The sequence below is a fragment of the Physella acuta genome, unplaced genomic scaffold (assembly GCF_028476545.2).
Source record: "Physella acuta isolate Inbredline_101_S28 unplaced genomic scaffold, ASM2847654v3 ptg000515l, whole genome shotgun sequence".
NCBI classification, from domain to species: Eukaryota; Metazoa; Mollusca; class Gastropoda; family Physidae; genus Physella; species Physella acuta.
In genome coordinates this window covers 473323-543087 of record NW_026732034.1, presented here as the reverse complement: position 1 = coordinate 543087, position 69765 = coordinate 473323, and the positions used below count along the sequence as shown (strand labels likewise).

General features: G+C 37.2%; 11 protein-coding genes across 19 annotated transcripts in view; 8 read left to right on the top strand and 3 right to left on the bottom strand.

The window, feature by feature from the left end:
• LOC131944902 (leucine-rich repeat-containing protein 57-like) overlaps nucleotides 1-585 on the bottom strand; it is a 6375-nt gene extending 5790 nt beyond the window's left edge. Inside the window, exon 1 of the mRNA XM_059305781.1 lies at nucleotides 468-585. The gene's annotated coding sequence lies outside the window, so the exon portion shown is untranslated. The remainder of the gene's footprint in view (nucleotides 1-467) is intronic.
• A 1402-nt stretch (nucleotides 586-1987) lies between these two features.
• On the top strand, nucleotides 1988-2614 carry LOC131944910 (cytochrome P450 1A1-like). The gene has a single exon (XM_059305792.1). The coding sequence runs from the start codon at nucleotides 1988-1990 to the stop codon at nucleotides 2612-2614; it is 627 nt and encodes a 208-aa protein (XP_059161775.1).
• Nucleotides 2615-4659: 2045 nt separating this feature from the next.
• On the bottom strand, nucleotides 4660-8913 carry LOC131944926 (uncharacterized). 2 transcript variants are annotated; one of them, XM_059305823.1, is made up of 2 exons: nucleotides 8521-8913; nucleotides 4660-5765 (listed from the first exon to the last, which is right to left on the bottom strand). In XM_059305823.1, exon 2 carries the CDS (start codon nucleotides 5752-5754, stop codon nucleotides 4897-4899), a length of 858 nt encoding a protein of 285 aa, XP_059161806.1. In that variant the 5' UTR covers nucleotides 5755-5765; nucleotides 8521-8913; the 3' UTR covers nucleotides 4660-4896. The 2 variants fall into 2 exon arrangements, with proteins under 2 accessions (XP_059161806.1, XP_059161805.1); XM_059305822.1 differs by lacking the exon at nucleotides 8521-8913 and adding an exon at nucleotides 7990-8032.
• On the top strand, nucleotides 8060-12427 carry LOC131944927 (uncharacterized). 6 transcript variants are annotated; one of them, XM_059305827.1, is made up of 4 exons: nucleotides 8929-9498; nucleotides 9655-9678; nucleotides 11138-11323; nucleotides 11839-12427. In XM_059305827.1, exons 3-4 carry the CDS (start codon nucleotides 11167-11169, stop codon nucleotides 12330-12332), a joined length of 651 nt encoding a protein of 216 aa, XP_059161810.1. In that variant the 5' UTR covers nucleotides 8929-9498; nucleotides 9655-9678; nucleotides 11138-11166; the 3' UTR covers nucleotides 12333-12427. The 6 variants fall into 6 exon arrangements, with proteins under 6 accessions (XP_059161809.1, XP_059161808.1, XP_059161812.1 ...); XM_059305826.1 differs by lacking the exons at nucleotides 8929-9498; nucleotides 9655-9678 and adding an exon at nucleotides 8060-8112; XM_059305825.1 differs by lacking the exons at nucleotides 8929-9498; nucleotides 9655-9678 and adding an exon at nucleotides 8160-8272 and having other exon boundaries at nucleotides 11141-11323.
• A 2671-nt stretch (nucleotides 12428-15098) lies between these two features.
• On the top strand, nucleotides 15099-18589 carry LOC131944925 (post-GPI attachment to proteins factor 4-like). The gene has a single exon (XM_059305820.1). It carries the CDS (start codon nucleotides 15267-15269, stop codon nucleotides 16485-16487), a length of 1221 nt encoding a protein of 406 aa, XP_059161803.1. The 5' UTR covers nucleotides 15099-15266; the 3' UTR covers nucleotides 16488-18589.
• Nucleotides 18590-18729: 140 nt separating this feature from the next.
• LOC131944924 (cytochrome P450 2U1-like) lies at nucleotides 18730-23553 on the bottom strand. Of its 2 annotated transcripts, none has more exons than XM_059305819.1 (4): nucleotides 23166-23553; nucleotides 22173-22287; nucleotides 20380-21593; nucleotides 18730-18858 (listed from the first exon to the last, which is right to left on the bottom strand). In XM_059305819.1, the coding sequence occupies exons 1-3, from the start codon at nucleotides 23357-23359 to the stop codon at nucleotides 20409-20411; spliced, it is 1494 nt and encodes a 497-aa protein (XP_059161802.1). In that variant the 5' UTR covers nucleotides 23360-23553; the 3' UTR covers nucleotides 18730-18858; nucleotides 20380-20408. The 2 variants fall into 2 exon arrangements, 1 of the variants encoding a protein (XP_059161802.1); XR_009387096.1 differs by having other exon boundaries at nucleotides 18776-18858; nucleotides 20356-21593.
• Nucleotides 23554-27725: 4172 nt separating this feature from the next.
• On the top strand, nucleotides 27726-35941 carry LOC131944931 (cytochrome P450 2B4-like). Its single transcript, XM_059305835.1, has 3 exons — nucleotides 27726-28104; nucleotides 33687-33801; nucleotides 34404-35941. Exons 1-3 carry the CDS (start codon nucleotides 27914-27916, stop codon nucleotides 35589-35591), a joined length of 1494 nt encoding a protein of 497 aa, XP_059161818.1. The 5' UTR covers nucleotides 27726-27913; the 3' UTR covers nucleotides 35592-35941.
• A 1225-nt stretch (nucleotides 35942-37166) lies between these two features.
• On the top strand, nucleotides 37167-42537 carry LOC131944930 (cytochrome P450 2B2-like). Its single transcript, XM_059305834.1, has 4 exons — nucleotides 37167-37275; nucleotides 37531-37696; nucleotides 40617-40731; nucleotides 41414-42537. Exons 2-4 carry the CDS (start codon nucleotides 37533-37535, stop codon nucleotides 42518-42520), a joined length of 1386 nt encoding a protein of 461 aa, XP_059161817.1. The 5' UTR covers nucleotides 37167-37275; nucleotides 37531-37532; the 3' UTR covers nucleotides 42521-42537.
• Nucleotides 42538-44591: 2054 nt separating this feature from the next.
• Nucleotides 44592-48934, top strand: LOC131944909 (cytochrome P450 2D15-like). The gene is made up of 3 exons (XM_059305791.1): nucleotides 44592-44746; nucleotides 46921-47035; nucleotides 47747-48934. The coding sequence occupies exons 1-3, from the start codon at nucleotides 44592-44594 to the stop codon at nucleotides 48932-48934; spliced, it is 1458 nt and encodes a 485-aa protein (XP_059161774.1).
• Nucleotides 48935-53382: 4448 nt separating this feature from the next.
• LOC131944929 (cytochrome P450 2J4-like) lies at nucleotides 53383-62194 on the top strand. 2 transcript variants are annotated; one of them, XM_059305832.1, is made up of 4 exons: nucleotides 53383-53454; nucleotides 57399-57591; nucleotides 59570-59684; nucleotides 60929-62194. In XM_059305832.1, the coding sequence occupies exons 2-4, from the start codon at nucleotides 57401-57403 to the stop codon at nucleotides 62096-62098; spliced, it is 1476 nt and encodes a 491-aa protein (XP_059161815.1). In that variant the 5' UTR covers nucleotides 53383-53454; nucleotides 57399-57400; the 3' UTR covers nucleotides 62099-62194. The 2 variants fall into 2 exon arrangements, with proteins under 2 accessions (XP_059161815.1, XP_059161816.1); XM_059305833.1 differs by lacking the exon at nucleotides 53383-53454 and adding an exon at nucleotides 56408-57111.
• Nucleotides 62195-65722: 3528 nt separating this feature from the next.
• On the top strand, nucleotides 65723-69417 carry LOC131944928 (cytochrome P450 2J4). Its single transcript, XM_059305830.1, has 3 exons — nucleotides 65723-65897; nucleotides 67532-67646; nucleotides 68178-69417. The coding sequence occupies exon 3, from the start codon at nucleotides 68250-68252 to the stop codon at nucleotides 69339-69341; it is 1092 nt and encodes a 363-aa protein (XP_059161813.1). The 5' UTR covers nucleotides 65723-65897; nucleotides 67532-67646; nucleotides 68178-68249; the 3' UTR covers nucleotides 69342-69417.
• The last annotated feature ends 348 nt before the right edge of the window (nucleotides 69418-69765 follow it).

Here is a 69765-nt window from a genome sequence, read left to right as displayed (position 1 = left end):
CCAACATATATATATATATATATATATATATATATATATATATATATATATATATATATATATATATATATATATATATAATATTTATAGACAGATGATTACTCAGATACACTCACACACATGAAAACACACATATCATTATACACATTCCCCAGTGTTTTGTAGGGGAGGCTCCTGTGTAATTAATTACCAGAGATGGTTTGTGACAAACAGAAGTAATACAAACTGGAACACTAAATTAAACAAATGCTTTAACATTTCCATATAGGCTACCTCATTAATTGTTAAGATCAATTATAATTTCAAGACTAATTGTATTTACCTTAGGCATAGCAAGCAGTTTAGTTTCTCCTGGAGGGAAGGGGGGCTTTGTTGTGACAAAATGTATGCATAGATTTAATTAAATACTAGCTAATAATACCAACTCATTAATCAACATAAAATAAACGAATTTTGTAATACATTACCTGAGGACACTAGACATACAGAATATGCTGTTGTTGTAATGTTACTGTCTGTGACCAGCGTCCATCATCCCACAAATGTTTTGTGACAGTCTACTAGATAACAGCACAGTCAGGCTGATAACTTGACACGACGCGTCATGTTAACTTTCCTACACCATCTACACACGGCTACACACTTGCTCTTGTTATCATAATGTTATCAGAAACAAAAAAAAAAGGTTTGGAGTTTTCGAGTGTATTATCTACCACAAGGTGATCGACTTGTTCATTGACGGAAACCTTAAAAAGTTGTTGGTTAATAAAATATCCCAAATAAAATATTTTGATTTTAGGTAGGGAGGGAGGTCGACTTGTTAAACTTTCAACACCTTCAAAAACTATTTTTAAAATAATTTTCTACGCCGCTGCCTCGACTTTGAAGGATGAACTGTGTAAGGGAAATAACCGAAATTTAATAAAACAAAAATACGTCTACCGTGGTTACTGTTACTGAGTACCTCAGTAAAAAAATTCATAGAAAATATTTTATTCATATATTATTAAGAATCTTAATATTATTAAGCAGTTGGGTGTTTACAATAGAAAAAAAAGGGAAGTTTTATTTTTTTACTACTGAGAAATTGTAAAAATACTACAAAACTTAAATAATAATAATATTTTTGTTTTGTTTATTTATTATTATTTTTCAAATGACAATGTATCACAACCTAAATTTTTAAAACTTCAAATGAACTTAAATGATGTGCCTAATGCGACAAACAAGTTAAGCCTAAGATGCAAACATTTTCGTTGACCTGCCTATTTAACTTAATGCGTAAATTCCAAGAAAAGCGGATATATATATGTACATTGTAGGCTACTTTCAGCACCTTGGGCTGTTTATCTAAATCTAGGCATAGAATGTCGGTCTATGTTTACGTAGAAAACGTACCATATTTAAAACTAGTTTGTGGTTGACGTCATGTTCAGAGGCCACCCCCCCCCCCCACCCCCACTCGTCACATGTCACCCCCAAAACTGGACACTTGTAACTCCCACAGGTGACATATCATTCCCACCCTCCCCACCGGTGTCTCACCCCCTCCACTTTTGTCAAATGTTCCCACCCTCCCCTTTTGTCAAATGTTCCCACCCAGGTAGGTTTGGTGGCGACATTTTCAGGTAGGTTTGGTGACAATTCAGGTAGGTTTGGTGACAATTCAGGTAGGTTTGGTGACGACATTTTCAGGTAGGTTTGGTGACGACATTTTAGGTAGGTTTGGTGACCACATTTTCAGGTAGGTTTGGTGACATTGTCAGGTAGGTTTGGTGACATTTTCAGGTAGGTTTGGTGGTGACATTTTCAGGTAGGTTTGGGGACATTTTCAGGTAGGTTTGGTGGCGACATCTTCAGGTAGGTTTGGTGACGACATTTTCAGGTATGAGCAGAAACGTCTTAGCTGAAAAAAATCAGCGCCGAAGTGGAATTTTACCTGGAACACCTGTCCCGGTACGCTGGCCAGCCGACGGACATCTACAAGATGACCTGCGTCAGCACGGCCAACAACATCTGCTCGACCGTGGTTGGCCAGCTGTTCCGGTACGATGACGTCAACATGCAGGACATCATGTCCAAACTGGCCGTGTTTGCAGGCGCCATTGGAACAAACAACATTGTTAACTTTTTCCCCGTTTTAAAATACCTCCCAGGCGATGTGTTTCATGCTAAACTACTTGCCTCAAGCGCCAAAACTGTGTCGGATATTTTTAGCCAGAAATACTTGCAAGTACAAAGTAGCGATAATTCAAAAGATGGAAACACCGATAGTTTCATCGCCGTCTACAGAAAAATCCGGAGTCAGAAAATCGCGGCTGGTGTTAAAACTTACATGGACGAGAAAAACTTGGCCAAAATAATTTTCGAGCTTGTTTTAGCGGGTTCGGAAACGTCAAGTTCTACCATAGTTTGGTGCATTATTTTTGTATTGCAAGACGCAAGCATACAGAAGAAGATATTCGATGAAATAGATAATAACGTGGGGAATAAAAGAATCAGTTGTTGGGACAAGGTGAAGCTGAAATACCAGAGCGCCGTCGTCATGGAGACCCAAAGGTACGCCAGCATCCTCCCAGCACCATTCCACCACACCTGTCGCAGGGGCGTCTAGGTGAGGGGGTACACCATCCCCAGGGGCAGCTACATCAGCCCCAACCTGGACTCAGTCATGCATGACGAGAAAATCTGGGGAAGTGACGTCATGACGTTCAGACCTGAGAGGTTTCTTGACGAAAAGGGGGACGTCAAATTGTTTAAGGAGCTCATCCCTTTCCTGTTTGGACATCGGGTGTGTCCGGGGGAAGGCATCGCGAAGATGGAGCTCTTTTTCTCTATTTGGCTTCTTCTTCTTCGTTCTTAATTGAGAATATGGTGGAGGATTCAGACAACAAGTCCAACTTCGTGAACAAACCGGACTGTGGTCTCCAGTTTGGCAGGTGCCCCATATAATTTTTCCCTGAGTGGGGTGGGCAGGGGCCAGTGTCTGACTCGTGCCTGGCTATACAAAGTACATTCCTGAAGGACGTGCTCCGTATTTTCCGGGGCCTTGCCACAAGGGCACATTTCGCCACACCCAACCTTCAGTTTTTTGTGCATGTGTTGATTTAGTCTGTTGTGGCCTGTTCTAAGTCGAAAGATTATGTATTGTTGTTTTCGTGTCAGATTATAATAGCCGTAATCTTTATTGTAGTGAGGGTGTGTGTCAGACCACATTTGCGTTTGTTTGTTTTTTATTATTCTTTTTATTTCTTTTGGGTGTAGCGAAATTTCCGGTTGTGGTTTCTTTCCCCCAATTTTTGCCAGCTGGTCCGCAATCTCATTACCCTGGATCTGGCAGTGGCCCGGGATCCACTGCAGCACAATTCTGCTGCAGGTATTTATTAGCCTTATTTGGCTTCCATTTTTCAGAGGTTTCAAATGTACCATCCCGACCCGCCTTCCATCCTCAAACTGAAGCATGTCGTAGGGGCGACTAGAGTGTCCCATCTTTTGAACTCACACTAATCGAGCGCTAGACTGAGGAACGTTTAAAAATGATACTTAAGCCTAAATTATTTTTAAAAACATGTCAAGTTTTCTCGAAGTGTTTTACAAAACTGTAGCTATAGCAATCATCTATTTGAAGGTGCAGCACGTATTTTGTCAAATAACATTTGTCCTTTATTTGAAAATAATCAAGTGAAAGTAATCCATCAATTTGTACTGTCGTATGTATTTGTGGACCAGTTTAACCTGCATATGCCCAGATATTTGAGCCATGTGTAGGATACTTGTGCCTGGATATTTTTGTCACATTTAAAATATCTGTGCAATGTAGGCATATAAAAATATTTATGCCATATCTAAGGTACTTGTACCTAGATATCTATGACTGAATAATAAAAAAACAACAGCAAGTTGCTAATGTTTTTTCATGCAGAGGTCAATAACAATAAAAAAAGAAATTTGGAATGAATTACTCAATGAACTGAAGAGTCTACTTTTAAAGCATTATATATTTTTTTACACATTTGCTATATAACTTCATTGAAGTTTGATATTTTGTTGTAGTCACACCAATAAAATGATATTTAGGCCTATTGTAAAGGTGACTAAAACACTTGATAACTAAAACACAAGCTTTTTTAAAATAAAGATATAATTTTATAGAAAAATAAACTTAAACAAATCATTTGTTGTAAATAAACTAAATCAAATTACAATCTCAGATTAATAATATATTCAGGTAAAAAGAGATTTCAAAAAGATATGTAAAATAAATATGATTATTATTTTGAAAACTCACAAAATCACTCAAGCTATTTTATACAAGCTGCCAATTTTTGTACAAGTAGGGCTTATATTTTTATACAATTATGAGTATCAATATATAAATCAATGATAAAATGTAGATTACATAAAAATGTGAAAAATAAGGCTAAAAGAGTTTTTTGAGCCCATTGCACAGCTATTTAAGGTCATTTGAGTTAATTTTTAGCCTTTTTAAGGTCATGGTGTCACTCCAGTCAGCCTAGACTAGGTGGCAGAAGCTTCTTCTGGCTAGTCACTTCATATATATATATATATATATATATATATATATATATATATATATATATATATATATATATATATATATATATATATATATATATATATATATCACGTAGTGGATAGGGCATGCTCACTCAAGGAACAATTTATAAATAGCTTAAACGAATAATAAAATACAATGTATAGAAATTTTTGTTTTGTTTTATGAAAATACATCTAAGTGGTATGAATTTTACCCTGAGATTACATAAATGTTAAATTATTGGTTTTGCATCAAGAATTTTTTACATTGAATATGTGATCACTAAAGTATCATAAACAAAATTAACTTATTTCACACACAAAAATAAAACAAAACCCTTATCCCCTGTTCACTGTAGATACTTTGCAGATGTGTCCTTCAAATGTTAATGTACTAGAAAAATACCCCAGGCAAGTTCCACACTTTGCCACCTGTAGTGACCTTTTATTTTCTTCAACTTTTTCATTAAGAAATGTCTTTAGTCTAGGAGGAACATATGACACGATTAAAAAATCTTGCTGTGATTGGATGATTACATTGACAGCTAACACAACCAAGGATGGAATTTCAGCCCCTTTGCTAGATAGTGCAGAATCTGATGGGTCATAAAAAGCTTTAGAATTTTTCCACAAATTTTTCCTAGTTGTCCGTAACTCCAGATTTCTCATAATGGCATCAAGTCCTTGCATGCATATATTATAAGGTGGACCGATCAAATTGACATTATTTGTTATGTTTAAAAATTTAAGATTTTTAAGCTGGATCAGTGAAGTCGGCAACACTATTAAATGATTGGATTCAAGATTCACGTTTTCTAAGCTGTATAAACATCCAATAAAATTCGGGAGAAGCTGAAATTTATTATGAGACAAATCCAAATTCTGTAAGTGTTTCAGGTAAACAAAGGACCAGGGGATACTGGTCAAGCCACATCCGGTCATCTGTAAGCTGACCAGGTGGGTCAGTCGGCCAATGTTGAGTGGGATCTCTAACGTTGCTTGTCTGGGTGCATTATCAGTGACTGACAATGTCAAGCTAACAGTAGTCACATTCTGCAACCCATCAAGGGGGTGACTGTTTACAAACAAAACAAAGGCTTCAAAGGAATCAAACTGCTGAGGGTACCTGATGTTCCAGATGTTCTGAAATCTTCTGACCAATCTTAATATCCAAAAGAAAAGTCTTCCTCTTTCCATCCTAGGCTTATCTGCAGATTACAATAGAGTATTGAGTGTGATTTTTCAGTCAGCCTGCAAGAAGTGAGCCTTCAAACCAAAAAGAAAATGGACGTCAACCTATTATTGGTCAAAATATTATCAGCCCAAAAGCAAATAACAAAATAGACGCCATCCAACTATCCATCAATATATTTCCAGCCAGTCTCAAGCCCACAACCATGTCTTATCATCCCATAGCTGCCAGGCTACTAATCTACATACAGCCTGCTAGCTCTCAACAAAAATGACGCCTGCTTATAAATCATCGTTTTACCAGCCCACACGTCCACAATCAAGATGCCGCCTACTATTTATTAATATATTACAAGCCCAAATACCAAGACAACAGCCCGTCAACAAACCTGCCACAAACTAATTAGCCAACAGCTTTCCAGTTGGTTCACTAGCCCACATGCATCCCGCACTATCTGCGATCAGCAGCCATCTGCTAATCACTCCCCAATCAGTAATGAATCCGCAATATATCCACAACCCGACAACACTTCAGTAACTAGTCTCATTGACAATACCTACTAGAAACCAGCACAACCCGAAGAAAGCCAACCAGCCAACAACAAACAGCAAACTAACCAGAAATTGTTATCCCAATAACGACTACAAACCCAATATTCTAGCACCCAGAGCAATAACAGACAAGCCCACCATCTGCTAGCACACTAGCTAACAAGCAACCAGGCCATTAACTAACAAAGATATGTGCACAACTAATTAAAAACAGAACTGTGTACACTTAATTAACACAGTGGTCAATAAAAGAACTGTTTACGTCTAATAAACATGTTGGCTAAAAACATAACTGTACACATGAAAGTGACACAGTGGCCGAATGCAGATCTCTGTATACCCAACAAAGTGGTCCCAAGAAAAACTGCACACATAACTGACTCAGTGATCCAAAGCATAACTGTACACATAACTGACAAAGTGGCCACAAAGCATAACTACACATAACTGACAAAGTGGCCCCAAAGCTTAACTACACATAACTGACAAAGTGGCCCCAAAGCATAACTACACATAACTGACAAAGTGGCCCCAAAGCTTAACTACACATAACTGACAAAGTGGCCCCAAAGCATAACTACACATAACTGACACAGTGGCCCAAAGCATAACTGTACACATAATTGACCCAGTGGCCCCAAAGCTTAACTACACATAACTGACAAAGTGGCCCCAAAGCTTAACTACACATAACTGACAAAGTGGCCCCAAAGCATAACTACACATAACTGACAAAGTGGCCACAAAGCATAACTGTACACATATCATTGACACCAGTGGCCCAAAACTGAAATGTACAGTCATGAAACAAGAAATAGTCAGCTTCACATGATCTTGATAACTCAGCTAGACCATATCTAACTTGACACTTAGTATAATTCTAGCAACTAAATTTTGAAATTTTCTTTGCATCTAACACTTGAGTTTTCAAGGGGTCTATTATATCGCAATACATCAGTATGCTTATAAATAATATTTGTCTTATATTTCACATTCTAGACTTTAACTAAGAACATTAATACCAATCTAATATTCGTTGTTTGTCAGATTTAATTAATTCTAATGTTATAACTTAAAATAAATTATTAATGTTACTTGCTTTTTGAGGATGATTAAAAAAGCTATAAACTATAAAGTAATATTTATAATATATAATATATAGGCCTATTTGTACTATTTTTCTTTATTATTATTTACCCATTGGTCAATGACAGTAAATGTATATGTATGTATATATAAATATATAATATATATGAATATGTATATAATATAATGTATATATATGTGTGTATACATATACATACTAATTTTACTATGTATCTGTGTATACACGGGTGTGTGTGTGTTAGGGCTGTCATATGTGTAAACATTAGTATTAATAGTTAGTATTTATTTAGGCAATTTATTTTGAATTTAGGGCTGCCATTATTAATTATTATCACCATGTGTTACTGTTAGTCTGTTAGTATATATATTATATAGTATAGGCCTACTAACTATTAATAATTAATTTTAATAGTTAAGCTATTTTTAGTATTTTAGTATTTATTATTATTATTTATTATTATTTAATATTAGGCCTAATAACTTTCATGGCAAACTATAATTACTATTATTACTGATATAGATTTTTTATTTTTTTACAAGAATCTAGATCTAGATCTAGTACTTAGCAACATCATTACTAACATTTTTCACATAATCACAAAACACTGACAGCGTGACAGAATTCTAATTTTAGCAACTGATTATTCCCACCGGATGTTTACGAACTACTGATCTGTGAGTGGACAAGAAGAAAAAAGAAAAAAAGTAATGATAATTTAGATCTCTTAGTTTATTTTATAAGATTAAAAATCTAGACCTCTAGCTAGACTAGATTGTAGATCCAGAATCTAGATCTAGTATTTGAAATTACAGACTTCTGTATTAGATCTTAATTTAGATCTAGAATATCTGTTTGAACTGTTCAGTAAGGGTTTTACACTGACTTTAATAAATTAATAATGGACACGAGCGAGAAAACTCTCAAAGGTATTTGAGAGGTGTATAAATTAGTTTAAAAATCAGACACGGCGTAGTTACAATTAATATGGTTATAAAATCCTGTCTGTCTGGTTTATTTCGGACTTTACTAAAGATTGGGTCTATTTGATGTTTTAAAAATTTTCGGTAACTAATTGAAAATTTAAAAACAAGCCAAAACAATTTGGTTTTCACGTGTAATGGAGACATAAACAATGGCATCCTGCTATTGGATAGGCCGCCATTGATTTTATTGTACACATTGTAAGCTAAAAATAGAAAACTATGTCATGGGGTTTTTAATTTGCATAGTTATTTAAAAACTTGATCTGCAAAGTTTTGTAAACAAATAGTTATCGATCACTAAGTTACTGTACAGCCAATCAATATTTGTCTTACGAAAGTGAAACATCCGGTTTTAACTTAGGCTGGATGAAAATAAATAGAAATGTAGCCTTAAACTCAACAAATTATTTTCAAGTTCTCTGGATTTGCAACTTTTATAGCATTTATTCTAAAAATATAAAATTTCTAAATTAATTTTAGGCTTAAGTTTTTATTTTTTTATTTTTTTTTACGGTCTAAATCTAAAAAGCACGTTTTTATTCCATGTCAACAATATTATGGATGGAATCTCGTCAACTCGCTCGCCTCCATTTAAAATTATCCTAATTTTAAATTTAGTAATTTTGATCTTAAGTTAACAGTTAACACTTTAACACTACACACTACACTACACAGTAACACTCACACTGGAGATCTAGGCCTGACTACTTTATTACTTGACTTGACTTACTACTTAACTTACTACTAATTACTGATCTAGTCTTATTTGCCTTACTTCTTACTAGAATCTAGTTACAGTAGTTACACTTAACAAAGTTAACACTTACTACACTTAGGACTTACGCCTACCTATACACTAGTCTTAGACTAGTCTAGCTCGTAACTAGATCTAGACTAGTATCTACTAGTTAGCTAGTACTACTATAGTACTAGTACTATGTCTAGTATCTCTAGATTTTGTATAGTTATTTATTAGTTAAGTATAGCTAGTCTCATAATGGGAGTTGAATAGAGGCGAGTGAGTTGACGAGAATCCTTCCATCATAAGCATGTTGACATTTTGTTGTATTGACATGGAATAAAAATGTGCTTTTTTAGATTTAGACTGTAAATATAATAAAAAAATAAAAACTTTAGCTTAAAATTAATTTAGAAATTTTAGGCCCTATATTTTTAGAATAAATGCTTTAAAAGTTGCAAATCCAGTGAACTTGAAATTAATTTGTTGATTTTAAAGCTACATTTCTATTTATTTTCATCAAGCCTAAGTTATAACACTTTATAACAGTATGTTTCACTTTCGTAATTCACATATTGATTGGCTGTACAGGAACTCCGTGATTGATAATTATTTGTCTACAAAACTATGCAGATAAAGTTTTTAAATATCAATGCAAATTTAAACCCCATGACCTAGTTTTTCTATTTTTAGCTTACAATTTGTACAAAAAAATTTATGGCAGCCTCTCGAATAGCAGGATGCCATTGTTTATGTCACTATTACATGTGAAAACCAAATTGTTTTTTGCTTTTTTAAAATTTTTATTCAGTTACCAAAAATATTAAAAACATCTAATACATCCAATCTTTAGTAAAGTCCGAAAAAAAAAAAACCCCACCCCAGACAGACAGTATTTTAACACCATAGTAATTGTAAATATGCCTTGCATTTTTAAAATTAATTAATGGGCCTCTCGAATACTTTCTCCCTCGCGTCCATTACCTTCCCTGACCCGTCTTTTTATGAGCACTTTTTAGTTCGTTTTTTTCAGTGTCTCGGCACTGTTGTTAAAAATAGCATTCGCTCAACACCATACGGGTAACTCTGTTTGGCGTCTGCTACATGTGATAGATCATTAAATGGCCGACAAGCTGATAAAAAATTATTGCGACCGGATGCAATTTACGTGGAAGCTGAGCTAGATTTAGCAAAAGACAGCTATATTTGTATAAAATATCAATATTTATACTTAAACTTACATGGATATTTTTATACCTGCAGTTCAGCTGTCCATTTATCTTTTAAAATGTATCTTTAGGGGGGGGGGGGGGTCGGCGTGGTCGAGTCGGTAAAGCTCATGGTTGCTAAACCGAAAAGTCTTGAGTTAGAACCCTTGGGCAGATGAGGCTCGTTAGCTGGGGACATCCACTCTTCTAGGAGAGAAAACTCCAAAATCAAACAACTGCTGCCTTGTAGTTTGTTCTTGGTTGGACAAAGGCTATGGAAGCAAATCCAAAAAGAAAAGCAGGCTGAAATCAGAGTCAATGGCCTCAATGGCGCATAACCAGTTGACACGTAATCCTTAATTGTGATGGAAGCATGGTCGAGTCGGCAAAGCTCATGGTTGATAAATTCGAAAAAAGTCTCGAGTTCAAACCCTCTGGCAGATAAGGCTCGATCCCTTCCAACACTAAAAATTAAGTGTTGTCCCCGGGAAGGGTCGCTACGCCTCAGGGGGGGTGACACCCGACTTCGCTACGCCACTGATACCATTACACCACAACCTTGATCATAGAACTATCAGTGTCATATTACCCTCTTGACTTAAGTAAAATGTTCTAGCCCTGGGATCAACCACACACACTGTATAACAAAACAAACTATGATTTTATTACTCCTCAAAATTAATTAATTATTCAAATTATTTTTACAGAATTAAATCGGCAAACTTTACTAGTTTCTTTTGCACATAGCCTTTGTATATTTTAGTGTAACATTTACGGATGTATTATTTTTTTTTTGCAGCAGAACAGACTCCCTGATATTTGTACCAGATGACTATAACAATGAATGGGACCAACAAAAGGAACAATGACCCTTGGGTCCCGTTACCTGATGTTATAGATGACGACGATACCTCAGTGTTACCTTCACTCCCTAATGACCCCTTGCACGAAATGATTGACTCTGAGAAATACATTCAGACATTAGGTAACTAATAGGAAAATTATTTTAATTAAATTTCCACTTTAAGTAAGTATTAGCTATAATAAAATGTTAAACAAACTTGTAGCAAGTATATTAGTACTTACAAATGTGTATTCTATATAAACTAGTATACAAGGTCTATGTTATTTTAAGTATGTTTTGATCCATATACAAATTGAAACTAGGTTTAATCCATATACAAATTGAAACTAAAAAATGTCAACCAGTGGCATGCAGTGGGATTTCCAACTGTGGATCAGCCAGGGCTGACAAAAAAATAAAAAACACATTTCAATAAAAACAAGAGTTTCAACATTCAACATAGATATAGGGATAGATAGTCACCTCTCTGCCACAATGTTACATATTGTGTTATATTATAAACTTGACAAAATTTTGTAAACTTAAGGACTTATGGAACTAGCTTAGTGCCTATAGTCCACTGACTGCAAGTCACTGCTGTCAATTGATACATTTTGTATAAAAATTTATGATAGCAATAAAAATTTTTTTTTCAGAAACAAAGTTGAAAAAGATCATGAAGTCAAAGAAGGGAGGTGAACCATCATCAAGGGAAATAATTTCCTCACTAGCTCTGTTCCATGAAGACCAGATGAAGCGCTACATCGAGGAGAGCACCACCAGCAGTTTTAACAGTATGAACATTGACGAGCAAATTGCCCAGATATCATTTGTGCAAAGGAAACTTCACCCAGAGAAACAGCCGCTCAACGCAGAGGAGATCCTAGAGCTTGTGAGAGCTGATATCTTGGCCCGGACTTACGAGGAATGTTTCAACGAGGAAATTTCTAGAGTCACAGAAGCTTCCAGTGAATCCAGTGGTGGTGGTTCTATAACACCCACAACAACAAATGTTACAAACCAGGAAGACAGTCATGAAGCTGTACAAATGGCATTAAGCTCGTCAGAAAATTTGAATGGTGAGGGTACACAGCCCACTGAAAATTGGGCAAACTTTGAACAAATGAATAATGACTTAGATTCAACATAATTATTTTGTGTGGTCAGTCAAGTTTATTAATTTATATATTACATTTTTCTTATGTCTAACGGGATAGAAAAAAAATTAAATGACAGTCAAGTAGTGGAAAATTTGTGTTTTTTCATGTATTCAATAAAATGAAGGAAATGATAGTTTAGCCTTACACATCATACATTCATATAAATGGTATCATGAATAACAAAAATCTTACCCTTAAGGGTTAAGTCTACGGTTAGGCTACTGCTAAGGTTTGTTTGAGGCTAGAGCTTGTGCCAATGTATCATTATTGGTATGACTAAGGCAACATTTGTTGATGCTTCTAGCCATTACCTGTCATGTGGGGTAAACAAGGTTACAGCTGATCCAGTGTAAAGTCCAGCCATACTATCACTAGCACATGCAAGGTGTAGGGTTAAGCAAAAACAGGGCTGATAACTTTGATTTATGGTCCCTGGCAGTAGAGGGTTTAAATATACTTTTCCAACAAACTTAACTACAGGCCACACCATTCCTGCATCCCCTATCTCTTTTACACTTAGCCAGTTTTTGGTTCCTCGTTATATTTAGAGCTCTGATGTACCTTTTGAACCTGACGGTCTATGGGGCAAGTGAAGTAGAGTTCATCTGTTTCTGTGACCTCGGCATATGAAGGGTTAGTGTGCTCAGCCGTGTATGTTCTACTTTCCCTAACATGAGTTAGGTACACATCAGAGCCGGGTGGACTAGCGCTCTACTACTAGGCCACACCGTCCCTCCCAGGTCTCCATCAGATTTCTCACACAAGGGTACCTGAGTTGATTGGCTTCTATAATGCTTACACCAGAGTGTGCTAACTAGAGGCAACTGGGTAATTACAGCCATTGAATTACATTTTCTGTGATTGCAGTAGCTAGTTTAATGTAATATTGGATGATTCATCTAGATCAGTTGCTCTTAATTCTGGGTTTGCTTGAACTCAAAGAGGTTCGGTGGAGGTCAAAACACCCACCTCACTCATATTCTTCACGATTTGATTTTTTTTTCATTGCTGACAAAAAGCTATTAAGAATGGTTCAGTGAATGGTCATATGAAAGATAATATATGGCTTGTTTTCCATGGTTAATGTAAGTTTACCACTGTAAGCCTACTCCACAGTGGGTAGGTGGAAATCCACCACTACACTTCACATGGGAGAGGTGGAAATCCCCCACTAAAGTTCACAGTGAGCAGGTGGAAATCCACCACTGTACTTAGGCAAGCATTGAAATACTAGATCTATGTCAATAATCATATTTCTGCCACAAATCGCTGTCATCCAAGATTAAATATAAATTATGTGACGGAGATGAACTAATCTCCAATTTGCTGTCAATGAAATTGGCTACAGACAGTATATATTATTATAGATCTAAGTGAATTAGCCTGTATAATTTAAGGAAAATGTTACTTTATGTGGGTTTTTGTTTTGTAATTTGGTTTGACAGGCCTACGATTAATGTTTACATGCAAAGACAGGTTAGGATTTAGGAGTACTTTCATAATGTATTTTTACATTTTTATCAAGGGCCTGCTTTGAAAATTTCTTTATCATCACGGAGGAATAGCCGAGGGCTTTTCACTATTTTCCCGTGGCTTCTTTTCAACACGTATTTATCTGGCCAATTACAAGACAAAAATGGTTAGTTTTGTTTTGCTGTAAATAATAACTCAAACTGCATTAAAGAATAGAATTAATTAGTAGGCCTTTAATTACTGTTAATAAACTTCGACTTATTACTTTTATTAATGCAACGAGGTTAAGAAAAATTCTAAAGCACAACTTAAACTAAGTCTTAAAGAGACAGATATAGATCTACAAACAAAAGCCAAAGAAAACACGTCGTAGTCGTAGAAGTTAGAATTCTGTAGTTCTAGATCCTAGATCTAGAAATCTAGATCTAGTCTAGATCTAGATTCTACTCTAGATCTAGATTTTAGATCAAGAATAGTAGAATAGATTCTCCAGAAATTCTAAATCTAAAGAAGATAGAATAAACAACTAGATTCTATCTAGTCTAACCATTCTAATAATTCTAAAAATGAGACTTTTTTTATTATTTCTCTAGTCATCTCTAGTCTCTAGTGATTGATTCATTGAATTGCATTTTTAAAACGAAGTGACTACTCGGAAGAAGATTTTTCTCCCCAACATCTCCACTTAGTCGGCAAAAGATAGCTCTGCGCATGCGTATCTTATTCCCCCCCCCCCTACAAGAAAGTCTACCCTCCCCCAATCAAAATGGAATTTATATAGGAAATTCAGTGTCTGCCTCCCCCCCCCTCAAAAATTTTAGTCCGCCCCCCTGAAAATTTCAAGTGCCCCCCCGCCCCCGGAGAAAAAAGTCTGGAAGAAACACTGTCTTAGACTTAAGAAGTTAAGAGTGAGACTTAAGTTACTTAACTTTGATTTGTACTCCAGGTAGACTCTTCCCGGGACAAACTTTCAATTTTCGATTTGCACCCACCCCCCTCAATCTTTTGATTTGCACCCCCCTTCAAACTTTCGATTTGCCCCCCCCCCCCGTCAATTAATTCTCTATATATTTTACTAATGGTTGCCTTGGAGTCACCCCTCTAAATGGTGTTACCCGGTGCGGTCCGCACCCCCGCCCCCCCCCCCCTTCTCGCTACACCTCTGGGTTATATTCACAATTTTTTTTTAGTTAGAATTTTCATTATATACCCCACTTCTAATAGCTGAGGTGTAAGGTAAATGTTTTCAATAGATTTATTTCCTTTACAGATATTCTAAAAATATTTGGCTGTAAGGATGTCTTCAGACAGCTTTACACCAAGCTACCAATGTGATGTTTTCTTGTTGTGAATAACATCACACCATCTTCTCTTGATGTGAATGACATCACATGATATTTCCTTGATGTGAATGACATCACCAGATGTTCCCTTGATGTGAATGCTGCTACATGATGTTTACCTGGCATAAGCTAGCCCTGCTGGCTGCCTACCTGACTGGACTCTCACTGCTGGCTGATTTCCTACCTTTTTCTGAGGTCTTCAGTCACCTGCATGGAGAGACGTCCATGGTCAGCCATGTGGAACACGCATCTAGCCTGCGCTCACAAGATGCACAGAACTACTTAAACAGCATTGACCCAAAGGATTCTTTAAAACTCTATAGAGACAGGCTCAAGCTTGGGAATATAACATTTGCTATAGGGATTATAACAATAAAAAGAACAAGAGAATCTAGTAACGAGAGCCTGGGATACTTGTTACAGTCGGCAGCTTCAATAGATTTTTTAATGAAGAGTAACAATTTGTTTAAGAACAGTGTGCCTTTTATTTGCAATGTTGATACCTACCCGGACATGCATTTAGATGCAGTGACGCTGTACAAGTTCTTGCCTTTTACAAAGAGATATGGAGACAATTCATTAGGGCTTCCATCCATAACTCTCCCTCATTCACACACAAGGTTTGTTGATTTGATAACACATTTTTCTAAGTATGAAAAGGAGACTTTTGATTATGCATTTTGTCTTTTATCGGCAGCTAAGTTAAATCCTCAGTATGTTATTCTACTGGAGGAAGACACCCTGCCTCATAAAGACTTCCCTGTTGTGTTAGATCATATTTTAAATTACAGACTGAACATAAAACCAGAAAAAAATAAAACTGATTATTTATTTTTAAAGCTGTACTATCCTAAAAAATGGCAAGGGTACGGGTTTGATGTCTGCAGGTTACTTGACCTGTTGAGCGTCAGCGTCTTAGCAACTCTGATGTGCAGTCTAGTGCACTACTGCGCCCTGCTGAAGTACAAGTACAACCACAGCATCAACAGGATCGTCCTGTGTTGGTTTGGTCTGGCCGTCTTCACCTGCTGGGTTCTGGGCAGGCAGAATGTCAGTGAACTGCGGCGTGTGTCTAAACACCTGTACAGGTTGCAGAAAGCTGACGGGTGCTGCACGCAGGCCATGCTGTACCCTACTGCAGGTGTGCATAACCTCAGCGCCTACCTGGTGTCCAGGAAAGGCCACGTCCACACAGATTTGGCCATCTACGATTATTTTTATTTGAATGATAAAACCACGTATCAGGTAGAGCCAAATTTATTTTTTCACACAGGATTGCACACGACTCTAGATCTGGGTGCAAAAAGTCCAGAGGAGTTTATATTTTAATTTTCTCATATTTGTTGTTACTGTAATACATTTTGTCTTTCATTATTGTTCCATTGTATTTATTTTTGGACTTTTGAGGTATACACTTTCTAAATGTTTTTTATTTTCTACTTAGTGTTTAAAGTTTAAAAAAAAAATTGTTTTGTAAAAAGTGCTTTTATGTGATAATGCCAGTGAAGTAGAACAGATATGTTTGTCTTGCCATATAATGTTTAAAGTTTTTAAATTCTACAAGTTAATAAAATGTCAATTTTCTTGTGTTTAGATAAGTTTAGTACAATCCATGTTTTTACTTTGCCATCTTTTTTTTATTATTAAACCATACTTGTATTGAAGACAATTATTTAATTACTAGCCCTACTGTAAATTCATAAAATTCTAGGTCTATAAAATTTAATCTTTTAACTAAAACAGTGACTAAACTTGAGTTTTGTATTTTTTGAAAAACCATATAAAATAATGTTATATCCATTGATAGCCAAACTAGTCCAAATCTATTCATGCAAATCTATTATACTAGGATTGCTCAGCCTAAATCAATTTATAATCTATGTAGATAGATTTATGTTTGCAATGTGTGAACTGGTGTTAACTCAGACAGCTCTATTGTCTTGTGTAAATCATGTACGTATATATATGTATAAATTTTATTTGTATGGGTTATTTAGTTGTGTATTGTTGACATATTTATTTATTATTCTTGTAAGATTTTATTCCTGGATGTATACACAGAAAACATTATATAACACATTAATTCTAGTCTAGTTTTTGTTTGCTAATTTAGACAATTTTTAAAATATATATATAAGGAATTTAAAAAAAATCATGTATGTCTTCAGCATTGTAATAATTTTTAAAATTTAAAACAATCATGCTAATTTTTTTTGTAATTAAAATATGTTTTTTAATGAAATACATTAACGATCAAAGCTGTAACATTGATGTTATTTTATTTACATGTTTTTACATGTTAGCAGATGGGCAGTATTTGATTGTATCTTGTATTACAATAGGTTAAAAGTAGGGTCATTTTGTTGGCAATTTAAGACCATCAAAAGCTGGATAATACTGTGGACAGCTTGACTTAAAGAGATAACTTTTCTCTTGAGGTCTCATCAATGTGTTTAGTCTGCTCAAACCTTTTTCTTCTTGGTTCTTGAACCTTTACATTGTTGCTATTGTTTACATGTTGTATCCAACTTTTACATGATTTTATTGGTTTTTGATTGATGTCATTTGTTACCAATATATGCATTATGCTAGCATTATGTAAATTCAAGACAATATTTTGATTTACACATGTTTGTCGTACACTACTCCAAATGTTATAGAGACAGCAAAAGTACTTGGTAACAAACCTACCATACATACAACTTCATAGAGACAGCACAAAGTACTTTGTAACATTCCTACCATACATACAACTTCATAGAGACAGCACAAAGTACTTTGTAACATACCTACCATACATACAACTTCATAGAGACAGCACAAAGTACTCTGTAACTTATCTATCATACATATAACTTCATAGAGACAGCACAAAGTACTCTGTAACTAACCTATCATACATATAACTTCATAGAGACAGCACAAAGTACTTTGTAACTAACCTATCATACATATAACTTCATAGAGACAGCACAAAGTACTTTGTAACTAACCTATCATACATATAACTTCATAGAGACAGCACAAAGTACTCTGTAACTAACCTATCATACATATAACTTCATAGAGACAGCACAAAGTACTTTGTAACTAACCTATCATACATATAACTTCATAGAGACAGCACAAAGTACTTTGTAACTAACCTATCATACATATAACTTCATAGAGACAGCACAAAGTACTCTGTAACTAACCTATCATACATATAACTTCATAGAGACAGCACAAAGTACTTTGTAACATACATACCATACATAACTTCATAGAGATCAGCAATAATAATAAGAACTGCCATAATCTAGTAAGTAAAAAAATGCTTTGCTACAGTTAGATAAACAAAATATGCAGTAATTTTTATCTTGTCTTATTTTGTCTTTCTTTTAAACAAGATCCATCATAAAGGCCTTTCACTTTCTTATATTGCACATAATTCTCATTCTATTTTCTCTAATATTGTCCTACTTTATCATATATATATTTATAACAAAAGGGTAAAATAATCAACAGACACAGTATTGCTAAAGTTGTCAAAGTTTTCCTTAATTTATTCATTTGTTAAAAACCAACCAAATAATCCCTCAGTGTTCATTGGCCAAACTTGTGCTGACCATTCCTTCTAGTGCTGTATACAACGTGGTTTATGTTATATTTGTTTTCTTACCTCCTAGTAATCTTTGAACTTCCTCGTATTCAGCTTCTACGTGGAAAGATACCAATGCATTATTTTACCATACGCGATTGTATCTGAAATCTCAACAAATGGTATGCAATTTTGTCATCTGTAATATTTAAATGTTAAATGAATATATTTTTACATTTATTTTATTCTGCAAGAAACTGTTCAATTTTATTAAATTATGTGTTTGGTTCTTATTGAAAGAGAATGACTTCCACTGTAAGTTAAGATAGAGAAATAAAAATACTTTCTACTTTTAAAAGCTTGACAAATAATCATGTTAAAGTTTCCAAAAAGAAACATGTTATTAAAAAATTATAAACGAACACAAAAATCTTTACTGTAATTATAACACTGCAGTAATTTTGTTGAGATTAGATGTAAACAAGTAGGCCTAAAATTAAACAAGCAATAAGTAGGGATACACCTAACCAGTAGATCTACAAGCATACAACTAACAAGTAGACAAAACATACAACAAGTGGGCATTCAAGTAGATCTACAAGCATAAGCTAACAAGTAGACAAACATACAAGTAGGCATACAATTAACAAGTAGATCTACAAGCATACAACTAACAAGTAGACAACTATACAAGTATGCGTACAATTGAAAGTATTCTTACAAACATACAACAAGCAAACATACAAGTAGGCACAAAGGCGTATCGAGGGAGGGGGGAGGGCGGACTGCACCGGGTGACACCTTTTAGGGGCAAAAAATAGCAAAATATATACAGAAAAATGATAATTTCACTTAATTAAAAGATTAATTAGAGTAAATTAAATAGTTTTTAAGAGCAAAGTGGACAAATCCCGACACGGGTGGATGGGGAGGGTGGTTGACAGCATGACGTAAAACTGCAAATGATAAAGAAAACATGCAACATCCAGCTGAATTTATAACTGAATATAGATTCAAATCGTTAGTATTATCTGAGCACAGTTTAAAGCAATCACCGTGGGAGTAACCGCGTGGGGGGGGGGGGGGAGTTATATCAACTCAACGTTGCAATATATATGCCTCAGAAAAAAGGATTGGTTGAGAATCGTAATAACCTATGTTAATCCGTGTATGGGGTGGGGGGGGGGGGGGAATCAAACACATCCAGAAGAAAAAAATGTAAGTATATGTATACGCATGTGTATATGTATTCAAATATTATATATATATATATATATATATATATATATATATATATATATATATATATATATATATATATATATATATATATATATATATATATATATATATATTTATTTATTTATTTATTTATTTATTTTTTTCCTTACGGGGGAGGGGTGACATCATTAGGTGCCGCACCGGGTGACACCCGACCTTGCTACGCCACTGACATACAATTGACATGTAGATCTACAAGCATACAACAGACGAGTCGACCAACAAAGAGTCCGTAGTATAAAAACAATGTACATTCAAAGACTTGATGCCAGTCATATTGACCTTTGTCATTCCTGCATCACTACACACCAAATTCACGTGTCTAGAACTCACCAAATTCACGTGTCCAGAACTCACCAAATTCACGTGTCTCGAACACACACAAATCACGTGTCTCGAACATTTCTTTCGATGACCCTGACTTTGTACGGCTGTGGCGCTACGGTAAAACCAAAGACGTGTTTCATCGACGGCGGATGTGCGGAATCCGATGGTCGGAACTCGAATCTCTGGAACATACTTGCCAGATAGATAAAAATTTCCATGTTGGCCAGCGATTCCCCGAGGCACAGACGACGGCCGACGGAATACGGAACACACTCCGGAATGTTCTTCAGCTTTCCGGTATCGTCCAGGAAACGTTCAGGCCGGAAGGACATGACGTCATCGCCCCACAGGGACTCGTCATGCATGATGGAGTCCAGGTTGGGGCTGATGCACGTGCCTTTGGGGATCGTGTAGCCGTAAATCTCAACGTCTGAGTTCACGGCGTGAGAGAGTGAGTGGGGGAGAATGTTCGCGAGTCTCATCGTTTCCTGGATGACCGCCCCTAGATAAGGGAGCTGTACCTTGTCGTTGAGGTTAGGGGCTCGTTCAGTGCCGATTAGATCAGAGATTTCCTGGTATGCTTTCCTTTGAGCCTTGATGTGGTTTACCATGTATAAAATACACCACGTGATTATCAGAGACGTTGTCTCACTCCCGGCGATGAAGAGCTCGTAAACGATTTTAATTAAGTTAGCGTCATCCATCGTGGTTGTCTCCCCGTGAATTTGTTTCCGGACTTTCTCTGCCTTGTAGGCCGCTATGAAGTTTTCGTGTTCGTAACTCGAATCACTTTCACAGCTGTAGCGGTCCACGTAGTCTTTAGCGAACCCACACACCTGGGAAATGGCTTTCACTGTTTCGGCACCTTTAAACGGATCACCTGGGACAAAACGTAAAAACGGGAAAAAGTTAAGAAAAGAATTCATTTGTAAGTTTTTCATAATCGTGGCGACGTCTTGAAGCAGGTTCTGAAACTTGGGATCGCTGTACTCGAACCTCTCACCAATGACGATAGAGCAGATGATATTGGAAACACTTGCGTAGGTGACGCTTCTTATGTCCGTGGCTTCCCCTTTCAAGTTTGACAACGTCTTCAAATAACATTCGATCTCTGCTTGAATCTTCTCGGCCAGGATGTTCTTGCCCATGCCGAATTGCTTGAGAAGTCGCATTGTGATGGCTCGCTGTTCTCTCCATACTTCACCAGAACTGAAAGCCGCGCCCTTGCCTACTAGCCCAGAGGCCTGAAAAACACAGTTAACAGTGTAGTAACAAAAAATGTTTTTGTTTTGTTTAGTTTTGAAATTGATCTTTTTAAAGCGCGCATTTTAGACACGTTTCAAGTTTTATGGTACGGCTTAGTTGGATGGTAGAACATACAACTGCCAACTTGCTATACTCGGGCTCGAGTCCACCCAGCTCTGATGGGTACCTGTAAGGAAGCAATAAAGATAACAACACTATCCTCTTGTATACCGAGGTCATTGAAGCAGATGAACTCTTCTTCATCTGCCCTATGTGTCTTGGGAACAAACGGGGAAATATGATGATTTAAAAAAAAATTAAGGTAACAAATATTTGTAGAAATAGTTATAGAAATCATATAGGAGAATGTAATACACGTAAACTTCTGAATAGAAGAACAGAAGTGCGGATTCGGTATAAGCTACAAATACAAGGGACAAGTCTGATCAGCACAGCGAGTTTTTCTTTAACACATTCGAGTCAGGCGCAGACCAGATAAGATGGCAATAATCAACAACCCACAAAACCCATTCGAGGACTCAATAAACTTAAAAAATTAAAAATATTTTTGACCTCACCTCATCAATAAACATTCTAGGCCTGTCTGAGGATAAGTCGCCTCTTCTCACCAAGGTGTCAGCAATGAGGTCATATCCGTTCAGGACGACCATCAAGTTGCTACCTAAGTACAAGCTGTAAGGTATATAAACTGTGTTAGGTGGCTGACATAATAAACACGAGGAATATAATTTTGTGAAGCTAAATTGTAGGTCATTCATGGAAGGTTTCTGATCCAAGCTTAAAATATACAATTTTTGATTTATTTATTGATCTCACACATATACATGCACGTCCTCTCACAAATTTACCTGAAGATGTCCCCACACAGATTTACCTGAAGATGTCCCCACACAGATTTACCTGAAGATGTCCCCACACAGATTTACCTGAAGATGTCCCCACACAGATTTACCTGAAGATGTCCCCACACATATTTACCTGAAGATGTCCCCACACAGATTTACCTGAAGATGTCCCCACACAGATTTACCTGAAGATGTCCCCACACAGATTTACCTGAAGATGTCCCCACACAGATTTACCTGAAGATGTCCCCACACAGATTTACCTGAAGATGTCCCCACACAGATTTACCTGAAGATGTCCCCACACATATTTACCTGAAGATGTCCCCACACAGATTTACCTGAAGATGTCCCCACACAGATTTACCTGAAGATGTCCCCACACAGATTTACCTGAAGATGTCCCCACACAGATTTACCTGAAGATGTCCCCACACAGATTTACCTGAAGATGTCCCCACACAGATTTACCTGAAGATGTCCCCACACAGATTTACCTGAAGATGTCTCCACACAGATTTACCTGAAGTTGTCCCCACACAGATTTACCTGAAGATGTCCCCACACAGATTTACCTGAAGATGTCCCCACACATATTTACCTGAAGATGTCCCCACACAGATTTACCTGAAGATGTCCCCACACAGATTTACCTGAAGATGTCCCCACACAGATTTACCTGAAGATGTCCCCACACAGATTTACCTAAAGATATCCCCACACTGCTGCCTCCATCTCTTGTACTGTTCCCTGGGGTCTTTGTCCAGAGACAACAGATGACCAACTACAGGCAGTGGTCTGACCGGACAAGGCGGCAACTTCCGGTCATGACGCCGGATCCACCAAATGTATCCAACAATGATGACGATAACAGCACCAAGAACAATCGCCAGTTCCATCTTCACTCTATGTCTACAATTATATCACCATTCCTGTATGATTATTACTGTCTCATTTCATAACATAATACGAGCCAGTATTTCACAGTGCTGAAATCAAGCTACCTACTCACAAGGAACAACGTGAGAGTTCAGTTTTAGCACCATCGTTTGACGCTTTGCCTTGTGTTTTAACATATGCAACAGCAGTATTGCTGTAATTATAGCTCTCACTACATTTTCTATTTACAACTCCATGTGACCCAGATGCATACATATGTGGTAAAATTCTCGCTTTAAACTGTAAACATCGTTACCCCCTTTAGACTCGGAAATAGTTCGGTAAACAAAACAACAGAACCTGCTTTTAGGAATTTTTAAACAATTTTTTAACTTTAATTTTAAAAGCCATGAACTGATAAAACGACATTTTTTGAAATTCATACAAAAAGAAAAAAAAAAATAAAAAAAAAATGAAACAAATAGAACAGAAAGAAAACCCACCTTAATAATACAAAGCTTTTAAATGTATACTAAAAGAAATGTAAAAAAAAAAAAATTCTTTAGTAATTACGTTGGTCGCTATAATGTACCAACGATAATTAAAACAAATGAACAATTTTACAATTTTATCCTTTCTACTTTTCATCCATATCCAAGAAGATTTGATAAATATAACATGCTATCAACATAATTAAAACATCAAGGTATCAACATAATTAAAACATCATGGTATCAACATAATTAAAACATCATAGTATCAACATAATTAAAACATCATGGTATCAACATAATTAAAACATCATGGTATCAACATAATTAAAACATCAAGGTATCAACATAATTAAAACATCATGCTATCAACATAATTAAAACATCATGGTATCAACATACATAAAACACGATATCAACATAAACGACTAGATCTAAAATAAGTGATCCTATATTATTGTTTATTTAGATTGAGCTCTCTTTAGCAACGTTTAATATTATGGGATATGTGAGACATTGCATGTGAGATAACTTGATCCAAGTTAACATTCTTTTACTTGCAAGATAACTCACTTTACGCTAGTTTTATCACAATGTCCTGGTAAACCTCCATTCTAAAAATACATTCGATGTTAGCACTTTTAAGAATAACCCTTTGTTATTGTGGTGTCAGAAATAAATTAAAATGGAAAAGTTCATCAAGCAATGCTTGTCGAGTAAAATGTTAATTAGTTTGTTTTGTCTATTGTGTGGTTGGGTGTTAGGGTGGTTGTGGTGGGGGGGGGGGGAAGGGAGGGGGGGTTGAGGGGGGGGAATGTTGGGTTGGGGTGGACATGGGTGTAACGACAACTGCTGCTTGTTTATGAGGGAACATAAAAGTACATGCAACCACACGCAGCACTTTATGGTAAACACAAGGTCAACATGGCGGTGTGGATTAGGTGTATGGGAGCATATGAATGAGTATGTCTTTATGTATGTGCGTGTGTCTGTGCGAGTGTCGCTGTCTGTGTGTCAGTGTTTATGCCTGTACCTGTATAAATGTGCGTGTATGTGTGCGAGTGTATCTGTGCGTGTGTGTGTTAAGCCACACGCAGCACTTTATGGTAAACACAAGGTCAACATGGCGGTGTGGATTAGGTGTATGGGAGCATATGCATGAGTATGTCTTTATGTATGTGCGTGTGTCTGTGCGAGTGTATCTGTGCGTGTGTGTCTAATTTTAAGTCTTCACCTGTTTATATATGAACTTGTGTTTGTATGTATGTGTTTGTATGTGCGTGCGTATGTTTTATTATTATTCTCGTGCATCGTGAAGGGTTATGGGAGCAGTTTGAGTTTGCGATTAAAAAATACCACCATTTAACCCGTCGTAGTTTTTGTTACTTCTAGGCTAATTTTTTTTATCGTTGCAAGATGGTAAGCAATGGTTGTTGACAACCTCTACACGTATCTGAACATGAACATTTATTCAACGGTAACTTGCAAGAGCAATAGGAATTTACTTCACCAGTTATATTTGAGGGAGAGGGGGGGGGGATGAGTTGGTGAAGTGTAAAAAAGTGAGCCCCGCCCCCCCCCCCCCTCCCGTTCCCGGAATACATCTGGGCGAAATCGAAAAAAATAATAATACAGCTCATCTAAAAATACACACCTTAAACAGTGACCCCTCCCCTCCACAATAGTTTTGTGTTCTAACACCTATATGTGCCAGAGGCGTAGCGAGGGGGGAGGGGGCGGGGGGCATATGTCCCGGGCGCCGACCTTAGGGGGGGGGGGCGCCAAATTGAAAGTTTGAGGGGGGGGGGTGCAAATGAAAACTTCGAGGGGAGGGGGGGTGCAAATCGAAAGTTTCTCCCCGGGCGCCGGGAAGGGTCGCTACGCCTCTGATATGTGCCTTAGTTCCTCTAGAAACTAAATACAAATTGTTAAAACAATTTTGATTAATTTAATGCCATTATGTTTTTCAATGATAGGGAGAGCGAAGGCCATTAGTGCATCTAAAGACATTGATCCAATCATGCCTAATATAAGTGTCTTCATACATCTATTAAGTGCGTTTAAGTCTAAGTTTAGCTAGCTCTTAAAGAAATAAAGGACACAAGTTGAATGTATTTTACCACGTTTTCTTTAACTTGCTTTCGCGTCTTTCCAATCAAAACTTGCGATCGAAATTTCGGGCACTTCCCAGTTAGCTAGCGCGATGAAATTTTCAGGGAAGCTTTGTTTCCAATGACAATAGAATATTCAATTGTTATTATTACTAAATTGATCCATGGAAACATTTTATTGATCATTTTAGACCGCTATATAATTGTACAAAAAAACGTGGGGGGAAAGGGACATAACCCAGTAGTTGTAATTTGATGAAAACAAGGTTCGGTACTCTCCATCTTTTTGCTTACTGAGTAGTTGTCACGCGGTGTTTGTGTACAAACAACCAGAACGTAACAACTGGTGGCCAGTATGGGGGAGACGATATGGTCGAGTGGTTGGGCACACGATTGCTAACCCACTCGACACGGGTTCAAGGCACGTGTTTTTTACGAGTTGTCTTCGTTTACCAAAAAAAAAGTGAATGCGAAAAGATAAAATCGATAGCAAGATTTTAAAGCAAACAAACAGACAAAGACTAAAAAGTAGAAAATAATTATCATTAAAAAAAAGTTTTAAAAAACCCACGTTTTCTGATTGAACTAAAAAGTAGAAAATAAATGCTATACATCACAATAATGCAAGCGATCACTCTACTATAAGCGATGAAAAACGTGGGGCGCCGTGATTTTCTTACAGTTTCTTATACTGTTGACTCTCTACAAGCTCCCTAATAAAAGTCAATAGTATTATCTAATCAATAGTAATATAACGTTTACATCTTATATTAACAATGACCGATAAAAAACTTTTACTTCGGCGCCCCACGTTTTTCATCGCTTATAGTAGAGTGATCGCTTGCATTATTGTGATGTATAGCATTTATTTTCTACTTTTTAGTTCAATCAGAAAACGTGGGTTTTTAAAAACTTTTTTAATGATAATTTTAAAGTTTAGCTTTCTCCTTAAGATGTTAACAACAAAAGTTGGATGTATACAATTAACCATGGTAAAATGCGTAATATGTCGTACCGACCAAAACAGGACAAAGTCCCTCGGCCATAAAAACAGTTGATAAATTTAGACTCAAATTTTTCCGTCGGCTTCAATGAATGCCAGCTGGTGACTATGAGGGGAAATTAACAGTACACTGGGTGCAACATTTGGTTAACGGAGGGTAAACACTGTGCTGGTAGGGACATTCAGTGGTCGTTCTAGATCCTTGGTATTACAGCCATAATCACATACTTATACACTAACACGCACACATGCGGACACTAATAATGACACACACATTTATATATATTTTATTATTATATATGTATATACATGCAGGCCTGGGTATAAATATACACGTTTATAAGCCCTATATATATATATATATATATATATATATATATATATATATATATATATATATATATATATATATATATATATGTTCAGAGGCCCTTTATATAGTATATATATATATATGTATATACATTTTTTATAAATGTATGATAAATATAAATAAATGTAAAAATAAAATATAGATCTATGTGTTAATGTGTGTGTTCGTATCCATCAGTGGTTTACTGTAAAAATATATTTTTCGAGTCTGTTTACAATGCGTGCACTTAACTGACCGTGTTTATGTACTGGAGGCTTGAGGGAGAGGGATTTTTAAAGCGACGATAAAAATCTGCCCGGGTTACACTCAATGTTCTGAATGTGGCACAGGTTCACGGGTTCAAGGGTTCAAGGGTTTCAGATATCATGCTTGGGTTGTTCAACACTTGCCGCTTTGTATACACAGGAACTAGGACTTGGCGCTGTTGTATAATCTATTCACAGTGATACATTGCTTGAAGAATGAACAAATGTGTGTTCGTATTTCATAGATCGGATTTTTTTATTGGTAGGATTCATGTTTTGAAATATAAGTACATCGGAGACACAGCTTGTGTTTTGTTGAACTTTTCATGTGTGTGATCTGAGACGTTCTCAATGGATGTGTTGAGTTTAATGTTAGTGCTGGTCGTCATGGTGATAGTGTACCGATGGTTTAGTAGAACTGACCAGAACTTGCCGCCATGTCCGGTCAGACCACTGCCTGTAGTTGGTCATCTGTTGTCTCTGGACAAAGACCCCAGGGAACAGTACAAGAGATGGAGGCAGCAGTGTGGGGATATCTTCAGGTAAATCTGTGTGGGGACATCTTCAGGTAAATCTGTGTGGGGACATCTTCAGGTAAATCTGTGTAGGAACATCTTCAGGTAAATCTGTGTGGGGACATCTTCAGGTAAATCTGTGTGGGGATATCTTCAGGTAAATCTGTGTGGGGACATCTTCAGGTAAATCTGTGTGGGGATATCTTCAGGTAAATCTGTGTGGGGACATCTTCAGGTAAATCTGTGTGGGGACATCTTCAGGTAAATCTGTGTGGGGACATCCTCAGGTAAATCTGTGTGGGGACATCTTCAGGTAAATCTGTGTGGGGACATCTTCAGGTAAATCTGTGTGGGGACATCTTCAGGTAAATCTGTGTGGGGACATCTTCAGGTAAATCTGTGTGGGGACATCTTCAGGTAAATCTGTGTGGGGACATCATCAGGTAAATCTGTGTGGGGACATCTTCAGGTAAATCTGTGTGGGGACATCTTCAGGTAAATCTGTGTGTGGACATCTTCAGGTAAATCTGTGTGGGGACATCTTCAGGTAAATCCGTGTGGGGGCATCTTCAGGTAAATCTGTGTGGGGACATCTTCAGGTAAATCTGTATGGGGACATATTCAGGTAAATCTGTGTGGGGACATCTTCAGGTAAATCTGTGTGTGGACATCTTCAGGTAAATCTGTGTGGGGACATCTTCAGGTAAATCTGTGTGGGGACATCTTCAGGTAAATCTGTGTGGGGACATCTTCAGGTAAATCTGTGTGGGGACATCTTCAGGTAAATCTTTGTGGGGATATTATTAAGTAAATCAGTGTCTTATGTAATAAACTACACTATCTTACACCAGAGGCGTAGCGACCTCTCCCGGCGCCCGGGGCGAACTTTCATTTTGGCGCCCCCATATATATATATATATATATATATATATATATATATATATATATATATATATATATATATATATATATATATATATATATATATATATATATATATATATGCGTGTGTGTTTGTGTGTGCGACAGTCTGGAAAAAACTTAACAATTACGCTGATTGTCGTTCCCTAAAACTTCACTGGACGCCAATTAAATTCCCCTTAAGATGCCGAAACGAATAAAAAGTAGAAAATCAAAAGGGCTTAGAACAGTGGGATCCATCGAACCCGAGTGGTTTGGTAATTCAGTCTCAGGTCTTCCGCGGATGTCAAGACCGGAGTTTCTTCCAGGCATCTCTTCCGGGGGTTAAATGAAATTTATATAATTTATATAGAAAATATATTATATACCTTTAACAGTGTCCGCCCCCCCCCCCCCCCGAAGAAAGTCTACCGCCCCCCCCCCCCCCCCCCCCCGAAAATTTCAAGTGCCCCCTGGAGAAAAAAGTCTGGAAGAAACACTGGTTAAGACACACACCCGACTCATATGATTCACTATCGGATTTTGTCATTGTGGACGATACAACTATTAAGGAGGGTTCGGTGATTGCGCATATGAAACTAGTTGGGTTCGGTCTTTCTTCTTCTTCTTCGTTCTTAATTATTAGTGTTGAAGGGGATCGAGATTTATCTGCCAGTGGGTTTGAACTCCAGACTTTGTTCGAATTTATCAACCTTGAGCTTTTGCCGACTCGACCACGCCTCCAACACAATTAAGCGTTACGTGTCAACTGGTTATGCGCCATTGAGGCCATTGACTCCGATTTCAGCCTGCTTTTTTTTGGGTTCGGTAATTTAGAATTATCAGTTAGGTTGAACAAAATAATAATCAGTACAATATACTAATTTTCTTCTCTCTTAAAATTTTGGCAAAGAGTGTCGCTTCCCATCCACCCGCTCCGACAGTCTGCTAAATGTTTGTTATGTTACACAATCGTAAAATACTCTTTAGTTCAATGGGTTTCTTTTCTGGGTTATATCGGTTTATTCCTTAATCCGGTGTGAATTTTTCAGATTTTAGTCTTCGAAAAAGCGCCCCCCCCCCATCTAGTAAAGCTGGAAAGCGGTTTTTCCGGTCACTGTTTCTTAAAGATATACGTTTTACAGTTACACAAACAAGGTAGAAAACAGTTAAATCAGTATGCAAAGGCTCCCCGCCGTTAAATTTCTTTACTTTGACTGTTTATAATTCAAAACTGCAGCTTAAAATGAGCTTTTAATTTTTTTTCTACCCCTTTTGGCGCCCCCCTAGGGTCGGCGCCCGGGGCGGCCGCCCTCCCCGCCCTCCCCTAGCTACGCCTCTGTCTTACACTCATAAGTGACGTGTTTTTCGTGTATTCGAGGGAATAGCATAGTCCTATAAAAGTCTCAAATAATAGAAAATATTAGAACAAAACAAGTTGAGATTATAATATCCATCACGCGAGTTTCAGGTTTTTAACTGACATTGTTATTTACAATACTTCTTTTGAAACTTTAATTCTCCTTATTTGCGCCCCCCCCCCCCCCCGCCCCCACAGTCATGGTAAATACCACCACGCTCGTGATATAGAATAACATCTATGTTGGGTTCTAGAATCTAGGGGTATATAAATAACGACAGACAAATAAGACGTATACAACAATAACACTAACACTCTATAATAACAATAATAATAAGATATTTAATAATATATACAGTACTTAAATAATAAAAGGTTCAAAAGGGGTCTACAACATAAATACAATACTCAACACCACGTTCCATGTTCCACGTCCACAGCCACACTACAACTAACTGCTTCACACACTGGCACACGCTCTGACACCCGTCACCTGACACACCTCACGTGAACACCTCTCGCTCCATGTAAACACACTCAACCAAGGGATACAACTATACACCAAAGGGAGGGTACCTGTCGTTCCAGCACACAACACACACACACAAACAGGGGACATGTAAGGGACGTAACATCCCTCCCCTCCACCTTCAGATCTCTTTTCTTTAAAGAGATCAAACATCTCTTGTTCCATTAGCCACTGTTGGTGCCCGAGCTCGACTATTTATTCTTTAGTCCTTAGGAAGCCTCGTTTTGACCGGTGGGGACAGCGTTTGGCTTGTATCCAGCCTGGACAGTTCGGTCCAGAGTGTGGCTTGTATCCAGCCTGGACAGTTCGGTCCAGAGTGTGGCGTGTATCCAGCCTGGACAGTTCGGTCCAGAGTGTGGCTCGCATCCAGCTTGAACATTTCGGTCCTGAGAGTGGACTATGGTTTTTCTCCGGCCGGGCACCAAGCTCGTGGTCTGACTATCTCAACCTATAAAGATACATGTGAGAAGCCACAATAAAAAAAATTGATCAGCATAATCATTCTATACTGCATCAGTAATACCTTTCTCAAACATTTCTCAATATAATCATATCATAATGCCTCAATAGTAAATTCTTAACATATTCATACTATACTCCAACAATAATACATTTCTCAATATCATATACACTAGTTGTCGTAAACACTCGTGATAGAATGTCTGCTACAAAGTTCTCAGTTCCCTTGATATGTTTCACAGTACAGGCTATTTCCTGTAGTGTAAGGGCCCATCGGCGGATGCGTACGTCGCCATAGATGGTCATCTTTTCTTAAAGGCGATCAACCTGAGTTCCTTTCTCGATAGCCGTTTTAACTACATTAATCATCTCCAGCCCGTAGTCATCATACACAGCTTCTGTAAAAAAAAAAAACAAAGAAAAATTAACATTGATTGAATAAATTATCTTAACAAAAAACTTACCAAGGACACTACCTTTGTAAGGATACGCCTCCAAATTTCGTGCTTTACCTCACTCTCATATGAGAGTCTTTAAGCAGGGAAAAATTTCCTAACATATCACGCTGAGCTGTGGGACACACCCGTGATATGTGACCAACACCACCGCAGCAATAACACTTGAGATCATCTGACCGTCGATGTACATTTTCAGTACGCCAGTTGCACGCTCTACTGGTCCCGTTGGGACAGTTTCGTTGTATGTGGCCTGGCTTTCTACAGCTATAACAGGCGCCTGTATCTATATCCATACTGCACTCTTTGGCAATATGACCTTGTTCATTGCACTTGTAGCACCGATAAGGTCTTTTGTTGTTTCCATACTCCACGACAGCTCTTTTCTCTGACCTATTTCTCCAAGTAAAGCCGCTATTACTATTGCTATGACAATCCCTGGCATAGTGTCCATAACGTCCACATGTGAAACATTTACTGCTCCGGCTGACCTTCCTAACACCATGCATAGGCTGTACACCAGGGCAAGTGTGGTGTCCTGGAGATCGCGGTGTCGTGTTTAGCCAGGGTATCCTCTCTGCTGTCGAACTAGCAGCGACGTACGGAGGGGTTTGATTTACTGGCCTCGTCACTCTAGCGTTTTGCGTGCTCATATAGTTGTCAATAACTTTAAGATTATCTTCCACACTTACCTTGGCAGCACCATTCAGCCTCTCCAACAGATCACAAGTAACAACTGATTTTATCCGATCAACTATCAAAAGGTTCACCAAGTCCTCAAACGTTTCCTTTATTCCCGACTGCTGGACCCACGCTCTCAAAGCGGCTTCTGTGTTGACTGCGAAGCTTCTCATGTCGTCGTGTGTTGGTACTAGCTGGTGGAATCTGACCCTATACTTTTCCTCGTTGAAACCTGCGTGCGTGAATAACTTTACCTTTACTGACTCGAAGTCATGATGCAAGTTCAGCCCCGTCTCAACGAGGAAAGTCTTCAGTTGTCCACTCATCTTGTCCGTCAGAAGGAGCGACCAGTCCTTGGGGTCAATGCCTTGTCTCTTTGCTTGACTCTCAAAATGCCTCACATACGCACCCAGGTCTTCGTCCACCGTCATCGCCGCCATGTCCCTCAAGCGGGGTACAGGGTTACATACCTTTGCTACAACCTCGACCTTCGCATCTTCCACCCTCCTCAACTCTTCCTTTACCCACTCCGCCAAACTGTCATCGGTCAGCCCGATTAGCTTTCCCTCCTCCTTCAAGTCACTTATTAGCTGTCTTCTGGCACTCCTGGTAGTAGCCATGCTAAACGGACGAGCCCCCAAATGTTGGGTTCTAGAATCTAGGGGTATATAAATAACAACAGACAAATACGACGTATACAACAATAACACTAACACTCTATAATAACAATAATAATAAGATATTTAATAATATATACAGTACTTAAATAATAAAAGGATCAAAAGGGGTCTACAACATAAATACAATACTCAACACCACGTTCCATGTTCCACGTCCACAGCCACACTACAACTAACTGCTTCACACACTGGCACACGCTCTGACACCCGTCACCTGACACACCTCACGTGAACACCTCTCGCTCCATGTAAACACACTCAACCAAGGGATACAACTATACACCAAAGGGAGGGTACCTGTCGTTCCAGCACACAACACACACACACAAGCAGGGGACATGTAAGGGACGTAACAATCTACAGCTCTCGATGTATCTACAAGGCTACTTTAGTATAAACAGTATTTATTTTAAAAAAAACACTTAAACTCCTGAAGTTCTGCCATTTACATATTGCGAAGCTTAACAAATAACGTAAACAGGAATTTTTATTGTTTTAAATCAGGCTCAAAATCGTTTAGTTAGATTACAATTATTTTTTTGCAGCCTGTATCTTGGAGAAAAACTGATGGTCGTTCTGAACGGATATGACGTCATCTATGAAGCTTTGGTTACCAGGGGAGATGAATTCTCGGACAGGCCCCGGATGTTTGTTCACGAAGTAAGAGATTGTAAACAAAATATTTTCCTCACTGCAACGGCTGTGTAAACGTACGAGGCTAGGGGTAGGGGGCTGGGGGTCCTGGTGGATGGGAAGGAGGAAATCTTTACGCCGTGACAATCTCCACGGAGAATATTCCTGGTTACTATAGTAGCATTCTGTTATATTTCCTCTGTTTTCATTGTCCAAACATGCAAGTAATAACATCTAATTAAATCTCCAGAACCGTCTAAGTGATTGTTACGCACAATTGCACTTGATTATTTTATATTATACATTTTACAAACAACCAAGACAGATAACTGTGCATGGAGCCTGTGGACATATTTTAAGGATTCATTCCCCTGACAACACAATATATAGAACTCTTAGCTTCATTAAATCCACCAAAATGTTTTTGTCAGAAAAAAAAAAAAGAAAATAAAACCCTCAGGTTTTAAACATTTATTCATTAAATTAACTACCACTTCAGTAAATAATAGCAAAATAAAATTATTTATCCTGTATATTGATATCGCTGTTATATTCTATAGATACACTACAAACACGAATCTCTGCACATAATTCATACAGTTATTTTTTTCTTTCTCTCTGATGACTAGGCAAGCGGATCCAGCTACACAGACAAAGGTTTCGCCTTTCTCTCAGGGAACCCGTGGAGGGAGAACCGGGGGACGTCGATGCGACTGTTGAAACAGCTCGGCATGGGAAGGAACATCATGGCAGAGAAAATACAAGAGGAGGTCAGTTCTTACCTGACAGCTTTATCTCACCTGCAAGGACAACCGACTGACATCAGGTACTTAACATATGCCAGCGTTTCAAATGTCACCTGTTCGTTGATATTCGGCCACAGGTTTGATTACGACGACGTGGAATTCCAAAGATTGCTCAGTCTAATGAGGGATGTCATGTCTAATGTTCAGATGAACTCACTTTTAAATTTTGTTCCGTTGCTCAAGTTTGTTCCGGGGGATTTTTTGATGACTCGTAATACTACTTTCGCCCTACGTGAAATAATTAAATTTGTTAAGTCGTATGTTGACAAACACAAAGAAAGTACATACAAGCATAACAGTGAAGCTTCGGAAAATTTCATCACAGCTTATTTTAAAGACCGAGATTTTAAACTCAAGACAGAAGTGGTTTCCGATATGGATGATCAGAATTTAATAAAAACGTGCAGTGAGTTGTTTTTCGGAGGGACGGAAACGGTTGCTCAGACGATCGCGTGGTGTGTCCTGTGTATTGTCAATTACCCGGATGTGCAAGAGAAGATCCACCGCGAGATCAAGGAACAGATCGGGGCTCTGCGCATGCCAAACATCCAGGACAAAACGAGGCTGCCTTATCTAGTTGCCGTCATCAATGAGACGGTTCGACTTTCAAGTATTTTACCTTTTGCCGTGCCACGCTCGTGCTCCACAGACACGGAAATTTCCGGTTACAAAATCCCCAAAGGTTCCTACATTTGTCCAAACTTATCCTCTGTTTTACATGACGAAAAGATCTGGGGCGATAACGTTATGACCTTTCACCCTGAGAGATTCCTGGAGCATGACGGGAGACTGAAGAAGATTGAAGAGTTCGTCCCATTCTCCCTCGGCCCACGGAATTGTCTGGGAGTCTCCCAGGCCAAGATGGAACTGTTCCTCTTTCTCTCTGCAATGTTTCAACGCTTTGAGTTCCGGTCACATGACCCGTCCCGTAAACCCTCTATGGTCAGCGTGCCGGGATTTACTTCATCAACTTTACCTTTTAAGGTCATTGTTACAAGTCGAAATATTTGAATACAGTTTCAAGAGAATACACACTTGAATCATTGTGCAGATTTTCTATTTCAATTGTATTCTAATTGAATGTGTATATTTGTATTATATTTGAACAGACAGACTTTTATAGTGAGTTAGTGATAGTAGTTGTTGGTAAGAATTTTAAATTGCTTTACTGCATTCATTCGTTAAATCCAAACCAACTGGGGAAAGTTAAAAATGATGGTATACGTTTTATCTGGAGGTGTTTTTGTTTTACACAACCAAATTTATAACAGTTCAATTCATTTTATGATTTTTATTTCTATTATTTGCTCATAAGTAGTTATTTTAGTTTGTGTACTTAATCAATAACATAATATGAGCTTAAATAAATAATATGTAACTACAGATTTTCATTTTGTTTTTCATTAATCGTTAGATTTAAACTATACTTGTTCCTTACTTAAATATACAACACTATTCGTTTGTTTTGTTGATTCCCAAATAATACCTACAATATTTCTCACTTCAAATGACACTGGTGCATCTAAGCTGGTCGGACCTTCAGTGAATCCATTGTATCGTTGTAACGTAAAGCACATTGAGTCTAGGTTAGTTTCAGGCTTGAGCCTGTAGTGTAGTTAAATTCACAGCAACAAAATGTAAGTATGGTAAAGCTGTGTAACAAATTATGGATACGTTAGAGTAGATTAATTAATGTAAAGGGGTTTTCCATAAATGACGTCATGCTTTTTTGACAATTTTTACTTCCCTCACCCTCCCTCTTCCAAACATCGTCACAAAAAGCCAGACGCCCTATAATGACGTCACACCTACGCCTACCCCCCCCCCCCCCCTCAAAATTACAGTTGAAGTTTTCTTAAACAAAGATATTGTTCCAAAATCTTGTCTGAACTCTGTCAACATAGAGTATTTAAATCAATTCCTATTACAATTTATTAAAACAGTTTTCTAAAACGCGAAATACGGCTAAAACTCGTTTTCTAACATTGCTTTTTTATAATGCAAAAGTGTGACGTTACACCATCTGAACCCCCCTTCCCCCTAATCACACACAGTCACAAAATTACGCACCCCTCTCCCCCCTTCGTGTGTGACGTCATTTATGGACGACCCCCAAAGTCAAAATGTCGATGAGTAAAGAAATTATGTACACAGAAGATGCTTTATATAAGTGAATGTTTCTCCTATCTTTCAAGCGCTCGATGAAAAGTAATCTCGTTTTGTTTATGTCATGTTTTAGATTAAAGTGGCTAACAAACAGGGCCATAGAATTTCATGCCAGCAGGTTATGAAGTCCAGGGGGTAGAGAAGATATTCTTGCGCTTAAAGGGCGGGGTTAAACCCACTCTTCCTCCTTACATTTTATTTTGTCTCTCTCTCTCTCTCAATATATATATATATATATATATATATATATATATATATATATATATATATATATATATATATATATATATATATATATATATATATATATATATGTATATGTATATATATATATATATATATACATATAATGTATATGCATATAATATTTCCCTGGTTTACTCTTGATAATCACGACGCCTGCCTGCTGTTCAATGTCAACTTAACTGGCTTGAGAATGTTCGTCTATTGCAAGCAAGAGGGTGAAGTATGGAGTGACCTGTGATAAAAATCTCCCACAGCAGCTTTTGAATAACTGAATGGAGCACAGGTTCGCCGATATTAACATTAGCTAATGTATGAAGATATAAAAAACGATATGGAAAAATGATTTTTTTGTATTAATGGTTTCACATTGCTTTAAGCTTTGATAAACATGTGTATTTATTCCGTTGCAATGTTCTTTCATACGTGTTTTAAAATCTCAACTCTCCAGAGACACAACTAGAGGTGCTAGCTCTTTCGTTTCATATTACAGTTGTGTATCTACGCAATCGTTGAATGGATGTGTTGTGTATATTGGCAGTGATGGTCGTCATGGTGATGGTGTACCGATGGTTTAGTAGAACTGACCAGAACTTGCCGCCATGTCCGGTCAGACCACTGCCTGTAGTTGGTCATCTGTTGTCTCTGGACAAAGACCCCAGGGAACAGTACAAGAGATGGAGGAAGCAGTGTGGGGACATCTTCAGGTAAATCTGTGTGGGGACATCTTCAGGTAAATCTGTGTGGGGACATCTTCAGGTAAATCTGTGGGGGGACATCTTCAGGTAAATCTGTGTGGGGACATCTTCAGGTAAATCTGTGTGGGGACATCTTCAGGTAAATCTGTGTGGGGACATCTTCAGGTAAATCTGTGGGGGGACATCTTCAGGTAAATCTGTGTGGGGACATCTTCAGGTAAATCTGTGTGGGGACATCTTCAGGTAAATCTGTGTGGGGACATCTTCAGGTAAATCTGTGTGGGGACATCTTCAGGTAAATCTGTGTGGGGACATCTTCAGGTAAATCTGTGTGGGGACATCTTCAGGTAAATCTGTGTGGGGACATCTTCAGGTAAATCTGTGTGGGGACATCTTCAGGTAAATCTGTGTGGGGACATCTTCAGGTAAATCTGTGTGGGGACATCTTCAGGTAAATCTGTGTGGGGAGATCTTCAGGTAAATCTGTGTGGGGACATCTTCAGGTAAATCTGTGTGGGGACATCTTCAGGTAAATCTGTGGGGACATCTTCAGGTAAATCTGTGTGGGGACATCTTCAGGTAAATCTGTGTGGGGACATCTTCAGGTAAATCTGTGTGGGGACATCTTCAGGTAAATCTGTGTGGGGACATCTTCAGGTAAATCTGTGTGGGGACATCTTCAGGTAAATCTGTGTGGGGAGATCTTCAGGTAAATCTGTGTGGGGACATCTTCAGGTAAATCTGTGTGGGGACATCTTCAGGTAAATCTGTGTGGGGACATCTTCAGGTAAATCTGTGTGGGGACATCTTCAGGTAAATCTGTGTGGGGACATCTTCAGGTAAATCTGTGTGGGGACATCTTCAGGTAAATCTGTGTGGGGACATCTTCAGGTAAATTTGTGTGGAGACATCTTCAGGTAAATCTGTGTGGGGAGATCTTCAGGTAAATCTGTGTGGGGACATATTCAGGTAAATTTGTGTGGAGACATCTTCAGGTAAATCTGTGTGGGGACATCTTCAGGTTTATCTGTGTGGAGACATCTTCAGGTAAATCTGTGTGGGGAGATCTTCAGGTAAATCTGTGTGGGGACATCTTCAGGTAAATTTGTGTGGAGACATCTTCAGGTAAATCTGTGTTGGGACATCTTCAGGTAAATCTGTGTGGAGACATCTTCAGGTAAATCTGTGTGGGGACATCTTCAGGTAAATCTGTGTGGGGAGATCTTTAGGTAAATCTGTGTGGGGACATATTCAGGTAAATCCGTTTGGAGAAATATTTAGTTAAACCGGTGTTATAGAAATTAATACTGACTAACAATACTTTTAAAAATTAAATCTACATGAATATAGATAGTTATTCATGTATTAGGGAGTGTGTGTATTTAAACATACGTTCTGAAAAGTACTTAACCTTACTAGTTACCTGCGAATCGTTTTGATTTTACACTTACATGCGACCAGAAAATACCTCTTTGTATGTTGATGAAAATGTATTATTTAAGGATGAAAAATGAACTATTTAGTATGATATGAATAAGAGCTAACGCTATTTTAGAGTATTTAAGCTGAACTAAAACATTTGGTAAATATCATGGCTGTTTGTGTAAAGAAGCGACGAAGGCTGCACATGCTCTCTAATCTAGCAACGGCTTGTTTAAAATCGTACATAATGTTATAACGGGTTTAAATAAGTAGGCCTACATTAGCCTTTACACCTGACCGTAAACTTGATGTTAATTAGCTTTTCTATGTGTAGAGCAAACTATCGACTGATGTTTGTATGTTACGTATTGGTTTTCGGTATTCAACTAAATAGACATGTACCGTGACCACATTAATTAAACCTCATTACACAGTGTTTTCCGCGCTTGAGTAAATGCATGTAATTCATAGCTGACCGCATTCCCACTAATCAGTGAGCCAGTAAGGAGGGTGTTTGTGGTGGTAGGGGTTTGGTAAGTTGACCCATCTGCTTATGTTACGGATTAATGATCGAAATTCAGCTAAATAGACGTGTACGGTAACCACATTAATTAACCTAATTACATAGTTGACCGCATTCTCACGTGATGGGAAGGCGTGGCCTAGCAGTAGAGCGCTAGACTGCTAACCACACCATCCCTTCATACGCCGAACTCTACTTCACTTGCCCCATGGACCATTAGGCAAAAAATTTTTAAAAAATCCCTGAGTCGTAAAAACTTAGTTGTGATATTTTATACGTATGTCTGTGTGTGTTTACATGTTTGTGTGTGTGTATGTCTGTGAACACGATAACTTGGTTACCGTTACAGCTAGGTTGAAGAAATTTCATGTATAAGTATTAAATTTGTAGTTCTTTATAAAACTTTTCAGCAATTTCCGGTATTCGGAAGTGGAATTTATTCTACTTCATTTTTTCAAAATCCTATAAATTGAGTACTGTTTCTGATAGATGAAATTTTACATAATTAAAATATATAATTCTCTGTTTTCTATCAAATTTTAAGTAATTTCTGGTGACAGGATGTAGTACTTCACGCTATTTCAGATTTCTCAAAAAAAAAAACAAAAAAAAAAACGCATATAAATTTATAAAGTAGTAATATTCCGCACATTTATACACACATTGTTTGCTGTTCACTTACTGCGCCATTTTTTTTCTACGAGATTCTATTCTATTTTGAAAAGTTTAAGGATTAAAAAAAACGGATTTAAAACCATGCCTATATCCCTATTTGCCATTCCAGTAGTGTTATATAGGAATATTCGAGAAATTTAAAGTTACAGTTATTTCCTCTTATACGTGATATCACTTCATCATTGTTTCTTCCGGTTCCCGGAGAAACACAGGGCCTCCGTCCTAGCTCTCCAATATCTGCTCCCAATCTTTTAGTTCATCTGGTGAAATAATCTTTTAGTTCATCTGGTGAAATATATTTTATTTCAGCCTGTATCTTGGTGAGAAACTGATGGTCGTTCTGAACGGATATGACGTCATCTATGAAGCTTTGGTTACCAGGGGAGATGAATTTTCGGACAGGCCCCGGATGTTTGTTCACGAAGTAAGAGATTGTAAAGAAAATATTTTCCTCACTGGCAACTGCTATGTAAATGTACGAGGCTAGGGGTAGGAATCTGGGGAGCCCTGGGGGACTAGGCGAAGGAAATCTTAACCGACCACTACTGAGGAAACTCCTCTGGTGTCCTTTGTTACAATGTCATAGATAAGCCTGATTTTCTATGTGATATGTAATTGCTAAATGATGTGAAATGAATCGAAATTGAAACCAACATCATGGTATAGTTAACTGCACTTTAAGAAGGGCAAAATTTAACTTGATTGTAACAAACAACCAAGGCAGATAAGTGTGCATGGATTCTGTGTTCGTATTTTCAGGATTCATTCCCTTGACAACACAACACAATCTATTCAACTCTCAACGTCATTAAAACCACCCAGAATGTTGTTGGTATGAAAAACAAAGAATTTAAACACATCTTTTGTCTAAAAGTGTTAACATCCAATGAAAAAAGAATCATTCCGTAGGTGATGCCTAAATAAAATTTTTTTTTTTTGTGAATTATTATCGGTACTATTTTCTATTACGCTACTTTAAAATCAAAACAACCTTATTCGTGTTCTAAATTGAAAATAATTGTATTTTTCTCGAATATATCAGACGTATTATATTTTTAAAATGCTATTTTTCTCTCTTTCTCTCTCTCTCTCTCTCTGATGACTAGGCAAGCGGATCCAGCTACACAGACAAAGGTTTCGCCTTTCTCTCAGGGAACCTGTGGAGGGAGAACCGGGCGACGTCGATGCGACTGTTGAAACAGCTCGGCATGGGAAGGAACATCATGGCAGAGAAAATACAAGAGGAGGTCAGTTCTTACCTCACAGCTTTATCTCACCTGCAAGGACAACCGACTGACATTAGGGACTTGACATATGCCAGCGTTTCAAATGTCACCTGTTCGTTGATGTTCGGTCACAGGTTTGATTACGACGACGTAGAATTCCAGCGATTGCTCAGTCTAATGAGGGACGTCATGTCTAACGTGCAGATGAACTCCCTTTTAAATTTTATTCCGTTGCTGAAGTTTGTTCCGGGGGATTTTTTGATGACTCGAAATACTACTTTCGCCCTACGTGAAATAATTAACTTTGTTAAATCGTATGTTGACAAACACAAAGAAAGTACATACAAGCATAACAGTGAAGCTTCGGAAAATTTCATCTCAGCTTACTTTAAAAACAGAGATTTAATAAAAACGTGCAGTGAGTTGTTTTTTGGAGGAACAGAAACTGTAGCTCAGACGATCGCGTGGTGTGTCCTGTGTATTGTCAACTACCCGGATGTACAAGAGAAGATCCACCTCGAGATCAAGGAACAGATCGGGGCTCTGCGCATGCCAAACATCCAGGACAAAACGAGGCTGCCTTATCTAGTTGCCGTCATCAATGAGACGGTTCGACTTTCAAGTATTTTACCTTTTGCCGTGCCACGCTCGTGCTCCACAGACACGGAAATTTCCGGTTACAAAATCCCCAAAGGTTCCTACATTTGTCCAAACTTATCCTCTGTTTTACATGACGAAAAGATCTGGGGCGATAACGTTATGACCTTTCATCCTGAGAGATTCCTGGAGCATGACGGGAAACTGAAAAAGATTGAAGAGTTTGTCCCATTCTCTCTCGGTCCACGGAATTGTTTTGGAGTCTCCCAGGCCAAGATGGAACTGTTCCTCTTTCTCTCTGCAATGTTTCAACGCTTTGAGTTCCGGTCACATGACCCGGTCCGTAAACCTTCTATGGTGAGTGTGCCAGGGTTCACCTCGTCTCCTTGACCTTTCAAGGTCATTGTTACAAGTCGAAATATTTGAATACAATTTTAGAGAAAACGCACTTGAATCATAGTGCTGATTTTCTATTTTAAGTGTATTCTAACTGAATGTGTATATTTGTATTATATTGGATCAGACAGACTTATATATTGTGAGTTAGTGATAGTTGTTGTTGGTAAGAATTTTTAATTGCTTTACTGCATTCATTTGTTAAATCCAAACCAACTCGGTAAAGTTGAAAATGATGGTGTACATTTTATCTGGAGGTGTATTTGTTTTACACAACCAAATCTATAACAGTTCAATTCATATTATTAGTTTTATTTCTATTATTTGCTTATAAATAGTTATTTAAATTTGTGTACTTGATCAATCGCATAATATGAGCTTAAATAAATAATATGTAGCTACATATTTTCTTTTGTTTTCCATTAATCGTGAGATTTAAACTATATTTTGTTCCTTACTTAACATATTCAACATTTTTCTTTCTTTTATCACCATATAATACCTGCAACATTCCTCACTTCAAATGACACTGATGCATCTGAGCTGGTCGGACCTTCTGTGAATCCATTGTCTAATAGTAATGTAAAACACATTGAGTCTAGGTTAGTTTCAGGCTTGAGCCTGTAGTGTAGTTAAATTCACAGCAACAAAGTGTAAGGATTGTAAAGCTGTGTAACAAATTATGGATATTTTAGAGTAAGTTGATTGATGTAAAGGGGTCATCCATAAATAACGTCATGTTTTTTTGACGATTTTTACCTCCCTCCCCTCCCCTGTGTCAAACATCGTCACAAAAAGCCAGACCCCCCCCTAAAATGACGTCACACCTCATCCTACAACCCCCCCCCCCCTCAAAATTGCAGTTGAAGTTTTCTTAAACATAGATATTGTTCCAAAATCTTGTCTGAACTCTGTCAACATAAAGTATTTTAACCAATTCCTATTACGATTTATTAAAACAGATTTCTAAAACGCGAAATACGGCTAAAACTCGTTTTCTAACATTGCTTTTTTTATAATGCAAAAGTGTGACGTCACACCATCTGAACCCCCTCCCCCTCATCACACACCGTCACAAAATTACGGACCCCCTCCCTCCTTCGTGTGTGACGTCATTTATGGACGACCCCCCCAAAGTCAAAATGTCGATGAGTAAAGAAATTATGTACACAGAAGATGCTTTACATAAGTGAATGTTTCTCCTATCTTTCAAGCGCTCGATGAAAAGTAATCTCGTTTTGTTTACGTCATGTGTTAGATTAAAGTGGCTAACAAACAGGGCCATAGAATTTCATGCCAGCAGGTTACGAAGTCCAGGGGGTAGACAAGATATTCTTGCGCTGTAAAGGGTGGGGTTAAACCCAAGCTTCCTCCCTACATTTTATTTTGTCTCTCTCTCAATATATATATATATATATATATATATATATATATATATATATATATATATATATATATATATATATATATATATATATATATATATATATATATATATATATATATATATATATATATATATATATATATATATATATATATACACACACATATATATATAATATATATATATATATATATATATATATATATATATATATATATATATATACATACAATTTATATGTATATACTATTTCCCTGGTTTACTCTTGGTAATCACAACGCCTGCCTGCTGTTCATTGCCAACTTAACTGGCCATAGAATGTTCGTCTATTGCAAGCAAGAGGGTGAAGTATGGAGGGAACTATGATAAAAATCTCCCACAGCAGCATTTGAATAACTGAATGGAGCACAGGTTCGCCGATATTAACATTAGCTAATGTATGAAGATATAAAAAACGATATGGAAAAATGTTTTTTTTTGTATTAATGGTTTCACATTACTTTAAGATTTGATAAACATGTGTATTTATTACGTTGCAACGTTCTTTTATACGTGTTTTAAAATCTCAACTCTTCAGAGACACAACTAGATGTGCTAGAGTTTTCGTTTCGTAGTACTGTTGTGTATCTACGAAGTCGTTGAATGGATTTGTTGAGTTTATTGTTAGTGTTGGTCGTCATGGTGATGGTGTACCGATGGTTTAGTAGAACTGACCAGAACTTGCCGCCGTGTCCGGTCAGACCACTGCCTGTGGTTGGTCATCTGTTGTCTCTGGACAAAGACCCCAGGGAACAGTACAAGAGATGGAGGCAGAAGTGTGGGGACATTTTCAGGTAAATCTGTGTGGGGACATCTTCAGGTAAATCTGTGTGGGGACATCTTCAGGTAAATCTGTGTGGGGACATCTTCAGGTAAATCTGTGTGGGGACATCTTCAGGTAAATCTGTGTGGGGACATCTTCAGGTAAATCTGTGTGGGGACATCTACATCTTCAGGTAAATCTGTGTGGGGACATCTTCAGGTAAATATGTGTGGGGACATCTTCAGGTAAATCTGTGTGGGGACATCTTCAGGTAAATCTCTGTGGGGACATCTTCAGGTAAATCTGTGTGGGGACATCTTCAGGTAAATCTGTGTGGTGACATCTTCAGGTAAATCTATGTGGGGTCATCTTCAGGTAAATCTGTGTGGGGACATCTTCAGGTAAATCTGTGTGGGGACATCTTCAGGTAAATCTGTCTAGGGACATCTACAGGTAAATCTGTGTGGGGGCATTTTCAGGTTAATCCGTTTGGAGAAATATTTAGTAAAACCGGTGTAAAAGAAATAAATACTGACTAACAATACTTTTAAAAATTAAATCTACATGAATATAGATAGTTATACATGTATTAGGGAGTCTGTGTGTATTTAAACATACATTCTAAAAAGTACTTAACTTTACTTGTTAACTACGAATCGTTTTGATTTTACAGTTATATGAGACCAGAAAATACCTTTTTATATGTGGATGCAAATGTATTAAGGATGAAAAATGAACTATTTAGTATGATATGAATAAGAGCAAACGCTATTTTAGGGTATTTAAGCTGAACTAAAATATTGTGTAAATATCATGACTGTTTGTGTAAAGAAGCGACGAATGCTGCCCATACTCGCTAGTCTAGCAACGGCTTGTTTAAAATCGTACATAATGTTATAACAATTTAAATAAGTAGCCCTACATTAGCCTTTACACCTGACCGTAAACTTGATGTTAATTAGCTTTTCTATTTGTAGAGCAAACTCGCAACTGCGTATGTTATGTATTGGTTATCGGGATTCAACTAAATTGACATGTACCGTGACCACATTAATTAAACCTCATTACACAGATGTGGTTTTCGCGCTTGAGTAAATGCATGTTATTTCATAGCTGACCGCATTCCCACGAATCAGTGAGCCAGTAAGGAGGGTGGTGACGATGGTGGTGGTAAGGGGTTTGGTGGTACTGTTAGTTGACTGATCTGCTTATGTTACGGATTGGTGATCGAAATTCAGCTAAATAGACGTGCACGGTAACCACATTAATTTACCTAATTACATAGCTGACCGCATTCCCACAAATGTTGTATACGTGATGGGACGGCGTGGCCTAGCGGTAGAGCGCTAGACTGCTAACCACACCATCCCTTCATACGCCGAACTCTACTTCACTAGCTCCATGGACCATTGGGCAATTTTTAAAAAAAAAATCCCTGAGTCGGAAAAACTTAGTTGTGAAATTTTATCCGTATGTCTCTGTGTGTTTACATGTTTGTGTGTGTGTGTGTGTATGTGTGTGTGTGTGTATGTATGTGAACACGATAACTTGAGTACCGTTACAGCTAGGTTGAAGAAATTTCATGTATAAGTATTAAATTTGTAGTTCTGTATACACTTTTCAGCAATTTCCGGTAGTCGGAAGTGGAATTTATTCTGCTTACTTTTTTCAAAAGGCTCTAAATTGAGTACTGTTTCTGACAGATGAAATTTTACATATAGGTAAAATATCTAATTCTCTGTTTTCTGTCGAATTCTAAGTTATTTCTGGTGACAGGATGTAATACTTTACGCTATTTCCGATTTCTCAAAAAAAAAAAAAAAAAAAAAAAACAACGCATATGAATTTATAAAGTAGTAATATTCCGCACATTTATACACACATTGTTTGCTGATCACTTGCTGCGCAATTTTTTTTTCTACTAGATTCTATTCTATTTTGAAAAGTTTAAGGATTTAAAAAACGGATTTGAAACCATGCCTATATCCCTATTAGCCATTCCCGTAGTGTTATATAGGAATATTCGAGAAATGTAAAGTTATAGTTATTTTCTCTTATACGTGATATCACTTCATAATTTTTTTCTTCCGGTTCCCAGAGAAACACAGAGCCTCCGTCCTAGCTCTCCAATATCTGCTCCAAATCTTTTAGTTCATCTGGTGAAATAATCTTTTAGTTCACATAGTGAAATATATTTATTTTCAGCCTGTATCTTGGTGAAAAACTAATGGTCGTTCTGAACGGATATGACGTCATCCATGAAGCTCTGGTTACCAGGGGAGATGAATTCTCGGACAGGCCCCGGATGTTTGTTCACGAAGTAAGAGATTGTAAACAAAATATTTTCATCACTGGCAACGGCTATGTAAACGTACGAGGCTAGGGGTAGGATTCTGGGGAGTCCTGGGGGACGAGGCGAAGGAAATCTTAACCGACCACTACTAAGGAAACTCCGCTGGTGTCCTTTGTTACAATGTTATAGATAAGCCTGATATTCTATGTGATATGTAATTTGCTCAATGATGTGAAATGAATCGAAATTGAAACTAAACTTCATGGTATAGTTATCTGTTTGCGTGCGTATGCACTTCAAGAAGGGCAACATTTAACTTGATTGTAATGTATACAAACAACCAAGGCAGATAACTGTGCATGGATTCTGTGAACAGATTTTCAGGACTCATTCCCTTGACAACACAACACAATCTATTCAAATCTGAACCTCATTAAAACCACCCAGAAATTTTTTGGTATGAAAAACAAAGAAGTTAAAAATACAGCATGCCTTAAAATGAAACATCAAATAAAAATAAAACCATTCCGCAGGAGATGATGCCTCAATGAAATTATTTTTTTCTGTGAATTATTATCGCTACTATTATCTATTCAGCTACTTTAAAATCAAAACAACCTTATTCGTGTTCTAAATTGAAAATAATTTTATTTTTCTCGAATATATCAGACGTATTTATTATATTTTTAAAATGATTCGTTCTCTCTCTCTCTCTCTCTCTCTCTCTCTGGTGACTAGGCAAGCGGATCCAGCTACACAGACAAAGGTTTCGCCTTTCTCTCAGGGAACCTGTGGAGGGAGAACCGGGGGACGTCGATGCGACTGTTGAAACAGCTCGGCATGGGAAGGAACATCATGGCAGAGAAAATACAAGAGGAGGTCAGTTCTTACCTCACAGCTTTATCTCACCCGCAAGGACAACCGACTGACATCAGGTACTTGACATATGCCAGCGTTTCAAATGTCACGTGTTCATTAATATTCGGCCACAGGTTTGATTACGACGACGCAAAGTTTCAGCGACTAATTAATCTGATGAGGGACGTTATGTCTAACGTGCAGATGAACTCACTTTTAAATTTTGTTCCGTTGCTGAAGTTTGTTCCGGGGGATTTTTTGATGACAAAAAGAACTACAACCGCCCTACATGAAATATCAGACTTTGTGAAGCCATTTATTGCCAAATATCACCAAAATAAGTCCGGGCATAGCGGCAAAACTTCAGAAAATTTCATCACAGCTTACTTCAAAGACAGAGATTCTAAACACAACGGAGAAGAGTTTTCTGCTATGGATGACAAAAACTTAATTAAAATGTGCAATGAGTTGTTTTTTGCAGGGACGGAAACGGTTGCCCAGACGCTTACGTGGTGTGTTGTGTACGTTGTTAACTACCCGGATGTACAAGAAAAGATCCACCGCGAGATCAAGGAACAGATCGGGGCTCTGCGCATGCCAAACATCCAGGACAAAACGAGGCTGCCTTATCTAGCTGCCGTCATCAATGAGACGCTTCGACTTTCAAGTATTTTACCTTTTGCCGTGCCACGCTCGTGCTCCACAGACACGGAAATTTCCGGTTACAAAATCCCCAAAGGTTCCTACATTTGTCCAAACTTATCCTCTGTTTTACATGACGAAAAGATCTGGGGCGATAACGTTATGACCTTTCACCCTGAGAGGTTCCTAGAGCATGACGGGAGGCTGAAGAAGATTGAAGAGTTCGTCCCATTCTCCCTCGGCCCACGGAATTGTCTGGGAGTCTCCCAGGCCAAAATGGAACTGTTCCTCTTTCTCTCTGCAATGTTTCAACGCTTTGAGTTCCGGTCACATGACCCGGGCCATAAACCTTCTATGGTGAGTGTGCCGGGGTTCACCTCGTCTCCTTTACCTTTCAAGGTCATTGTTACAAGTCGAAATATTTGAATACATATAGTCAGTTGTGTAAAATTGCTTGTCGCTTTACCTATTTTTTTTTTTTTACCGTCGTCAGGGTAATGATGGCTGCCAAAAACGACGATACCGCCTTTTTAACAATGTTTCAGAAATATATACTTCAATTCGTTTTTGTTGCGTATTATTCAACGATTCCGGTCTAGCTTTAACAATGGACGATTAGTGTTTGATGCCAATTTGCCATTTGTACATTTTCTTGGTCTAATCGGTGAGACTATCGAGCAGAACATAATAAAAGTAAGCAAAACGTGAATTCCTTTGTTTAATATTGTTCTAAACATAATGAAAATATATTCTAAACTATAGAGAAATATAACTTGCTTTCTACTAAACTAATGTCATTAATGTTTTAAAAATCATGCAGGGTAAAAACAAAACCTATTAAAAATAGTTTAATCCCGACCATTTTGCCCGCCGTGTATTTGAAAGGGGAGAAATCTAGCAGACGACACATTTCTGCTGCACAACAGTGAACGGTCAATCGCGTCAAAACAACGCTCCTTAATAATTATCATAAAAACAGTTTTAAAAAACCCAGGTTTTCTGATTGAAATAAATGCTATACATCTCAATAATGCAAGCGATCACTCTACTATAAGCGATGAAAAACGTGGGGCGCCGAAGTACTAGTTTTTTTATCGGTCATTGTTAATATAAGATGTAAAAGTTATATTACTATAGATTAGATAATGCTATTGACTTTTATTAGTGAGCTTGTAGAGAGTCAACAGTATTAGAAACTGCGCCCCACGTTTTTTATCGCTTATAGTAGAGTGATCGCTTGCATTATTGTGATGTATAGCATTTATTTTCTACTTTTTAGTTTAATCAGAAAACGTGGGTTTTTAAAAACTTTTTTAATGATAATTATTTTCTACTTTTTAGTCTTTGTCTGTTTGTTTGCATTCAAATCTTGCTATCGATTTTATCTTCTCGCATTCACTTTTTTGGGTAAACGAATTCAACTCGTAAAAAACACGTGCCTTTTCCAATCGACGTTTCTTCTGTGTTGCCATTTCTTTCACCATTTTGCCCTCGCGTGCAAACCATTGGACCATCAATTACAATATTCTACTTCCTTTGTACACAAACACCGCGTGACCGCTACTCAGCCAATCGCGTGCTCGCTCCTTCAGTAAGCGAGTAGAGGGAAAGTACCGAACCTTGTTTTATCAAACTACAATTACTAGGTTATGTCCTTTTTTTGTACAAATATATAGGGGTCTAAAATGATCAATAAAATTTTTCCATGGATCAATTTAGTAATAATAATAATTGAATATTGTATTGTCATCGGAAACAAAGCATCCCTGAAAATTTCAGCGCGCTAGCTAACAGGGAAGTGCCCGAAATTTCGATCGCAAGATTTGATTGGAAAAACAAACAAACAAACAAACAGACGCGAAAGCAAGTTAAAGAAAACGTGGGAAAAAACTAACCGATCGTATCACTGAAAATCAGTCATATCATCGTAGCCATTTAAAAACAAACGCGCTTTTTTCACAAATCATTTTCTAAGCTACCGAATAAATTTGATAAACAAAATTTGTATGAAATTAAAGGTAAATAAATGTAGTTTTTAATTGCTTAAGTGATCTTGAAAAATAATGAAGTTTAAAATCTTAGGCGACACTATAATTAAAACAAGTGTGTATAAAAATCGTGTTTTTTTTTAATACGGTTTTTCTAAAAATTAGACATAGTTGTAGTTTTTAAATTGTGTGGGTTATGTGTGGCTAGTAAGTAGTCGGTTGTGTGGGTTACTACGTTCCTGTTGTGTGGGTTGTGTGGGCAATAAGTTACCGGTGGTGTAGGCGATGTGTGGTTAGTAATTTGCCAGTTGCGTGTGGTTTTAAGTTCCCGAGTGTGTGGGTTAAGTATGGTTTTGTACCGAAAAGGGGACGGAAGCTGGTATAAATTATTTGCAAGTATTGAATGACATAATTTATGCACGTGACCCTTGGATATATGTGTTAGTAATAGCCTGTTAAAAGTAACATAATATTCCAACACACCGCATTTTACGCATGGATGGATCCTAATACGGGGTAAAAAAAATTGCGTTCTTTAACACAAGGTTGTGAATACTGTAAATTATGTAATGCTTTTTTTAAAAACCAAATTCTGCTTTTGTCGTTTCTATTAAGAGAATGATGAAATACATGGACAGATAGGCTACAGAGTTGCTGAGATAGCATAGCATGTTTGTATGACAGTTATAATTTACGTATCGAAACTCAAACAGAATGTGATGTGTTGAAATTTGATATTTTTGATCTATTTCCCAACCCTTCCTCCCTGCTGGATTTTCTCTGTTCTAATGTTTTTCATCAGACTATGTGGTAGCGAAGTAGAGTAAATGTAAACAAATCTTTTAAAAAATATACAAATATTTTAAATATAATTTATTTAAGAACGCTATAGTGTCTAAGATTTAAATAAATCTAAAAATTCTACTACCGCTTAGAATTCTACTTTGTTTGTACATTAAAAAATAATTTCTAGTTTATTGTTTTATTTTAAATGATCCATGTGTAACAAATATGTTGATATAAAATATATAACACATTAATTTTGATCCATTAAAGGGAAATAACCAACGAAATCAGTTCCCGCGTTTATGTGTTATTACAAGCTTTTATTATTACAGGCTTTCATTTAACTCAGTGTCTCTGTCTAGATCGAAACGCCCCAGCGAAATTTCTGGCATTTCTAACTAAGAGATTAGGTTCATCGTTGGTGCGTGTATCAAGGCTTGAAAACAATGCAACATGACATTAAATTTGACTTAATTGGTTACCTAATTATATTTCTATGAATTAATTAAAATTTTGACCAAATTAGTAGGAAGTTTTACCCAACTATTCCGCACTATTATACACGCGTTATCACTTTCATTATATGCGCAGTGGTGTTAAGTCATGCAACTCTATAGTTGATAAAAAATGTAAAGTACTGAAAAAAATTGATAAAAACGTTTGAATAACAAGATTTTATGTAATAATGCACTAAAAAGTGCAGTTTATAGTAAAAGTAGTGTATAAATTATTTTCTACTTTTTAGTGAATTATTACATAAAAGCTTGTTTTTAAAACGCTTTTTATTATTTTTTCTTTCTATATACATCATTAGTTTGACTCAGACAGAGGAAAAAATACAGTATTTATTACTAAAAGCCATTTCAAACACAGAAGCTGTCTAAGTAAAAGTAGGCCAAAACCAAAACAAACGGAGTCGATAACAAATTTGTTTGATTATTGATTATTAAAGATCAAAACTGCATTATGTAAATTCAAACTTAAAAAATATTTTTGAAACTCTATTACAAACTCGTTTGGTTATTAATAATTAAACTACTTTATTTAAATTAAAACTTAAAAATAATTTTGAAATTAGGGACTCATTGCAAAGCATACAGATATCACAAGGACGGTGTTTAACTGGACGCTTCAAGGGAAAACAACTGAGAAGGTCAAGTGAGGCGTGGAGACACACAGCAGTAATACAACTATCATTAGCAGGATATGGGAAACTGCTTCAACTCCCGTGGTCACTCTCCAGCGTAAAAGTCAGCGTGATTAACGATTCACCGCCAATAGCAAATTGATCGAGCAATTTTGAGTACTTAATATTGTTATCTACCTTTCGTTTTGAAATAGCTTAGTTAATTTTCAGTGACTTATTAAACATCTAATTAAATTAAAAGGTAGAAATTATGACATTGTCACCCGTAGACGAATGCACTCGTAAAATTTGAAATAAATCGCTGCATTAGAAGTCGGTCAAAATTAAGTTGCAGGATCTGCAACAACCCAGAAAACAACAACAAAAACAACAAAACAACAACAACAAAACAACAACAACATACAGACATTGTGAAAAATATTTCAAATTAAGGTTATTTATTGTGTAAAAAAAATTATTAACATCTTTAAAGATAGGTCAGGTAAGACTTCATTTGTTGCAAATGTCTACTTTTGTAGAAATGGGTAGATCTCCCGAAGAAAATGTAGAGGCTTTTATTCTCTCTTTTAACTTTAATCACTCTCTCTCTCTCTCTCTCTCTCTCTCTCTCTCTCTCTCTCTCTCTCTCTCTCTCTCTCTCTCTCTCTCTCTCTCTCTCTCTCTCTCTCTCTCTCTCTATATATATATATATATATATATATATATATATATATATATATATATAATTATATAATTTCAAGCATTAGCCCTAAAGTTAAAAGGTTAGATTGACTAACGGTCAGCAGCTTGCTGTGAACAGCTTGACGATACATTATATTTGTGAAATTAGGTTACAAGGTTATTGACAGTGCAGTAAGAGATCAAGTTCTACTAGTATAAGACTAAAGGGCACAGAGTGTTAATGATTCATATAAATAAAACCCGAGCAGTTTTTCTATTGCGTTTCTGCAATGACAACGGTCATGAAGATGTAGATCTATAAGAAATTTGATTTTTTTGGACTGTGCTAAAGCTATTTCCTATAGGTAATCTGCTTTGTTTTTACTCAGGGGTGTTTTTAATTTCTCAATTTTTGAATGGTTAATTATCTTAACCCTTTATCTACTGACGGTGCTTATTAATACCACTTTAATTAAGTGCCTGTATTATTTTTAATTTAATACGAATTTAAAAAAAATTGATGTAATTAATAGTATTATCTCCCCTGAGTCGCCGGTAGCTGGAGGGATCGATGTTTTTTTTTTAAACATAGTGTGATGACGCAATGTTGCGTCGAAGCCAGGTAGATAGCAGAAATAGGCTTTAGCGTGTTAGTCAGAGGTAGACCAATGAAAATTCAGAGACTGACCGGTCACGTGGTATGGTCAGCTGACCACTGAGGCGTGGGGCAGTAGAGCGATAGGACAGGAGTTGATAGGTAGCTAGCGAGGAGTAGAGAAGGTGTTAGGAAGCGGTCAGAGACGGTCGTAATATGTAGAGCTAGAGAACGGTAGTTAGTGTTAGGATTGATCATGGGAGTGCGTAGTTAGTAGTAGTAGGTAGCATGTGGTATGGACAGTCAGATAGAAATAGTACAGTGTAGATCAGTTAGGTAGAAACTTGAACATATATATCATTTTAATAAAGAACAATTATAGTTGAACTTGAACTGCGTGTTGTTGGATTCATTCGTTCCGCCTTCGTAAAAATCCCCACCCTCACATTTGGTGGAGCGCGGGACGAACCGCGGGTCGAGTAAGGGAAAGAACGTATATCAGCTATTCATGACGGAGTATGACTGGTGTATTGCTTTCTCTAACTCATCACAACAGCGGGTTTCTTCAACCGGAACGAGTTTGGATTAACAACACAAGGAAACAGTCTACAAGTCCAAAAAGATAAGTACCTTCCAAATTTTTTTTAAACGTTTGGGTTTATACCCGTGCTGGACAGTTTGTACCAGTGGTTTTTCTGCCTTATACATTCTATTGTTACGCCCTGTTGCCTTAGTTTTATTTTGACTTTCCTCAACACACACACATACACATATACAACCATGGAGGCAGAGTTTCAATGCTATAAACAGGGCATACCATTAGACAAAACAGGAGAAGAAGTTGAAACATTTGTAGAGAATAAGTTAGAAAACAAGATAGTCAAGATAGTAAGACATGTCAAGAACAAAAGCAGAGTTAGCGTTAGAATTAGTGAAACTGGAAGTACAGCACATAGATAACACGCAACTGCCCTAGAACATCAACCCCATGACCAGGAATTTGACCCGGACCGTCCCCATACATGATTTTGAACAACGGACAAAAGTGAAGTCAAGTCGAGTTTTTTTTTTTTTTTGTTAATCTAAGTAGTCGAGGAAATCGACGTGAAGTCGTACAGTCAGAAGTCAGAGTAGTCAAATCTGATGTCAATTGTGTTATTGAAGTCAGTGAAGTATAAGTCAGAACTGAAGTCAAAGAAGTCATTTGAAGTCAGTTAAGTCAGTCAATAAGTTGATGAAGTCATAGTTGAGGTCATAGTGACGTAGTTGAAGTAATGTTGCAGTCAAAGAAAAGTCTTTGATGTTATATTAAAGTCGTTGAGGTCATAGTGAAGAAGTGAAATCGTCGAAGTTATAGTGAAGTCTTTGAAATCAAAGTGATGTCGTTGAAATCTTTGAAGTCAAGGTTAAAGTCCTTGAAGTCGTAGTAAAGTCTTTGAGGTCAAAGTGAAGTCTTTGAAGTCATATTGAAGTTGTTGAAGTCAAAGTGAAGTCTTTGAAGTCATATTGAAGTTGTTGAAGTCAAAGTGAAGTCTTTGAAGTCATATTGAAGTCGTTGAGGTCAAGGAAAAGTCTTTGAAGTCAAAGTGAAGACGTTTAAGTCGTCGAAGTTTAAGTCAGTCAGTGAAGTCCTTAAAGTTGAATTGAAGTTGAAGCCAGTCAGAGGTCTATGAAGTCAGTCGATTTAGTTGTCGCAGTGAAGTTAGTCTTCAAAGTGACGTTAGTCGTCAAGTTGAAGTAATTGAAGTCGTCAAAGTGGAATCAGTCGTTAAAGTGAAATAAGTCAAGTTACTGAAGTCAAAGTGAAATAAGTGAAGTTACTGAAGTCAGTTAAAGTGAAATAAGTCAAGTTACTGAAGTCAAAAGTGAAGTCAGTTAATTATTCAAGCCAGCCAGTTTAGGTCAAGTCAGAAGTCACATAGTGAGAGCTGCTCCACTATATGATTACGTTGGAATATTGATTTGAAACGGCACGATTATTTGTATACACTCACATGTCTATTCTTTTTGTGAAGCTATTTCTAAGCTCTAGTAGTGTTTACGTCTATTGAGTTTATTAGGCTTTACAGATTGTTGTTAGATTAGAGTGTACTGATTTTTTTATTTGGTTAATTTTGTAATGTTATATTTGTATGCTGTATGTACCGCCAGACAAATGTTCAGCACGTTTACATTTGGGATTGAGGGTTTCATTTAATGGAAGGTACCTCTGTCTGAATACTTGTCTGCGCGGGCAATAAATGGTCATGTAAAGCCATTGCTCATGGTCTCGTAATACAATTTCAGACCCACCAGCGCTATTCAGAATGAGACGAGATGAAGCAGACACTTCAAAGAATGCCGCCACCTGAAGCCCTGATTACGTTGAGTTACCTGGACAGCGAACAGCCCTGCCGAACAGCGAATTGCCCTGGTCAAGACAGCGGACGCATCACCACCGCTTCGCCCCAACCTGTGGTTGAATAACAGACCGCCAGCTACGTACACCTACGTCGGCACATACAAAGGGTAGACGACCCATCGTCCAAGTTCCCAGCGTCGGAATGTTACGTCATTGTTCGCCACCGCATCAGACAGCTCCAGTTCATCGTATAACCACTCTCCGTGGACGTCTCAACCAGCGTTGAGATGAGATTGTTGCGTCATCACATTGACCAACGAAAGTTACGCATACACCCGCCTCACGGGAATTTACATAAGAACTCGCCACAAACCACCCACCACAGAGGAACGCCAGCAATTACATAACACTTAAACATACACTTACACTGCTCGCAGAGCCCGTTCAACCAGTTACACATTCTACTAAGATTAGCTCAAGGCCAGTACACGACAACCTAGCCAGAACTGAGTTTCACATGATTGGATTCACACATACCATAACATAGACATACATTATCAAGCAGAGACACCACAGACGTCTAGATACTTACACAAGAACTAGAACAATGACATTTTTTTTTATTCAGGAACACAGACACAAGATTTTATGTTTTTGTAAACTGTGCTGTCCCATTTTGTATTTGATTTATATGATTGATGTTAGGGATAGAATAGAGTAGTAAGACAGATAGTTGTTGATGTATTAGATTAGTAGCAGACGCTGAAAAATATAATTTGTCAGCTACAGAAAGGGAGGGAGATATGTGATGACGCAATGTTGCGTCGAAGCCAGGTAGATAGCAGAAATAGGCTTTAGCGTGTTAGTCAGAGGTAGACCAATGAAAATTCAGAGACTGACCGGTCACGTGGTATGGTCAGCTGACCACTGAGGCGTGGGGCAGTAGAGCGATAGGACAGGAGTTGATAGGTAGCTAGCGAGGAGTAGAGAAGGTGTTAGGAAGCGGTCAGAGACGGTCGTAATATGTAGAGCTAGAGAACGGTAGTTAGTGTTAGGATTGATCATGGGAGTGCGTAGTTAGTAGTAGTAGGTAGCATGTGGTATGGACAGTCAGATAGAAATAGTACAGTGTAGATCAGTTAGGTAGAAACTTGAACATATATATCATTTTAATAAAGAACAATTATAGTTGAACTTGAACTGCGTGTTGTTGGATTCATTCGTTCCGCCTTCGTAAAAAATCCCCACCCTCACACATAGGAATAAACTTAAAGAATCGTTGCTTACATTTATTCATTTTGTTTATTTCCTAACTTGTTAATCTCGTGGTGGAATGTGAATTTCCTGATCACAAACGTTTCCTAATTTCTCAGCAATGGATCTGGCCACCATCGCCATCGCCACCATCTTGATTCTGTTGTTCTATCTCTGGTTCAGACGTCATGACCCACGTCTGCCGCCATGTCCGGTCAGACCACTGCCTGTAGTTGGTCATCTGTTGTCTCTGGACAAAGACCCCAGGGAACAGTACAAGAGATGGAGGCAACAGTGTGGGGATATCTTCAGGTAAATCTGTGTGGGGACATCTTCAGGTAAATCTGTGTGGGGACATCTTCAGGTAAATCTGTGTGGGGACATCTTCAGGTAAATCTGTGTGGGGACATCTTCAGGTAAATCTGTGTGGGGACATCTTCAGGTAAATATGTGGGGGGACATCTTTAGGTTAATATGTGGGGAGGGGGGGACATCTTCAGGTAAATCTGTGTGGGGATATCTTCAGGTAAATCTGTGGGGGGGGACATCTTCAGGTAAATCTGTGTGGGGACATCTTCAGGTAAATCTGTGTGGGGATATCTTCAGGTTAATATGTGGGGAGGGGGGGGGACATCTTCAGGTAAATCTGTGTGGGGACATCTTCAGGTAAATCTGTGTGGGGACATCTTCTGTTAAATCCGTGTGGGGACATCTTCAGGTAAATCTGTGGGGGGGGGACATCTTCAGGTAAATCTGTGTGGGGACATCTTCAGGTAAATCAGTATTGCGACAATTTTAGGTACAGTGTGTCTTTTGGTTTTAATTTTCACAAGTTTTTCTCAGTATCTTTAGCCTTTTTCCATTTTTAGCGTCTTTAATCTGCTTTACTACAGCGGTGGTGAATTTGTTTAAGATATGTATTGTCTGTACAAATAAACCTGATACATGATAGTCATCATATTAGTACGGTAATAAATAAGAAAGGAGGCCTCCTTTATAACCAAGTCAGCAGCTACTTAAACACAAAGTTGGAAGAGATCAAAAGGTGGATATAATCTCAGTAAAAGGCTAACATTAATGGATTCGATTAAACCTGCACTACTGACAAAGCTGAACAATGTCTTCCTACAGTACGGGCTGCATCTCTTCACCATAAGAGCAGAAAAACCCATTAACATTATGTATATGTTAGGGGTTCGTTGAGAAAGAGATCTGAGATCCCACTTCTGACACCAAAAATGTAAGGAGATAAAACCGAGAGGTGATCTTACTCACTCATCCGTGCATCCTCATTGGTACAAGGGGGTTTATCAAACCTGAGCAAAACTAACTGCACATCTAAACAACAGCAATATTAAACTAAAAATGAAACTTGTAAACCCACAGTTCAATACATTTATTATATTTATTCATTACACGTCACAAAAGTAATTCAAGTAAAAAAGACAAAAATAATCAAACTTACATGTTTGGATACAATGAAAGCAATACAATGAGACACAGTCCGACTTTCGCCTTCAAGATAACATCCTTGAGAACGTAAAACAAATTTACATCCTTCCATGAATTCACACAATTACTCAAAACGATCTAGATAGTTCGTCACACATCGGCAGGGTGATTTACGGCAACAAGAACAAGATATCAGTCCGCTTAAACAAACGTGTGGCAACATAACGAGACATCAGGCCACGAGCATAACATCGGGCCACTAGAAAGAGACTTCGGGCCACTGGAACGAGACATCGGGCCACTGGATCGAGACATCAATCCACGAGCATAACATCGGGCCACTAGAAAGAGACTTCGGGCCACTGGAACGAGACATCGGGCCACTGGATCGAGACATCAATCCACGAGCATAACATCGGGCCACTAGAAAGAGACTTCGGGCCACTGGAACGAGACATCGGGCCACTGGATCGAGACACCAATCCACGAGCATAACATCGGGCCACTAGAAAGAGACTTCGGGCCACTGGATCGAGACATCGGGCCACTGGAACGAGACATCAGGCCACGAGCATAACATCGGGCCACTAGAAAGAGACATCGGGCCACTGGAACGAAGACATTGGCCGCTGGTGTAAACACCAGGCCATAGAAACAAAACATCAGCTGGGCCAATAAGCCAGGCTTTGCGGCCAGCCCTAAGGCTGCTACTATAACACATATATTTCCCATGTAAAAAAAAAAACTTAACCAATGACAATGAATTAATTTATTTAGTTTTTCACTAATAGTCTAAACCAACTACACACGCGGACATTGTTTAACATATCTTTTGTAGCCTGTATCTCGGTGGAAGACACGCTGTGGTGCTGAACGGATACTCGCTGATCTACAAGACTTTGGTGAAGCAGGGCGATGACTTTAGTGCACGGCCCCCAGATTTTTTTGATGAGGTAGGTTTGATGGTTCAGAATCTTAACAGGAGAATAAAAACTATAAGTAGATCAAATCAGAAAGTAGGTGAATAAGGATTTTCTTTTTATAAGTATAATGTGCGAAATCTGATAATGATTTATGTTTAAAAATTAAGTACATTGACAAAATACGTTGAAAATTTCCCACTAAAATCACGATAATTATGATTAAATTTATGTATTAGAAAAATAACATACAATGAATGAATTTTGAAGTAAGAAAAAATTAAAAGCAATAACCAAGTATATAAGTAAATGAATGAACGAATAAACGAATGAACGAACGAATGAACGAATAAACGAAAGAATGAATGAACGAATGCACAAATGCACGAATGCACGAATAAACGAATGAACGAATGAACGAATGAACGAATGAACGAATGAACGAATGAACGAATGAACGAATGAACGAATGAACGAATGAACGAATGAACGAATGAACGAATGAACGAATGAACGAATGAACGAATGAACGAATGAACGAATGAACGAATGAACGAATGAACGAATGAACGAATGAACGAATGAACGAATGAACGAATGAACGAAAGAACGAATGAACGAACGAACGAATGAACGAATTTAGTCTACCTAACTGAAATAGTATTCGGGTTGTCGTAAATAGAGTTACCGGAAAACGTTCAAAAGTTCATAGAAACCTGAACATACAATCTAATACTTATATTTGCATTTTCGTTTTTCTATCATAAACGGTGCTCAAGTTATCGACTTATGAGAAACCATAAGTAGGAATAGGCAACACTTCCGGTATATGGAAATCGTTCAAAGTTTACAGGAAACTTCAAATATGATACAATACATGTATGTGTAATATCGCCAACCTAACGCTACTCACGTTACTGCGTTTACACACACACACACATATACACACGCACACACACATACACACACACACACACACACACATACACATACACACACACAGAATGACAGAATTGAAAAAAATGTTTTTTCCGGCTCCGGAAGGTTGTAAAACATCAAAAGTTGTCAAAATCTTGAGTTTAATTTTTTGTACGAGTAAAATACATCCTATATATTCCGTATACAATAAACAAGGAGTGTGTAAAACGGCGAAAACTTCCAATATCTCATTTAACTTTTGTACACGACTACAATACTTTCTCTATTCTATACTCTGTATATGAAAAAGTAAAAAGCATTACCACCTTGATATAACACTGGTCTCTATTCTTATGCAGGAGTACGGCATAGGTCTGGGACTTATTTTGATCGACGGCCAATTGTGGAAAGAACAAAGAGGCAAAACTATTCAAATCTTGAAAAAGTTGGGTATGGGGAAGAATGTCTTGGCCGAGAGAATACAAGAAGAGGCTGAGTTTTACATCAAAGCTTTGACTGATTTAAAAGGCAAGCCAACAGACATCAGAGAATTGACGGATACAACTGTCTCTAACGTTATCAGTCACGTGGTATTTGGGCACAGGTTTGAGTACAACGAACCACTTTTTGTTGACGCTATTCAGGCATTGAAAGAAATCATGAACAATTCACATGCAACCTCAGTGCTGCATTTCTTTCCTTTTGTGCGCTATTTACCTTTTGATTTAACCAAAAGCAAGGAAACAAAATCATTCGTCGATCGCGTCCTCAACTTTGTGGAACGCGAAATAGAAAACATCCAACAGGGTAGAGTGAAGAAGGAAAACTTTATCTCAGAGTATTTAAATAAAAGAAATGACACGCTGGAAAAGTGCAACAAAACAATATTGGATAAGGATCATCCATCAAAAATTGTTATCGAATTATTTTTTGCCGGATCTGAAACGACTACCGAGACACTAATTTGGTGTGTTTTGTACGTACTCAACTATCCGGAGGTTCAGGAAAAAATCTACAGAGAAATTGTTGAAAACGTTGGAACTGACCGGATGCCTAACATTTTAGACAGAACAAAACTACCCTACCTTGGTGCTGTTATCATGGAAACATTAAGACTCTCTAGTATTGTTCCTTATGCTCTACCCCATTCATGTTACAGAGATGTTGAAGTTAACGGTTACACAATTCCAAAAGGAACCGTAATTATTCCAAATTTAACATCCATTTCACACGATGAAAAAATCTGGGGAGAAGACGTCATGTCATTTAGACCTGAAAGATTTCTGGACGTCAACGGGAAACTGAAAAATCCCGAAGAATTTGTCCCGTTTTCTCTAGGACGACGCGTATGTTTGGGCGAGTCGTTGGCCAACATGGAGCTCTTTATATTTCTCTCTTCCATGTTCCAGAGATTCGAGGTGAAGCCAGAGGACCCAGGCTGTCTTCCTTCAATGGAATTTATTACTGGTATTTCAACCAAATCTTTGCCGTTTAAAGTCAGATTAATACAAAGGGAGTGTAGTAACTAAATTCATTTTTTACAATGTCAGCTTTGAATTAAGAGGTCATTTATCTGTTAAAATTATTATTCACCAAATTCACCTAGACTTATACATTCATTTAATGTAAGACCTTGATTTATAAGTTTTATGATTAGTTCTATATATTTGTGAAAATATATTCTGATTGTTATATTAAAAATGAATAAAAAATTTTCTCACTGATTATTAAAATAACTAACACATATTCCTATTGGCTTTAAAGCTATCTGCCTCCATATATTTGTATTTGTACATATTCTCACTGTTTATTCATTTTAAATATTACAACAACACATTCATGTACCTAACTTTAATAAGCTGTTAAACTAACTGGAAAAGCAGTATCTCTTTACTAAAAGTAATGTTCATTGTGGTGTCATCCCCTTGCATGTTGTCACCCCGTGCAGCCCGTACCCCCCCCCCCCCCACCTATCTTGTTACGCTACAGACCTGCGTGTCACCAGCAATTTAGGTCACTTTAAATAGCTTTTGTGTATTTTACAATCATTACAAAGGAATTTATAAAATGGTCGGATTGGCGCATGCGCAGCAGCACACTGTAAAAAGGTTTAACAATAAGAATCTTAAATTAAATAATTTGATTTGTCAAGCCCTAACAGGAATGTAATCTAATCTACCTGCAGAGATTAGTGTAATTTAACAGGTGACAGTGTAAGTCGGGCTAAGCTAAGAGTGGTTCAGTCCTAACCTTCATCTTTGTATAAAACAAGATAATTAACTATTTATAACTTTAGTAAATAAATAAAATAAGGGAAAAAAATTAAAAAACAAATTATAATTCTAAACCAAACCTAACAAAGCATTTTTAATAACACAAAATCATAATAAAACACCCATCCAAACTACTAGCATTACCAGAAATGAAAGAAAAAAAAAGTTATTAAAAAATGAATACATAATATATAGATCTATATGATAAATGAATGTAAAGATACTAACCTAGGAGTAAAATAATACTGCTAAAGTACTATTAAAATTCAATCTGATAGTGCATCGAACGAACCCTGGCAACCAACCGGTATATTGGTCTGATATAATGAGAAAATACACCACAACACTACCAGCATCAGGTCGTTCAACATATCTAACCCAGTAGCACATAGTAGCACCCAGTAACACCCAGTAGCACCCAGGAGCACTGTAACATGACATGGTCCTCTAGCTGTACAGAGCTAGACCACTAACGCGAAAGTCTCGAGTTTGAATGCGGGTTCAAGTCAGTAGATTGTCCATCCAGCTCTAATGGGTAACTTACTCACGTGAATGGAAACAAAGGCGGCTGGGCATAGTGCTGAACACACCATCCCTTCATATGCCCAGACCTCTGAAACAGATGAACTCAACTACATCTGTCTTGGGCACAAACGAGAAATGATGATGTTGGAATCTTTGGCTTAGATATTTGTATAAGTAGAAGCCGCAGTTCTAACAATAATTGCGATGTAAAGTCAATTAATCACACAAGAACCGTTCACACTTCACAGCCGAATAAAACTAATAAAAACCTTCGTGTAGTTAAACTGAAGCAGTACATTTAATATTGAAAAACAACAGCCGCCCACCGCAAAATACTGCTGAATTAAACACAAATAACGAAACCAAACACCTCACACATTGATCAAAATATTTTAAAAAAAAATCTTATAACAGAAAACTTATTTTAAAAAAAATGAAATGACATGGGATGCGATCCCATTTTAAATACATGAAAATACAACAAAGTCATGCCTATGTAATATTATGACACATAAATTTGAATTTTATACTTGGTAAAAATAACATTAAATTGAATGGATATTTGTAACACTTTGCATCAAATTAGTCATCTTTTATTCATTACTATTCTTGACTTTTATTCAGTACTATAAATGTTTGGATGATACCATTATGGCATATTCTATAAACTCATAAAAATAAATTGATTTGTAAGAATAGTAGTCTATTTGTTTGTTTGAGGGTTTGGGACAAATCTTTCAACTCAATTTTGGCCCACTTCTAATGCAGCTATTTCGTTCAAACTTTCAGGTATGTTCCACTTCTATGACAATACAAGGCTATCTATTTTTTATTTATTGTAGACGATTAATTGATAATTCAAAATTGATTAATCGGGTTTTAAACTAAGGGGAGATAACAAAATTAAATTACTCAATAGATTACTATATTCAGTAACAGAAGAGGAGATAACTAGCTAGACGCTGTCATCCCCAACAGTCTGGTGAGTTGTTGTTCTCCAGAAAGTTTTGTTTAAAATCGTCGAGATGGTCGATCTAATGAAGGCTATTAGGGGCAGATAAAGTTTTTAACGATTTGGAACTAAGGGGAGGTAGCAAGATTAAGAACTTAATATTGCTGTTGTCTGTAATTTTTGATCACGCACTGCTGCTTTCACACGGCAGATAAACGTCTTTCAGAGACTGCGAGCTATTGATGGTGTTTTGGAGCAAGCATTTTTTGGTCGAGTTGAAGTAATACATTAAGAATCACTAAAAAGTAGAAAATAAAACAAATATATATTTTTTTTTCAAAATAAATCAAACACCTCACGAAATGCTATGAATTGACACAAATAGGAGTATAAAAGAAAAATGAAGGACACGAGTGATGACTTCGAATAAATTGTTATTGCAGAGGTTGTGGAATAGATTATGTTTCGATGTCTTGCATATGATTGATTTAAACTGGTTATTGATTTCCCTCGAAACTGGATTATGAACTACACGGGCTGTGCATCGTGGGTAAATAATGTTCCTTGTTTGTCTCAGGAAAAATTATGTGCTTTTACACAAATAGGCATAAGTCTCGACCACTCTAGACCATTCTAAATTTGTGTCTAAACGTATGCAGACGACTCTATACCTTTCTAAATTTGAGGCTATACGTATCTAGCATCATGTCTTACTTGCATACTTTCGTTTGCCATAAATAAGCTGCATTTAAACAATGCATCGTGATTAAATCTTAACAACAGTCTAAGTCATAGGTCTCTAGTCTCTATGCCATGAGCGTTTCTATTGTGTAGTTCTATATGCTGCAAGATAATGAAGTAAATACTGTTTTAAAAAAGATTTTTTTTTCATCATAGAGAAAAATAATTTATAAAAATCGTAAAAAAGATTGCATCAAACAGTTTGCCGCCCAGTTTGAGAACATTATGTAATAGTAAAAGTAGGTTAGTAGGGCCATATACTGCACTGGGAAAGTGTAATGTTCAAGGACTGCAGCGACCTGCGTGCCATGTGTGCACATAGCAAGTTTAACGTGTTTCTTTCATTTTGTGCACTTTGAAAAATTTGAAAAGTGTTGTGATCCTCTCGGCATTAAATCTTGGTAAACTTGTGACTTTAGTTAAACTTTACAGTACACGTCGGACTATACAAGTATAAGCTGATAAACTTGTATTGTAATTGTTGCGTTTTGAAGCTTTGCATTTGATTCATTTCTGCTTATTTATATTTACTATCAGCGAATAATAAATTCAAATTTCAATTTTGTGGTTTTGTTAATTTACATTAAACTCAAAATGCCTCAATGTAGTCTATGTAAGTTAACTAAATTGTTCCACATTCCAGACAATGGATCTGGCCACCCTCGTCATCGCCACCATCTTGATTCTGTTGTTCTATCTCTGGTTCAGACGTCATGACCCACGTCTACCGCCATGTCCGGTCAGACCACTGCCTGTAGTTGGTCATCTGTTGTCTCTGGACAAAGACCCCAGGGAACAGTACAAGAGATGGAGGCAGCAGTGTGGGGACATCTTCAGGTAAATCTGTGTGGGGACATCTTCAGGTAAATCTGTGTGGGGACATCTTCAGGTAAATCTGTGTAGGAACATCTTTTAAAGTATCTATTATATAAGCGGGCTGGTAGTGTTTCAGGCCTTCGTGTCATCGCTATAGATTTAAGGAACCATAAAAGTAAACATTGCACAATGCAGTGCTGTTCAGTGCATTGTCTTATTATAAGCGATAGAGCAGGGTTTGTTTATATAACGACTTCATTTTATTTTATAGTTACCACTGTTTTTACTCTTTTCCATAACGTAAAGAAAATATTAAATACACACACATTGCAAAAACATATTAAGCGAATCAATGTCAAATTTCATTTTAGTTTAGATTCCTAGAAAAAGTGGATAAATTTTAAAATAATAGGGTAGAAAAAACGAATTAAACTTTTTTGTCATTTCCAAGGGAGGCAATTTAAAAATAAATTCAACTCACGCAATTTAAAAAAAATGTGAATGCAAAACTATGGACCTCCTAGAAGGAATTCGTGTTGCAATAATAGAATTAGCAAAATGTGAATGCACATTCTGCTGACTTTCATGAGGAAATTAGTGTTGAAATAATATAATTAGCAAAATGTGAATGCAAATTGATGAGTGTTTTCTTTTGTATTTGTGGTTGCATTGTGTTTGTTTGCATTTTGTTTGTGTTTTTTTTTGTGTTTGTGTTTTCTTTTGTGTTTGTGTTTTTATTTGAGTGTGTGTTGTGTTTGTGTTGTTTGTGTTGTTTGTGTTGTGTTTGTGTGGTGCTGTTATGTTTGTGTTGTGTTTGTGTTCTGTTTGTGTTCTGTTTGTGTTGTGTTGTGTTGTGTTTGTGTTGTGTTTGTATTGTGTTGTGTTTTGTTTGTGTTTTGTTTGTGTTGTGTTTGTGTTTTGTTTGTGTTTTGTTTGTGTTGTGTTTGTGTTGTGTTTGTTTTGTGTTTAGTTTTGTTCTGTTCCCAAGTTGGTATATTTAAAAAAGATTTACTGTGGCGGAGCACGGGTATGCAGCTAGTATTTTCTAAATGGATTAAACATTATTTTTTTGGGGTTGGGGACATTTTCCGGTGGGGGTGGTAGAAGGCAGTGCTTATCCCTCTTCTACCCCGAGGAGATGAATGTATGAAATTCTGATGCTGCAGAATCAATCAGTATATTGTGTATATTTACAAAGTGGCTCGATAATATTCAGTGTTACGTCCAGGTTTGATTCAACTCAACAACGACTCATCACACACATAGTATACTTTTATTTGGACTCAATTCTTCACATAACAGAGTAGCCCTCGCCCTAACCGCTACCAACTAACCACTGACAACCATTCACTCCAACTTTTATACCGCTTTCGACCTTGGGATAACAATTTATAAACACACCAGGGTTAACAATATTCTAGTGTAAACTCAACTCACACACGCACTCTCCCCTAATTCTAGATTATTCTAACCTATTTCTATCTAACCTACAACTGACCCGTAATATTCAGCAGGTACTGAAATACATTGTCCACATACCTTCACGTATTTACTTCTAACATAGGACATTTTAAAATAACGCATCAATTTGTTTTTTTCACAATTTGTGTAAACCAACAGTTGAAAACCGTCTAGCTATAGCTTCTCATCTACAGCTTGCAACTGGGTGGGAAATTTGCCGTGGTGCTGAACGGATACTCGCTGATCTACAAGACTTTGGTGAAGCAGGGCGATGACTTCAGTGCAAGGCCTCAAGCATTCTTTGATGAGGTAGGTTGATAGTTCAGAGCTGTTTGAATCAGAATTATCAGGGGAGTCTCTCTAAAATTGTAATAAAACAGATCAAACCACAATTTAGGTTAATCACTATTTTTTTATTAGAAGAAAAGTTACGAACTCTTCCATTTATTTTTGTTTAAAATAATACCGAAACAGAAACTTGTTTAAGGACCGGTATTCATTATTAAATTAAACAAAAGCCAATCAAATTATTAAAATATATCTTAAAAAATAAACGAAAATAATTAAGGATTCAATGAATTTATGTCTGAAAGAATAAATGTGTAAACTATGGACGAAAAAACATTTAAACCAGCCAAAGTTTGAAATAATTTTAATTTTTTTTTTGGGCCAGTTAGATGTATAAACTATATAGATAAAAGTGGCCACACACAACGTAAGCTGAAACGATGATTATACTTCGATGCAATTTACTAATTACACAGTATCACATGTGAGCCTATAGAATTAGTTAATTCTAACTTACATTTACCTTAATTAACCTGGAATCGATTTCTACAGGCGACTGGATTGGTTGGACTGGGAATTGTTTTCACTGACGGCGAGTTTTGGAAAGAACAAAGAGGCAAAACTATGCAGATCTTGAGAAGTTTGGGCATGGGGAAAAACGTCTTGGCGCAGAGGATACAAGAGGAGGCTGAGTTTTACATCAAAGCCCTGACTGATCTCAAAGGCAAGCCAACGAACATCACAGACCTTACCTATGCTTGTGTATCCAATGTTATCAGTTACGTTGTATTTGGGCACAGGTTTGAGTATAAAGACCCGAGGTTTTTAAACGCTCTTCAGGCAATGAGAACAGTCTTAAACAATTTAGAGGTAACTTCAGTGTTGAATTTTCTTCCTTTTGTGCGTTATTTACCTTTTGATTTAACCAAAGGCAAGGAAACAAAATCATCCGTCGATCGCATCCTCAGCTTTGTTAAACGCGAAATAGAAGACATCCAACAGGGTAAAGTGCAGAAGGAAAACTTTATCTCAGAGTTTTTAAATGATAGAAATGGCCTATTAGAAAAAGACAACAAAACAACATTGGACGATGAAAACCTCGTAAAAATTGTATACGAGTTATTTTTTGCCGGATCTGAAACGACTACACAGACAATAATTTGGTGCATCGTATACACACTCAACTATCCGGAGGTTCAGGAGAAAATCCACAGAGAAATTGTTGAAAATGTTGGAACTGACCGGGTGCCCACCATCTTGGACAGACCAAAACTGCCGTACATTGGTGCCGTTATCATGGAAACATTAAGATTTTCTTGTATGGTTCCCTATTCAGTTCCCCATTCATGTTACAGAGATGTTGAAGTTAACGGTTACACAATTCCAAAAGGAACCTTCATCATTCCAAATTTAACATCCATTTTACACGATGAAAAAATCTGGGGAGAAGACGTCATGTCATTTAGACCTGAAAGATTTCTGGACGTCAACGGGAAACTGAAAAATCCCGAAGAATTTGTCGCGTTTTCTCTCGGACGACGCGTATGTTTGGGCGAATCGTTGGCCAACATGGAGCTCTTTATATTTCTCTCTTCCATGTTCCAGAGATTTGAGATGAAGCCAGAGGACCCAGGATGCCTTCCTTCAATGGAATCTACTCCTGGTTTTACGACCAATTCGTTGCCATTTAAAGTGAGATTTGTGCAGAGATACTAATTTATCTTCTAGTGAGATTTGTACTGAGGGAGCAATCTACTTAATTTTTTTTTACTGTGGATATTCAATTTATACTCTGAGGTTATTAACATTTTTAATTGTTTTGATTATAATAATCACTTTGATTTTTCTTCATCTGATAATGTAACTACGATTTTTAACTTGTGCGTTTAGTAGTTGTGCTAAACTAGCCTGTCTATTACATGGAAAAATATTTTCTTCAATGCTTATTAAAATATCAAGCATGTTATTTTTTATAAAAATCTGTCATTTTATTAAATGTTGAAATATTAAAAATTTTCTTATATTCTCAACTTTTTTTTTTAGATGTTACAATAATAAACGTATTTATAACTTTAAATTTTTGTTATTTCTTGTGAAAATTTTGATATGATGCTTTAATGTATTAAAATTGCAGGCACCT

Bases quoted from the DNA above. Each gene is read 5' to 3' on its own strand.
- LOC131944910 (XM_059305792.1), top strand. From the start codon at position 1,988: ATGACCTGCGTCAGCACGGCCAACAACATCTGCTCGACCGTGGTTGGC.
- LOC131944926 (XM_059305823.1), bottom strand. From the start codon at position 5,754: ATGGAAAGAGGAAGACTTTTCTTTTGGATATTAAGATTGGTCAGAAGA.
- LOC131944927 (XM_059305826.1), top strand. From the start codon at position 11,167: ATGACTATAACAATGAATGGGACCAACAAAAGGAACAATGACCCTTGG. The intron at 11,324-11,838 runs GTAACTAATAGG...TTTTTTTTTCAG, and splicing joins GAAATACATTCAGACATTAG to AAACAAAGTTGAAAAAGATC.
- LOC131944925 (XM_059305820.1), top strand. From the start codon at position 15,267: ATGATGTTTACCTGGCATAAGCTAGCCCTGCTGGCTGCCTACCTGACT.
- LOC131944924 (XM_059305819.1), bottom strand. From the start codon at position 23,359: ATGGAACTGGCGATTGTTCTTGGTGCTGTTATCGTCATCATTGTTGGA. The intron at 22,288-23,165 runs GTAAATCTGTGT...TATACCTTACAG, and splicing joins CAGTGTGGGGATATCTTTAG to CTTGTACTTAGGTAGCAACT. The intron at 21,594-22,172 runs GTGAGGTCAAAA...TGTGTTTTTCAG, and splicing joins CTAGAATGTTTATTGATGAG to GCCTCTGGGCTAGTAGGCAA.
- LOC131944931 (XM_059305835.1), top strand. From the start codon at position 27,914: ATGGATGTGTTGAGTTTAATGTTAGTGCTGGTCGTCATGGTGATAGTG. The intron at 28,105-33,686 runs GTAAATCTGTGT...ATTTTTTTGCAG, and splicing joins CAGTGTGGGGATATCTTCAG to CCTGTATCTTGGAGAAAAAC. The intron at 33,802-34,403 runs GTAAGAGATTGT...TCTGATGACTAG, and splicing joins CCCGGATGTTTGTTCACGAA to GCAAGCGGATCCAGCTACAC.
- LOC131944930 (XM_059305834.1), top strand. From the start codon at position 37,533: ATGGTCGTCATGGTGATGGTGTACCGATGGTTTAGTAGAACTGACCAG. The intron at 37,697-40,616 runs GTAAATCTGTGT...ATTTTATTTCAG, and splicing joins CAGTGTGGGGACATCTTCAG to CCTGTATCTTGGTGAGAAAC. The intron at 40,732-41,413 runs GTAAGAGATTGT...TCTGATGACTAG, and splicing joins CCCGGATGTTTGTTCACGAA to GCAAGCGGATCCAGCTACAC.
- LOC131944909 (XM_059305791.1), top strand. From the start codon at position 44,592: ATGGTGATGGTGTACCGATGGTTTAGTAGAACTGACCAGAACTTGCCG. The intron at 44,747-46,920 runs GTAAATCTGTGT...ATTTATTTTCAG, and splicing joins AAGTGTGGGGACATTTTCAG to CCTGTATCTTGGTGAAAAAC. The intron at 47,036-47,746 runs GTAAGAGATTGT...TCTGGTGACTAG, and splicing joins CCCGGATGTTTGTTCACGAA to GCAAGCGGATCCAGCTACAC.
- LOC131944929 (XM_059305832.1), top strand. From the start codon at position 57,401: ATGGATCTGGCCACCATCGCCATCGCCACCATCTTGATTCTGTTGTTC. The intron at 57,592-59,569 runs GTAAATCTGTGT...TATCTTTTGTAG, and splicing joins CAGTGTGGGGATATCTTCAG to CCTGTATCTCGGTGGAAGAC. The intron at 59,685-60,928 runs GTAGGTTTGATG...ATTCTTATGCAG, and splicing joins CCCCAGATTTTTTTGATGAG to GAGTACGGCATAGGTCTGGG.
- LOC131944928 (XM_059305830.1), top strand. From the start codon at position 68,250: ATGCAGATCTTGAGAAGTTTGGGCATGGGGAAAAACGTCTTGGCGCAG.